This window comes from Pseudonaja textilis, chromosome 10, assembly GCF_049901715.1.
Source record: "Pseudonaja textilis isolate UNSWEBS1 chromosome 10, rPseTex1.2, whole genome shotgun sequence".
NCBI lineage: Eukaryota > Metazoa > Chordata > Lepidosauria > Squamata > Elapidae > Pseudonaja > Pseudonaja textilis.
In genome coordinates, this window is record NC_141999.1 from 114,432 (window position 1) to 184,159 (window position 69,728).

General features: G+C 48.5%; 3 protein-coding genes and 1 long non-coding RNA gene across 6 annotated transcripts; 2 read left to right on the forward strand and 2 right to left on the reverse strand.

The window, feature by feature from the left end:
- Positions 1-664: 664 nt before the first annotated feature.
- Positions 665-17,687, reverse strand: FHL3 (four and a half LIM domains 3). 3 transcript variants are annotated; one of them, XM_087939454.1, is made up of 7 exons: positions 8,356-8,768; positions 6,857-7,468; positions 3,894-4,076; positions 2,445-2,619; positions 2,191-2,360; positions 1,887-2,073; positions 665-1,795 (listed from the first exon to the last, which is right to left on the reverse strand). In XM_087939454.1, exons 2-7 carry the CDS (start codon positions 7,034-7,036, stop codon positions 1,644-1,646), a joined length of 1,047 nt encoding a protein of 348 aa, XP_087795580.1. In that variant the 5' UTR covers positions 7,037-7,468; positions 8,356-8,768; the 3' UTR covers positions 665-1,643. The 3 variants fall into 3 exon arrangements, with proteins under 3 accessions (XP_087795580.1, XP_026558574.1, XP_087795581.1); XM_026702789.2 differs by lacking the exons at positions 6,857-7,468; positions 8,356-8,768 and adding an exon at positions 17,598-17,687; XM_087939455.1 differs by lacking the exon at positions 6,857-7,468 and having other exon boundaries at positions 8,356-8,837.
- A 173-nt stretch (positions 17,688-17,860) lies between these two features.
- Positions 17,861-23,919, forward strand: UTP11 (UTP11 small subunit processome component). The gene is made up of 8 exons (XM_026702788.2): positions 17,861-17,945; positions 18,028-18,089; positions 18,170-18,272; positions 18,398-18,511; positions 18,784-18,877; positions 21,967-22,097; positions 23,355-23,465; positions 23,723-23,919. The coding sequence occupies exons 1-8, from the start codon at positions 17,886-17,888 to the stop codon at positions 23,804-23,806; spliced, it is 759 nt and encodes a 252-aa protein (XP_026558573.1). The 5' UTR covers positions 17,861-17,885; the 3' UTR covers positions 23,807-23,919.
- A 10,099-nt stretch (positions 23,920-34,018) lies between these two features.
- On the reverse strand, positions 34,019-35,677 carry POU3F1 (POU class 3 homeobox 1). Its single transcript, XM_026702859.2, has one exon. The coding sequence runs from the start codon at positions 35,629-35,631 to the stop codon at positions 34,492-34,494; it is 1,140 nt and encodes a 379-aa protein (XP_026558644.1). The 5' UTR covers positions 35,632-35,677; the 3' UTR covers positions 34,019-34,491.
- Positions 35,678-35,850: 173 nt separating this feature from the next.
- LOC148124874 (uncharacterized) lies at positions 35,851-46,385 on the forward strand. The gene is made up of 3 exons (XR_015744717.1): positions 35,851-36,094; positions 38,718-38,811; positions 44,707-46,385. It is a non-coding gene; the product is annotated as an uncharacterized LOC148124874 (long non-coding RNA).
- The last annotated feature ends 23,343 nt before the right edge of the window (positions 46,386-69,728 follow it).

Consider the following 69,728-nt stretch of genomic DNA (forward strand, 5'->3'; position numbering starts at 1 on the left):
CCATCCACCCCCTTGGGATGGGTTCCAGACGCTGCTGGCCAAACAAACCTGATCCGCTTCCTTTTTTGGGAAGAGATATCCCACCACTAACAGATCTCAGCAGTAGAGAAGCACTAGGTGCTCGGTTGCCAAGGGCCTAGAGTGGGGGCAGAGCACCCCCCCCCTTCAAATGCTACACCAGCCACCCTCTTTGCATGGACCGTAACTAACGTAGCCGAGTGCCTTCTACAAGCAGCAAAAGGTCTGATCCAAACTCACTCCCTTTCCCGAGCTTTCTGAGCCCCCTGAACGGGAAAGCCATCATACCCTGTAGCTTACTTTGGCTGATGTTCCCTTGCTATGAGCACCGCTTGCCAGAGTCTTGACTTCTGTTGCAGGCATTTTGCCCTCCTTCCCACTCTGGAGAGCCTTGGGCTGCAATTGGTTGCGGTGAGAGCAACCCCTCAATTTTGTCATGGGGCACCTTTCCCCTTCCTTGCACTAAATCCTGGGTGGCGAAGAGGTCCGGGCACACTCAGCAGCATCAGGTGGTCGGTGGTTTGGAGGAGGAAGTGCTGAATTCTTTTAGGATTTCGGAAACAGCTCAGTGAGAAGACGAAACGTTGAATCCAGCATAGAAAACCCATCTCATGCCCCCATTCTCCAGGTGAGTTAATAATGAACACTCCATTAACATGATTTATTAGAGAAAGTCAGAAAAGGAGGGGAGAGATCCACGGACTAGAGGTAAGCAGCTCCACCAACAGGCAGATACCCAGCTGTGGTCTCCCCAACAGCAAAGCATTTGAGGGAATGGCTACATAGTGCATTTAAAGGAACATGCAGAGCATTTCACCAAAGAAAAGTAGAAAGAAATCCAGGCCAGAGAGAGCAACAAAGCCCCTTCCTTCCAGGTGGGCAGGCAGACTTGAAGGGTGGGAGACTCCCAGGACAGAAAGAAGCAGGTAGAAAGTCCAGGCCCAGAGGCGGGGAAGGGAAGGAAGGTCAGGGGACTCAAAACTCAAGCCGAGGGGTTGGGAAAGCAAAACATGGGAGCCTTTGCTGGTGCCTTGCAAACTTTTTTTTTCAGAATCCCCCAGGGATTCCTGGAGACAAAGCAAAGGTGGGGGGGGCTGCCAAAGGGCCAGCTGCCACTCCAGGACTTTGCGGGGGTGGGGGGTGGATGAGAGAGATGGTCCCCCATGGGGGCCTTGGGGACGGAGGTCTCCTTTCCTCTGAAAAAGGGGACAGCCTGGGAAGAAACATGACGGTGGAGGGGGGAGTGCTGAGCTTGCTCCTACTAACTGCTGGACAACCGGGGTGGCTCCCAGGGAAGAAGCACTTGGGTGGGAGGCGGAAGGCTGCTGCCCTCTGAGAGGCCCCGCCCTGCCCTCTTCCGGGCCCAGAGGGAAGTGGCCCTCCAGGCAGGTCACGGCTGGGGGTGGGGTGGACTTCACTGCCATGCTGCTAGTGAAAAAGGGAAGCGGCTCGAGCTCCTCAGGCAGCAGGCCAGGTGAGAAGGCTGCCATTTTGGTCTGGCAGGAAAGGCGGCTGGCGCCAGTCAGCAAGAATGCCAGGAAGGGGAGGGCCATCCCTGCCCTGCCGCCCCAGGAGGGAACTTTGGCACACACACAATCTGGAGGGCAGCTGCCTGGGATGCCCTTTCAGAGGCTGCCGGCACAATCACGACACAGGACCTCGTCGTTGTCAGGGATGAAGCCCTTGCCCACCAGGGAGGCAGCACAGCGGGAGCAGATGAAGCAACTCTGGTGCCAGTGGCGGTCCTCAAAGGAGATGTACTTGCCTCCCCCGAAACCTGTGGAAGAAAGAGGAGGCGTGGGACCCTGCAGGGGAGCTGGCTCTCTAGAGCCCTCCCCAGGCTGGGGGACCCCCCCCACTTGACTCACCTGTGATGGGCTTTGCGCAGGCACTGCATTTCTTGGCGTAGAGGCTGCCAAAGCACTTGACGCAGTAGGGCTGGTCCTCCTGGGAGGTGAACTGCTGCCCAGCCAGGGGGGCCTCGCAGCCTGTGCAGACGAAGCACTCCTTGTGCCAGGGCTCGTCCCGGTAAGTCACTCCTCCCTTGGTCAGCGACTGCGAGCACAGGAGTGGAAGCTCATCTCAGGGGCTGGCTGGGGCCCCCCTGCCGCCCTAGGACGCTCCTACCAGCCACATCCCCCTCCCTCCCCCCTCCAGTGGCCAAGACCCAACCTGCTTGCAGCGGGTGCACCGGGGCGCAAATTTGCTCTCGTAGCAGGAGACGCAGTAGTACTCCTTCTGCTCCGGGATGAAGGAACGAGCGCCAATGGGCTGCTGGCAGCTGCTGCAGACAAAGCAGTGCTCATGCCAAGTCTGCCCGTTGTACTCCAACTTCCGAGAACCTGTGGGCAGAGAGAGGGGGGAGGGTGAGCCCCCGAAAGCCCAGGGGCTGCTGGGCCTGGGTTTGGGGAGAATCATCACTGCACCTGGCATGACCACCTGCTGGCAGGCCACACACTGGGAGGAGAACTCCTGGCAATAGCAGCTGTTGCAGAGCAGCTCCTGCCCCTGGCAGGTGAAAGGCTCGTCGGCCAAGGAGCGGTCGCAGCGGAAGCAACGGAAGCAGCCCTCGTGGTAATGGCGATCCTCATAGTAGAGCTCCTGTGGGGGGGGGGGAGAAGCAGGGGTCAGAGGCCAGTTTCCTTCTGCTTCCAGGCACCTGGGATTGAGGTTCCTCTCCCTCCTGCGAGGGGTCTCTCCAGGCGTGCAGGTGGCCCTAGAAATAGATGAGCCCGTCCCTGTTGGCTGCCACCTGCAGCTCTCTCCAACGCAGACATATTATTATCTGCTTTGGCTCAGCCCAAAGCAGACGAGGCGCTGCCCTTGCTCGGGAGACCCATCCACACGGGCAAACAAGACTCTACCCAACAAAGGGTGAGAGGAGACAGTGCCAACACCAGAAGCAGGCTGCAACAGACCCCCTTTACTTTGCCCTCTTTACGTCTAAAGCACCGTCATCACAGGTCCCAACACAAGGTAGTACACACCAGGTCAGGGGCTTCTCTTCCACTAATGGGACCTGGCCTATCAGGACGAGGGGGACAAACTTGGTGCAAAACAATTAAGTTTGGCAATAGCAACAAAGCCATATCAGGGCCTTTCAACCTCCCAGGACATCAGGTTATCTCCAAGTAGCTGTCTTGGAACAAAGACAGGTGAGCAAGAGCTTTCTGGGTTTGCACACATCAGACTGTCAGGCATTCAGGCTGTCTTCATAAAGACAATGGGCTTTTTAAAAAAAAAAAACATCACACAGACATGCATACAAACAACTGATAAAGCTCTTGAACTCCATTTTAGACTCAATCTGTTTCTGCATCATCACCTCGCCTCCCTCCCTCTCTCCTCTTTTGAATCCTGTCAATCCACCCCCACCTAAGGCAAGGGCACCTCCAGAGAGCAGACTGTTTCCATTTCGTAGCATGTGTGAGTCAAGAGACTCCTGGATCCCTTCTACACATTCTCAGGACTGGAACCTGGAGAGATTGCTCCAAGGAATGTACCCCGGTAGGCATAGTAAGGGCCTTGGGGGGAGAAGGACCAGGAGCTTTCATATTGGGGGCTAGGAGAGAGGAATAAACCAAAGAGGCCAGCAGCTGAGACGATGGGTCAAAAGTGGAGCCTCCAGAAGGCCAAGGTCTCTTCTCCAGGCCCAGGAGCCCAAGAAGTTGCTCACTGAGGTGGCCGGCCTTCCTTAGCTATCCTTAGCCCCAGGGGAATGCTGGGGGGCCTTGAGGGTGATTTCTTTTGGCTACTGTCTTGATCACCTGATAGCATTTTATATTTTCTCAGGCTCTCCTTTTAAAGGTCCCCTGTGAACTGGGGGGGGGGGGGGGGGGAGCAGGGGCAGTCTGAGCAGAACTGGGGCACCTCACCCGGCAGTCATGGCCAATCAGCTCCTTGCACTCATCACAAGTGTTGGCAAAGTGTGTGTCATAACATGGGATGCAGAAAGGACCCTCATCTCCCTGGATGTACTTGCGCCCGTAAAGAGACTCCTTGCAGCTGGCACAGTCAAAGCCTTCCGTCATGTTGCTGGCTGGAAGTTGAGGTGCTTCCTGGGAAACAAGAAAAACAAACCGCCGTTGACTTCCCCAGCCAAGTTTCGGGGGAAGATCTGCCCACCTTCCTTTTCTAGGCATACCCACACAAGCCGGGGGAAGGAGCTGCACAAGCCACCCCTTGCCCTGGTGCTGAGTGGTGAAGGAGCTGCAAGGTAAACAGAAGCTTTCAGAATCCAACTCTGGACGCAGTTTTCTAAATGTCTGGAGGGGCTCAGTGTTCAGCGGCTCTCAGCCTTCACTGGCGATGCCAGCCGTCCATTTAAAAACTCTGAGTTTTGGGGACACCCTTGGCTAGGGAGCCCTCCAGCTTCCCTTGGCTCTCAGCCAGGCACCCATCTGGGATTGGGGGCAAATCCATCACTCCACACTGGCAGAAAGCCAATTCTCCCCAGAAGCTTTCATAGAGGCCGCCCTCCCACATGGCCAGAGTGGTGAGGAAGGGAGCACCTTTGCTCTGCCCTGGCCTTCCAGGGCAGCAAACGCAGGGGAGTTCCTCCAGACCTCTCCTCTCCTGCCAGTCACCTAGACAGCTTCCTCATCCGATGAGCAAGGAACTGCTGTCCTCTTACAAGAGAGCCAATGGGCTGGTCTCCAGCCAGGAGTTCCCGTGTTAGCATGCCTGGACTAGCTGTCCTGAAACTGGGAGAGGGTGAGCAATCACTGTAGCCTCCAGGAAATTCCAGCATTTCAATTCTTTTTGAAATAAACCAGAGGAGGAGGGAGTATGAAGAGGGAAACTGCAAAAGCAGCACATGCAGTGCCATGTTGCAACAGAAGCTCAACTTCCACTGATCCTTGCCAAGCCAAAGGCCCCATCTCCTGGCACAAGGGCTCTCTTGAGCAGAACCATCACACCCTGGCTCTCCAATAGCAGTGAATGGCTAGCCAATGGCTAGTTTGATATTCCACAATATGAACAAAATGGCTAGTTTTACAATCAATAATACCTGTTTAGCTGCTATATAAGAAAGACAGGCCTTTATTATTTGATCTAACAACTCCAGTGAACCTGCTCTCCTGCAATATTCCAAGTGGACGGCGTGCAAGCATCGTCTTTTGTCCCTTCTCCAAACTAAAAATATTTCCTTATGTTTGAAACTGGACGTCCAACAGTGTCCAGGGACAACAGCCCTCCTCCTATGTGCTCCTCATGTGCTTAGAAACAGAGGCTATTTTGTAGGTCTCACTATGCCTCACTTCCCTGTGAGTCAACATCTCACCTCCACAAATGGTGAGAATGAGGCTCCCACAGCAGTGGGGGGCAAGAGAGCCAACTCCTTAACAAATTCCTCCTCTAAAACCAGAGTTTGCACTTGGGCAATGGGACGGCCTGAAGGAAACAGGAGAAGAAAGGGGAAGCTTTCAGTGGCGCTCAGTGAAACAAACATGGACAAGAGCCTGCAGCTGTGGACCTGCAATGCTGGTCTTCCTGCCTGAAAACAGTGTGGTTTGCATCGGTTGCATTGGCAAGTTTGTGACAGTCTGTGAAGAACCGGAGCAGCAGCAGCAGAGGGTCACACCTGAGTTGGTGAGAAAGGATGTGCAAAGGATGTGCATGTGCAAAGGCAGGAGGTGCTAGAATGAAGACTTCCTCCACAAGAAGACAAGACGAACTGGGAGCAGCCCAGGAAAGGAGGGCCATGACCAGAACCGAAGGCGTTAGAAGCCCTCCAGAAACCTTGTTCAGGCTCTTAGAAGCCAAACATGGCAACAGAGAAAGAGAGGCTGGATCTCCAAAGCCTGCTAAGGAGGAGATTGTGCCAGATAAGAAGACAAAGAAGAACCACCAGTAGGTGGTGATTCATGACTACAAAAGGAATGGAAACAAAAGGTATGTTGACTGGACCTATTAGCTGAAGAGTTACACTGTCTGCCTGGAGTAAAGATCAAGGACATGTCAGGACAACTCGCAAGACCTTTCCATTCCATGAGGCAATCATCCCTTCCTGCTTAGAGGTGTGGAAGACATGGGGGGGGGGGGAGATGCAGCCGAGACACCCCAGGCTCCTCCATCCATTTGGTCTTCAGGCCTCTTTGACCGACTGAGAGGCAAATCAGATCCCTGCAAGTCATGACACGGCTACACAAAAGGGGTGACCATGGGGGTGGGGTGGGGAAATGGTTTCTGAGGCCAGGGCCTGAAACATCTACACAAAGGACACTTGACATCAAACAAGGGTTGGGTGGGGGGGAGAAACGTGCTTGGTTAACAAGGTAAAATTAGTTTGGGAGGCTTTAAGTAGCAATTGAGGATGAGAAACCCCGTCCCATAGAGAGACATGCATTGTAGAAAGGGAAGATGTTGCTGGAGGAGGGCCTTTTAGAGTAGGGGTCCCAGGGCCAGGGCCCATTCAGAACTAGGCCGGGCAAGGGGCAGGCGAGTGCACAGCTCCACTTGCACATGGTGTGAGGCTTCATTTATGTGAGCAGCGGGTGCACCCAGAGAGCTTCACGTGTGAAGCCATCGCTTGCACAAATGGAGCTTCACACACAGGTGTGATTGCCTGCCACTCAAAAGGCACCATTTCCTCTTCCCTGGCCTCCCCCACCGGTCCGCAAAGTTGGCAAGGGTGGGAGCCACGGTCTTAAACCACCTGAAGAAAAACCAGAATATTGGCTGATGAGGTTCATGACCTCCGCTGCTTCTACAGTAACGCTCAGTGTAAAAAATGAGAGCGAAAACAGGACAGGCTCAAGGGAGATCAGGTGGAGTCACCAAAATGCAACAGTTATTCAAAAGAAACAGAAGCAACAAGAAAGGCAGCAGGATTTACTTGACAGAAATCTAATCCAGGGTAGCTCTTTGTTTTGAGTGAGTTGAAATCTCCAGGACCAGTTAAACTGCAGGGAAGAAAGGAACCGAAGGGCAGGCCCAGGCAATCCTTTGGTGCCTTCATTTGCCTTTGAGAAACCCAGAACAGGGGAGTGCAGGGAGGCTGGGAAAGGGCCCGCATGGTCCCTGCCTCGAAGGAAAAGGCAAGAAAGGAAACTCCGAGAAATTACAGAGCAGCCTCAGAAGAGCACATGGAAAACGTCAGCATGGGCTTTCCTGCCAGATCCATCTCATGCTTTTGACTGGATAATTTCCCCAGTGCATTGCACACTGCTGTAAACGTGTATCTTGTTTTCGGTGAAGTATTAGATAAGGTCCACTGTGGCAGGCTGCTGTTGTTCTAGGATTCTTAGGATTTTCCTGGCCCCCAAAACATCTTAAAAGATGATGATCAGTTGTTATTCCTCATCAAATGGAGGCATGCAACAGGTGAGATGCCCCAAAGATCATTCCTGGCCTTTACGATTACGGAATGATTAAAATTTTGGATCAAGAAGGATTAAGATGGAGAAAACGCTTGTGAAATTTGCACAAATGTAGAATAGTTCATACCCTAAAAGACAGAAATATACAGTAATAAGATTCACAACAAACATGAGAGATAGGGGAAAAGGGCTGAGAGTAATGAAATTAAATTTAACATAAATAAGGAGTAAAAAATAATGCTCAGATATGCAACTGAATAGGACCCAGCAGGGCCCCTATCAGCTAAGAAGCTGTGCCCTTTTAGGTGGGTGAGGGGGTGGTATCATGTTCCATAGACAGGATAGCAACCCCCCCCACTTCAGTCGGATGCCTCTCAAGGGCTGTCCCATTCTGGATGCCCCCCTCCCCTTAAGAAGACTTCTGGAATAGGTTCAATGTAGACCCCGTGAAGAACAACTGGAGGAGCTGAGAGAACATCCTTCAAACATCGGGCTTTTTTTCTCCTTCCCAAGGGAAAGCCCCAGAGCAAGGCATCTGCTCCAGAAAGGCATAGGGTACAGATTCACAGGACTGGAAGGGACCTTGCAGGTCTCCTAGTCCAACCCCCTGCTCAAAAAGGAGACCCCATACCATTTCAGACAGGGATGGAACACCCATAACCTCTGGAGACAGGTCATTCCACTCGTTGTGGCAAGCATGGCCTCCCTGTGTCTAGGCCCTTTGAATTCTTGTACTGGCCTGCGAGGGTTTCTTTGGCCTGGAGGCAACCTTAGGGGTGACATGCTAAGCTTATTGGTCTGCCAACCAAGGAGGCTGGAAAAGAGATGCTTCCCACATGACCTGGTCTAGAACCTTCCCTTAAAAGCCTGCTTCTCCTTCCCTCCTGTGGGGCCAGAAGCAATGGGAAAGGCATTTGTCCACAACAGACAAAGTGTTTGAAGGCTTCCAGAAAGAGTGGAATTGTTAAAGTTATTAAGTCATCCATCGCAAGCAATTCTTGGAATTGTGGCTCACCTGGGGTCTTCTGAATAACTCGACTCCCTTTTCAGTGAGCCGAGAGCCAAGTAGATGGGCAGATGGGGAGAAGCAGCCAGCAGTTCCCTGGCAGCCCAAGACGAGAGAAGAATGCACCTTCTTCCCCGGCCTTGGCAACTCTGCCCTTTGCCTTCCCAGAGCCCAGCATGCTTGAGCACAGGCCCCACAGCCAGAGTCCCGGGTGGTCTGATTATCCAACCCGTGTCCTCATCGCATGCAGGGCTCCCCAAAACAAGTAGGGCTGGAAGGGAGGAAGCTGCTCTGTCGCACTCAGGCCAAACCAAAACAGAAAACTGGAGGTGGAGACGGTGCCCCTTAGAACTGGCTGGGTGTTCAGCCGGGGAGGCAGCAGCTCTCCATCTTCCACATCCTCAAGTTGCTCAACTGCTCCAGGGAACTTTTTTTCCCCAAATTTGGTCAAAACAGGCTCGCTGCTGCTCTGTGCTGGTGACTCTTTGTTTGGAGAGCTGCCATGGGGAGGGGAGGATATAAATCAGGTGTTTAAGGGTGTGAAGGCTTTGCAACCCTCCCTCCCTGATGAGAAATCAAGTCAAGTGGTGGGATCCTGCGTACTGACAGTCAAAGGAACCTTTGATCTCTTTTCCAGCAAGGAAACACCCCCCCCCCCCATTTCAGTCAGAAAAGACAGAGAGCTGACAGGCTCAGGCTCTTCTTCTCCAGCCATCTGCTGCTGTGTGTTTCGGAGATGGGGGGAGGGCCGGGGGTAAAGGCTGGATAGCATTCCCTTAGCAGCAGAGAGCCTGGGCACGGGCCATCCAGGATCAGTTACAGCCCCAGCACAAGCCCACAGGAAGAAGAAAGCCTCTTCCCTTGTTTTAAAACCCTGCTGCAGCAGAGGATTCAATGCTCCCAACCCACCGGTCAAAACCACCCACGTTCAAGCAAGGAGGCTGTTTGTGCAGGACTTTTCTGGGAAGAGGTCCTTTGACCTTTCAAGGCCCCGATGAATGTCCTCTTTGGGGCAACGGTTCAGAGGCAAGTCATCCCATTCCACCGGGAGATTTGGTGGGAAGTCTCATCACTGAGCTTGGCCTTCCAGGCCCGAGAAAGCATGCTGACCAAACCTACCCAGTTCTAGAAGGCGCCACCATGAAAGGGGTTGGGAGGAGAAAAAAGGGACATCATCCCGCGTCCACCTAAAAAGTCCAGGGTACTGGGAAAATACCCCCCCCCCCCGGGCAACTGTGAACCATGGATCTGAGAGGCAGCCCGAGTAGTCGTCCTCCTGGAAGTAAGGAGTCTAACTCCTTTCACATTCAGAACTCCCATGTCCGCCCCACTGTAGTTGAGTTGATGGCAAAGACTGAAGTTAGGGTCTGGACCGGGGATGGGGGGGGACAATTTCTGATTACATCCTGCTTTGCTAGGAGCCCTCTGGCAGGGGATATACACCCTGGGGAAGAGGCCTCCTGATTTTGTGGGACCTGCATAAACAGCAGGTGAAAACTATGCTCAACTTGCAGCCCTACTGGGTAATGAAAGGAACATGCCAGAGAGACGGTGTAAAAGCATCCTGTGAGGCTGGAGTCCTGCCAGGGTTGAGAAATGCCACCTTGAAGTCACCACAGGGGACTTCCAGCCCAGGACACAGTGCCGCTTCTATTCCTAAAGCCCTTCAGGAGAGACGGCACCGGGATCTGCCCACCTGGCCCAGCCTTCTAGGAGAGCCTCATGGGGAACTCCCCGCTCCTCCTAAAGTGCGCAGGAAACGGATAAGGCAGGGACCTGCTCCTGGGGTAGCCCCTCTCATTGGAACGTCCTCTGGACGAGCGAGTGGCTTCCACCCTGTTGGCATTTCTCAGAGCAGATAAAGCCAGCAAGATTCCAACAGAGCTTAGCCCAAGCTGACTACATGTATTTGTGGTGATGTAGTGGTTATGGGTGGACAGGTTATTCTATTACATTATTGCATTACTCCACTTCTATTGACTGGCAGTGCTGCCCAGAGTCCACCAGGATATAAACACTGTTCAATAAGCCGACATCTACCATGATATTTTCACAGGCCTCCTCCAAGCTGCCCTGGGGGAACTTAGGCACCACCTCTTGCATACATCCTCAGACGTGGGAGGGAGGGAGGGGTTCGAGTATAAAAGGTTGGCGTGCTGCTGCTGCTGCAGAGCCCTGACCTGGCATCTTGCCAGCTAAGAGGGCTTCTTGGGCCCTCCATGGTGGCTGAGAACCTAGGAGGAAGAGGCGCTCTCAACAAACAGCCGCTGGGCTGAGGCTGAACATGCTCAGCCCCCAGGTGGGTCAAGTACACTGCAAGGGAGGGTGACTCTGAAACCCACAAGGAAGCTTCCTGCTCGGCTGAAAGTTTCACCTTTGGGCAAAAAAGCAGTTGCAAAACACCCAAACCTGCCGGCGCCAGGCCTGAATCACTGAGGAGACAGACTGACACCACCAGGGAGGGAGCCAGTTGGCTTTCCGCATTCTAAGCTGGGGACAGCGGCCTCTGTGACAGGAGTTATGGGCACCACTGGAGGACTGGAGACCAGGCCCCCTTCCCCTCTAAGTCACCAAGAACGTTGACTTGACGGCACGTATCCGATGGGGCGTCCCAATCGGACAGCACCATCTGAAAAGGCAGAATAAGGCACCCTTGTTGCAAAAGGCAAAAGCCAGCTTACGTTTTTAATATAAACTAACTTATGTTCTTAATGCCGGGGATAGGAAGAGGTGTGAGTAGGATTATCCATCTTTGCTCTGCCCCCACTTCCTCCACCTGGACATGCAGGGGACAGCCACAGGCAAAGGCAGAAGAGCCAGAGGGCCCAATCCAGGGCCCAATCACTGGCAATCTGTCCCAAAGGCTTTGCACTCATGAACCTCTAAACACGTGGAGGGGATAGGGGCAACCTTTCCCACCCGTCCGCTTTCATTTGGTCAGCACGAGAGTTTTCAGACAAGAGAACTGAGGAGGATTGCATCTGCGTATTGCCTCTATTTTGTAAAAGGCCTTTACAAACCAAATATCAGCATTTATTTACCCTATTGTCAAATATCAGCCATGTTTAGTACAGACCTGCTGCTCAGGAGAAAACATTTTTGCTCCTTTATCCCACCCCCGCCCTTCACCCTTCCTTGTCCTCTTCAGCTATCCTTGTCACTCCGACTGGAAAGCTTTGCCATGCTTGGGATTCAAACGGAGTCATATCCAAATTAGTCCTGACTTTTGACAGCTGGCAAGTCAGCTTCAGAGCTTTCCAGACAAGAGGCTGAAAGAGCAGTGGCAATTTGAGCCCCAGAGCCATTGGTAACTTTAGGCTCTGTATCAAACACTCCAATACAGTCTGTAGTTGCTGCAACACCCTGGTTCAAAAAGGAGCCAGAAACCCAAGCAGTTTTCACTTCTTTGCAAAGTTGGGTCAAGGGCCAAGATGTTGTGAAGCACAAGAATGCATCTCAAGCAGAAGTGCCAACCTGCTTATCGGTCAGTTCAATGGTGCAGGAAATGTCAGCTGCAATGCTCAAAACCCCGGAACAATTAAATGTCTATCATTCTAAACAAGGGTGTGGGGTATATTGGTATCTGATGTGAATTCTTGCAGTCTTTCGTCCGAGAGCCCTTTAAAATACACATAGGTACAACAATAGCAAGCCTCTCTCTAAAGGTGAAGAGCAAGTGGCGTTTTGGCAGCTCCCAACGGACACACAGCAGCGCATGCATTTCCCATCCAACTTTAGAACAGAGTTGCCTAGAAAAGAGGCCAAGAGCAGCCTTCAAGGAGGAGGCAGCAGGGGCGGCTTCAAGGAGTCTCCCTTAGGGCTCTTCTTGAAAGGTGGTTCGGCAGGAGGGGACCAGACTGAGCCTGAGGGTGGGGACCAATGCACCATCAGCCTGGAGTCCCTGGAAGAGACCTACGTCCAGCCCCCCTTGGAAGTCCAGAAACTCTTATCTGGTGCCAATTTGCATTGACTATTGGTAGACCCAATCCTGGTGAATAATAAATGTGCTTTTCAATCCTATCCTGGCTCCTGGTTTTTTGTTCAGTAGCTGAGTGAGAGAAGAGAAGGGTGAACCAAATGGTGGCTACATATGCAGGGGGAGGCTCAGCTTTGTATGGAGGAGCAGCACATCCTCCGCAGCCCCAGACAAGTTCTCCCTGTCATCATCTCTTTGTGCAAGGGGATGATCTACTAACACCCCCCTCCCGGCTATAGTTACACCACCCAATGATCACTCTGATTCCTGACCAAATGTAGCAAAAAGGGGCGGAATCAATAGACGGTTGGCACCCAAAGGCAACCGAGGAACAGAGCTGCCTGCGACAATCCCCAAGCCTATTTTGGTTGCTGCACAGCCTGGGAAAGACTAGGCAGGCATGTGCTGATGACAAAGAGAGCAGGTGGGAAAGGGCAGCTCCAACCTGGGAGGACACCATGGTCTTGGCCAGCTGCTTTGGACCCTCCAGGCACTCCTCTGAGCCAGGATTTTTGGTCCGAGATGCCAGGCATTAGTGAGAGCAGAGGATTCAAGCCAGCAGCTGCTCTTGGCAGGAGACAGGGCCTTGGGGGGGGGGAGCCCCCCGAGATTTTGTCTTGAGGAAGGGCTCCACTGCAGCTGGAGGGCTGCTGCTCCCTTAAGGTTTGTGCCCAGTGGGTTTAACTGCGTTCTCCTGAATGCCTTGAGGCCCTGTCAAGGGGATCCTTGCAAAGAGACCCCCTGCACCTCCCACCTGTTCTGCCAGAACTTGCAGCAGCCATGGCTGGGCCGAAGAGGGCGAAGCCTGCAGGCAAATGCTGTGCATCGGAGGCTCTGGGCTGCCCACAAGGAAGCAGTGGGCGCTCTATACCCTGCAACCTCCACTTTCCTCCCACTGAGCCAGGCACAGGAAGTTGGTCAGCATTGGGAGCTTGAGGCCTCTCTTTTGGCACATCAGGGCAGCATGACTTAAATCTGGGTTTCCCCTTTCCTTTTCACGTTGCCCAGCCAGGGACCTTTGGGGAACCCAGGGCTGCAAAAGGGAAAAGAGCATTCCCAACACCCTTGTGTCGTGGGGCTGCCGACGTGGATCCTTGGCACAGACAAGGCCGCCAAGATGCCCTCCATTTGCCCGAGTCTATCCCCACAACCCTGGAGGGGATCAAGGCCAGCCCAGGAGGCAGCCTAAGCCTCCTAGCACCCAGGAGGGCAGGAAGCAAGTACAGAGCCCCCTTCCCCACCTGGGAATCAGACCGGAGCCTGGTAGGAGGTGCAGGGAGCTGCCTGTCTTCTAGGCTTAGGGCTTACCGTGGCCTCCCTGAGGTTGTGAAATGGATCAGCGGCTGGGAGGAAGGGAGAAGAGGGAAGAAGCCACATTGCAAAAGCACAGCCACGCCGCCCTGGGCCAAGCCTCTCTGAGCAAGAGCTTGGCTTCTGCATGGGAACCTCTCCAGATCCCTCAGAGAGAATGGCTTCATCCGACAACAAAAGAGGTGGTTTCTCCAGGAAGGCGGGCTGGCCTTGTGGGGGAAATGGGGTGGAAAGATCTGGAGAAAGAACATTCCAGACCACTGAGTCAACCTGCCCAGGGCTGGGGGCGAGTTGGTGGATGCGGTGGCTTCTTCAGCAGCCTCAGAAGGGATCCCAACCCCAGAAGGCTCAAAAGGAGGGGCTCTGGAGAAGCCAACTCTCTCTGGCACCCATGTTGCAACCTCAGGGGCCCCAAGCTCACAGGGTTTCTCTGTACCTCTGCCTAACCAGCCCTTTGGGTCGCTATTTATTTCATATAAAGTATCTGCTTCGCTGGGTGATTCATGGAAGACTGCGTGGATCTTGAATGATACCTGGTTGCCAAACTAGGATAACTAGTGTAGGATAAATGCAAGAGAACTTTTAAACAGGAAGTCGATGGTTACTGCATTTGCAAATCCTGGTTTTGAAAGACCTGGGTGCCTGGGGAGTGTTTGAACAAAGGATTTATGGGTTGCCCCCAGGCCCCAATTTCCTATTGCTTTATGGTGTAGCTCAAGATATGTGAGAGCCAGGTGGCCTTTGCAGTGAAGGAGACAGGGTGAAAAGCAGCCCCACCCCTTGGCATGGACTTGCAATCCAGCCTGGACCTCAAGAGCCACTTCCAGGTCCCTCAGCATGAGGTCCATGTAGAAGCAGGAGGGAGACCATGACTCATATCTCCAGAGTCCCTGACCCAAACACTGTGGGAGGGTTTGCAACCTCATCCCCCCCCTCCCCCCGGGAACCTAGGAAAATATTTGTCCCTGCTTCTTCAATCTGTCCCTCGCTGGAAGGACGTGGCCCTTAGGGTGGAGAGGATACCAGAAGCAGAGCAAGGGCCTTTTTCTTAAGCCAACTCTCAGCAAGGAAAACAGCAGCAAACAAGGGGACCAGACTTCATCATAAGCATCGGCCAGGCCAGAGAGCATCCTGAAGGCATACTTGCACCCGCACCACAGTCCCATGCTTCCAGGCCAAGCTTTGAGCTGCCGACCAAAAATTCAGAAAGCTTTCAGCATCTTGGCCAGAGAATGAGGAGGTGGAGGGAGGCATCTCAAGGTGCTACAGAGGCCACGCAGGAGGCTATGGGCTTGAGCTGGCTTTTCTGCTTTGAAAGCCAGCAACAAGACGCTGTTAGGCTTAGCGGTGCCTCGCAGCCAAGTCCATCTCCAGGCTGGCTGTCCCTTGGCACCGTTCCTGGGGATGGATCCCCTACGGAATGCAGCATGGCCCCACAGAAAGAGCTGCTGCTCCAGGAATAGCAGAGATCCGATTTAATAGATGCTGCGCACCATTTCCCAACCAGCTTTACTGAGCCACCATTTTCTTTGGCCAGAGTTCAGCAGCCCTGGCAGCGCTTATTTTGCAGCAGCAAAAGTTCAAGGCAATGGGCCACCGGAGCTGATTGTTTGGCTTTATTTCCCCCCCCCCCGTCCCCCCCTAAATATGACTGGCTCCCTCCCTGGCTGCACTGGAAAGAGCTTTGAAATCCTCTATCTTTCCGCAGGCTTCAGATTTTCTTTAGGCTACATTGCTCAGGGTTCTTGTAGAGCTGGGAAATCTGTAATAAATAGAGAGCTGGCCAAGTGGGCAGGAAGCAAATTACGCATTTTGCCAATGTGCATACGGGTAGATCAAACAGATTTTAATCAGGCAGTTAGGTTCTGGCCTGTGAGGGGACTCAAGCTTTCCCCAGGGAAACAGGTCAGACTGTACAGAAAACGGCAGATATATCTGAGAGAGCAAGTATTCTGCCAGTAACTAAGCTGATTTGCTGTCTTTGGATCTCACAAAATGCCCTCCCCCCATCTCCTCCAGGCACCCCCAGCTTCCAGAGTCACTGGAGTACAGTGTGTTGTGAGAACAAAGCATTGTTCAGTAGTCGCAAATATATCACATATATAGAAAGCCCATATCTGGCATTGCAGTGGCTAGAACTCTTCCAGGCGCTGCATGACCAGTTTAACTTAGAGTAGAACTACTCCTTCAACCTTTCAACCCTGTTGATGTATCCCAAGGTTACAGTGATCACACTACTGGCTTAATCTGTGGTCTCCTAGGACACCCAGACCTTTGCACACACACACAATTGGTGAGCCAAATGTCCCTTACTGCGCATCTGGTTTTCCCTATTTAAATGCAGAATGCCACATTTCTCACTACTGGACTGTATATTATCGGAGAGGGCCCAGTGTCAAATCTAGCGAGATCCCTTTGAAGACGGGTTCTGCTCACCAAATTGTCTTCTATGTCAATCCTCCAAATACCACTCCATCTAGAAAGTGGGTGGTATGAGGAAATCAAATAGTCTCCCATCCTCATGGGTTGGCATTATTGGCCCTGAGCTTATGCTGACCCAGCCAGCTTAATGGCACAGCATCCCAGCAAGAACATCCTCCAAGCAACAGCTAGGAGTTCCTGGAATTGAAGTCTCCAACTAAAATCCTCCTACGGCTGGAAGCCTCCCTGCTTCCCAACGAAAAGCCAAAACCACATCCTGGAGGGGGACCCTGGTCAGGATCTTAACACACCCACACATCAGAACAGGAAAACACTGTGCAAGTGCTCTGCAGTCAAGTATTATCATTCCACCTCGCTTTTTTCTCCTAGTCTGAACAAATGCAAATGATTCCCCCTCCCCCAATGATCTCTTCACAGAAGTGCTGCTCTTTGGCGATGATGCCCCAGCAGCTCCCAGAGGAAGCCCTTCACGGCTGGGGCTCCAGGAGCCCCTTTAGGATCGAGCAGCATAAGGCGTTGCCTGCTAAGGTGCCAAGTGGGCATCTCCAGAGCAAGAAGGGCCCCGTTCTTTGAGGGCTCAACCTTTTAGCCATCCCTTCTCATCAATGAGGAGGCCTCGCCTTCAATGCTATCGGGGTAGGGGGACCAGGAGAGCAGCCAAGTTCCGGTACCGCAGGGACCCTTTTACCGAGACGGCAGGCGGGCTGGGCACTTGCTTCGGCCAAGTTTCAGCTGCACTTTCCAAACGGAATGAAGGAGAACGAACCCAAAGTGGACGGGGGGCGAGGGGGGTTCGGAGGTAGGAAGAGGTGGCAGGCAGCGGGTGGAGCACGAAGCGGGCTGCCCAGCCCAAAGCCCTGGGACGGCCACCAATTTGTGCCCCGCTGCCACAGCGCCAGGGCGAGAGAAGGGACCCAGCCCTGCCACCCCTGGGCACCCGCTGCTTCCAGAAAGGGAGTCCCCACTGCCGGCAGGGGACGGGGGACCAGAGCCCTTGCGAAGGGAGGGGGGCAACTGCCCCGAAGACCTCCGCTCCTGCCTCGCCCTGCACCGCAGCCACGGGGGCGGGGGGTGTCCTGGGAGTCCATCCTGGGGGCGGAGGGGCCGTTACTGCCCACCCAGCCATCCAGCGGGGCCACCAGCCTCGCCCTCCCGGAGATCCGGGCAGAGGAGCGGCGGTCCCGGTGACTCCCTCCGAAAGGCGGCGAGGCTGCGGCGACCCCCCGGAGCTCCCGCCCCGCCCAAAGCGATCGGCTCCCTGGAAAAGCCCCTCAGGAGCGCCGGGAGGGCTGCTGCCGCCCGCACTTTGGGAGGTTCCCCGCTCCCGCCGGGCCCTTTCCGCCCCCACCGACCCTCCCGAGCTCCTCCGCCAGCCGCTCTGCCCCGAGCCCTTCCAGACGGGGAAGGCCGAGACAAAGGGGCAAGGGCGTCCCCCCTCCGATCGCCCGCCCGCCTGCCCGCCCCCGCCCCGCTTCGGCAGCCGCGGGGAACGGCCGCGCCGGCGCCCCTCGCCCGCTCTCACCGGCAGCGGTCCGGGCCACGGGGCCGGTCGGAGGCAGCCCGCCGAGTCCCAGCAGCCACGCGCACCGCCCGCCTTGGCCCCCCCGGAGGCGGAGCCTGGGAGCGCGGGGGCGGGGCCACCGCTGCCGCCAGGCGTGCGGGGCGGGCTTCAGAGCCAGAGGCGCGGCGCCGCCAAACCGGTTGGGGGCGCGCGAGGGAGCCCTGGGCGGGGCGGGGCGTCCGATTCAGGCCTCGCCTTTCGGGTCTGTGCCAAGCGGAAGGGGCGGGCCAGTCGCCAGAAGTGGGAACCATGGCGGCGTTCTCGAAGGCGGCCAAGTCGCGGCAGCGGCAGCACCTCGAGCGGGGCCAGGTCGGCTCGGGGCTCCCGCGGGGGGGGCAGGGGGGCGGCGGGGCTTCCGGGGGGACGCCTCTGACTACGTGTTTCTCCTCAGCTCGCCTCGCGGAGGGCCCTGGGGCTGCTCGAGAAGAAGGCGGATTACCGGCTGCGCGCCGCGTGAGTGGAAGGGCCGAGCGGGGCGGGGGCGGGTGCGCGGCGGGGCTCGGCTCCTGACCCGCCGCCGTCTTTCTCCGCAGCGACTTCCACCGGAAGCGGGATGCGTTGCGGGCGCTGCGCCGCCGCGCGCAGGACAAGAACCCCGACGAGTTCTACTTCCGGATGAGCCGCGCGCCGCTGCAGGTGGGTCGGCGGGGCTGGGGTGGCGGGTGGCCGGCTGCCTTCCCCTCCCCGAGTCCCCCGCGGGCCTCCCGACTTGGCTCGCCGGCCGCCTGCCTGGAGCCCGACGCCTCGTGCCTTGCCGGCAGGACGGAGTCCACGTGATCGGGGCGCAGGCCGCGGAGTCCACTCCCGAGCAGCAGAAGCTGCTGAAGACGCGGGACCTGAAGTACGTGGAGGCGAAGCGCGCGGCCGAGGTCAAGGTCAGAGGACTCCCCCGGCCCTCCGCTGCCCCACCTGATGCCCACCTCTCCTCCCCTTTCGCCGCTGCCCTTAGGCGGGGGGGGGCTGGGCTGCCCCTTCCCGGGCTTGCTCTGCTTGTTGGGGGGAACGCACAGGGGGCCCAGGGCACTGGGGTCCCCTCCGGAGGTTGGGCCTGCTTGCCCCCGCCCCCTCCCCGTGGGGCCTGGCCGTGAGAGAGGCGGGCTGTGGGGGCTCTTTCGCGGGGTGGTAACCTGCATCCTTTTAATGGCAGAAAATCGAGCGGCTGAAGTCGGAGCTCCACCTCCTGGAAGCGGAAGGGAAGCAGCCAAATCGGCACCTGTTCTTTCTGGACACCAAGAAGGAGGGTAAGTGGGGAGGGGGGGGCTGGGGCTGCCTCTGGCTGGGTGTGGGAAACCAGGGGGGCAGAGAAGCCGGCCTGGTGAGGCTTTGACCTCCTGGCGGAAAGGCCGAATGGAAGGAGGGAGCTGGGGTGTTTCCTTGGTGTGAGGCTACTAGCAATAGGTGACTGAATTGCAACAAATCATAATTTATATTAAGATATTTTTTATTCCAATCTCGACTTAACAAATATCAGTATGGTGATTCCTGTTCTTGAGTTTGTAATCTAAAAAGATACAACAAAGAAAAATGGAAAGGGGGAGGCAAAAACTAACCCCAAATCCAATACTAAGAATTTCTATAAAGGCTGGCTGAGGTGAAAACTAGAGATGCACACAAAAGAGAAAGTGTGTGGTTTTGTTATGAGACAAACGTCTTGGAAATTTCACCAACATGTTCTAGGTGAGTTGTAATTCAGCCACATTGAAAAACTTGCCAGTTCTGAGTTTTGACTGGGAGAAAAGGACAAATACAATGTATATATAAAAAAATCAACACATCCCTGTTAAAATACCAGCTTTTTTGAGATGTTAAAAAGAATTAGACTAACACTACTTCAGAATTTTTTTCTACCTGTATAAGCTGTACTTGAAAAACAAATATTTTAGGAAGAAAGATATACACACACACACACACACACACATGTTTTCTTAAGTTTTCGTGGGTACTTACATGTATGGCATTCGGCTTTGCTCGGGTATTTTCCCACGTCATAGTAGTTTAAAAGCACTTTTAAAATTTTAAAAGCACAACTACTATGACGTGGGAAAATACCCGAGCAAAGCCGAATGCCATACATATATATATACATATACATACATACATACATACATACATACATAAAATATATAATATAATATATTAATTATATATATATTAGTGGTTGCATAAGTGCCCTTAAATATTTTGTTAAAGTACCTTTTGATTTTATGACAGCATTCCGTCTTTTGGGGTAAGATGAGCCTATCAGCATGGTACATCTTGCCTTTGGAATCTTTGCCCACTCTTCCTTGCAAAAACACTCCAAATTTGACAGATTGTGAAGGAAATCTGTGCATAGCCCTTCTCAATCACCCTACATATTTTCAATTGGTTCAGGTCTGGACTTTGAGCCATTCCAAAACTTTGATCTTCTAGTAAATGCATTCATTTGTTGATTTGGAGATATGATTTTGGTCATTGTGTTGAAAGGTGAAATTCCTCATCTTCAGCATTTTAGCGGAGGTTTGCACTTGACTAAAGCCCTACCCCAAAGTATAATGCTGCCACCACCATGCTTCACTGTGGGTAGAGTATCCTTTGGTTGATGCACTGTATGGTTTATGTACCAAATTTGAATTATGGCCAAAAAGTTCAATTTGGTCTCATCAGAACACATTTTCCCACATGCTTTTGTCAGATAATTTTTTTTTTTTTTTTGCAAAATCTAACTGGGCTTGGATGTTTTTCTTTCTAAGAAAAAGCTTCTGTCTTGCCACCCAACTCCACAGCACAGATATATGAAAAATACAGGGGATTGTTGTCACATGTTGTAAATAATCAGTACTTGACAGAAATTCCTGCATCTTCTTTAATGTTGCTATAGGACAGGGGTGTCAAACTGGTAGACTGTGGGCTGAATGTGTGACACGTAGGCCATGGCCACCCCAGCTCTGTGAAGGGAAAAAATGTCACGATGCGTCACATGATGGCAATGTGACACGGTGAGTTTGACACCTGGGCTGTAGGGCCTCTTGGCAGCCTCTTCAACCAATTTTCTTCATTTTTAAAGTCGATTTTGGACGGACATCCAGTTCTTAGTAATGTCACTGTTATGCTACATTTTCTCCACTTGTTCATGTCTTTACTGTGTCCCATCGTATATCCAATGCCTTGGACATTGTAACATTCTCCTATGGGAAGAAAAAATAGGCTTATTGATCGATCAGATTCAGTAAGGCCTTTGGATGACAGCTGACCCCAGAATAAAAGAGACATGAACCAAAGTTTTAGGCAGGATGATTTCAAAATGTACCAGAGATATTTGTAATCCTTTTGAGCTGCTTTATGGAACGTGATTTTGCAAAGTAGGTAGTGTTGAAAACCATGAGAAATAGGGAACAGAAAGTAGCCAATGGATCGAAGTTTGAGATGGTATATGTGGAGACTGTCAGTAAGAAAGAACAGAGAAGTAAGTTGTCAAATGCATGCAGAAAAGTATAAAAAGAATGCCTTGTGATGTGTTCAGGGCCACTGGCCATGACTACTCCTTACCGGACCCAGCCATGTCGGTGGACCTCATTGCAATGAGTTATTTGATATAAATTGTGTTATGATAGCTGTTCATGTTCCAAATTGCTCATGAAATAAACCTCTGATCTCAAAGTAGGATTTATTGCTTGTGATTTGTCTGTGTTCCTCTTTTATGGAATTATTTTTACAACACCCCTGACTGATACCTTACAGATAATGATCTCATTTGATGCTTTGTAAGCTCTTTGCAGACTCGCTTTTGCTGAGAGGCAATTGAGTAAATGTCAGAAAAATCCTGCAAGAATAACTGAACTTTATAAGGGCTTGATCAGAGTCACTTTAATTGATAGCAGGTGTGTACTATTTACCATAAATTTGAACATGTTTCGTTAATTCTGAACGCAGACACATCCCTACTTATAAGAGGGTGTGCACACTTAACCAACCTCATTATTGAATCTTTTTGTTATTTTTCCTCCTAAAAGATTTGTTTTTTTTTAATTGAATTGCGCAGCTTGTATGCTATATTAAAGGTGGGGGAAAAAATCTGAAGTGATTTATCTTGGTCTAATTTTGAGGTGGTGAACCTCTTTAAGAAGAGGAGGGACACCCCCCCTCCCCAAAGGAAGGATACAACCGTCTTCGTCCCTCCCACTGTTGCAGCTCTTCTAAGTGAAATAGCATGCCTGGCGGGTTATTTGGCCTTTTCCTCTTTGTGCAGCATGTTTCCTTTGTAAACCTAAGGCTGGCCTCAAACGGTTTGTAAGCTGGGAGTCAGGGAGGGTCCAAGTAATTATGAGAAACCAACCTGTCCTTTCCTCAGTGCAAGGGTTTGATGTTGCATTCCATCTGAACACGGCTCCGGAGCTGGTCAGCAGAGTCTACAACAGGCCAACCCTTGAAACCCTGAAGAAAAACGCAGTTTCGGGGATCACCACTGATGGACAGTTACAGGTCTGATCTGCTAATGCTTCTCAGTTTCCTAGGGTCATCCCTTGAGCTCAGTTTGCACCCAGGGGTGGGAGGAGGAGCATATTTGTGCAGGTACCTGAAGTCATTGGCCTGGACAGGGCACCTTGGTTGTGAATGGCCACACTCGCCTTCCTTCTATTAGAAAAGGTTTATGTTCCCCCGAGTGTGCTTTCCTGGACGGGGCAAGGTCAGGATGGACAAAGTCCTCCCTGGATCTCCACGGTGTTGACAGTCCTACTTAGTCTCTGGGGTTTTGTTGTTCGTAAACCTGCTTCAGAAGGAAGTGACTGACTACAGGGTCTTAGGTGTCACTGGGGTGGCCCTGGAAAGTGGCCGCTCACCCTTTCAAAAGACTTCAATGAGCTCATGGCCGGTGAATGAGACTGTTGCCAATTTGACTCTGAAATGGTGGCCTCTTGTTGCTCCATTGGCAGAAGACAGTTGGCCGGTGGCTGGCGTGAAGAGCTGAGCTACAGAAGAGTGAAAACGTTCCTCCTCCTGTGGTGGATTTCAGGCTGATCTGCCAGGGAAGCCTCTTTCAGGGCCGAGTGCGGCTGCTTCCTTTGCATGTGGAGTTGTTGCCGGTCTCCTGTAAAGCTGGAGGGGAGGGACATTGCAATGGAGTTGCACCGGGTTGCCTTTGGGCTGGGTAGGACCCGGCGAGAGACGTGGTCCTGCGGCGGTTGCCTAGAACCACTGAGGGGGAGGGCACTTCAGCAGATGGTGATAAGCTCTCTCCTCCTTCCCCCGGCTGGCTTATTTCTGACATCCCTAGACTAGTCCAGACTGGTGGGGTGTTCTTCTCTCCTGGGAGCCTTGAGTCATCATCTTCCATGGGGGAACGAGTTTGGATCCGTCCTGAGTGATGGTGTTAATTAGCTCACACCTGCCATGATGGGTTGTGCTCAGGAGTGCTTGGGCTGGGACACGGGTGCAGCAGGAATGGGCGGCCTACTTGCCTCCTCCGGTTCTCCTGCTGCAAAGCCAGAGCAGCATCCCTTGGCTGCAGCCCCCAAGCCCTTCTACTAGGTGGTCCTGCCCCGACCTCCTTTCCCTGCAGACTTGCATGATTGGAGGGCATCCTTTGACAACCTGATTGCAGGAGGCCTTTGCAGGGAGGCCTTGGGTGTGAGGAGAGCCCTGCCCGGCCTCAGGGAATGAGGGGGGAGCGCTCTGAGCATTGTGTCACTTCGAGAGCCCTTGGATGAAACAAGGGCCTCTCTCTCCTCTTGTCTCCAGAGGTTGGCCCGACAGAGGAAGGGGCAGTACAGCCTGTTGAGGCAGCGCATCGAGCGTGAGCGGAAGATGTTTGTCATCGCACAGAAGCTCCAGACCCGAAAGGATCTCTTGGTGAGCAGAGCTCCTTATTGGGCATTGCAGGAGGTGGCCTCTGCTCTCCCTGGTAGGCGATGGAGCAGGAGCCTCCTCTTCTCTTCCTTGGGGGCATTTTGTCCTGGCCCCCAGCTCAGGAAGACCACCCTGTGCTTTGTTTCTGTGGGGAAGCAGCTGGCTGGTGAGGCCAAAGAGGCACCTGGCCCTTCTCTGGAAACAGGGGCCAGGCTTTTGGTAGACTGTGTTGCTTAGGTAACTCTTCTTCTTGATTTCAGGACAAAACAGAGAAAGTGAAGCTGAAGAAGGAAACTGTAAACCAACCAGCAATTTATAAGTTCCAGTTTAGACGGAAGCGCTGACTCTTCTGTGAAGAGGGATCTCCTCTCTTGATTGGCTTGCAAACCCGACAAATGGCCTTTTTCTCTGCCTTCGCTTTACCTCGTCCCTGTTCAATAAACACAATAAGAATGGTTGTGAGTGCTCTGCTGCCTTTTCCACCCTGCCCATGCAGGCACTGTCTTGGAAGCCCGGCTCCCGCCATTTCCTTTCCCAAGGCAGAATGACCAGGAGGAGAACAGCTAAGCACTGGGACAAGCTGCCTCTTGCCTTCCTGAAGGGCTCTGAAGGTGGGGAGCAGATGGCCCAGACTGGGCTTTGACAGCCTCCCACCTGGCTTGAGTTCGCATAGCTCCTGAGGAAGGAAAGGGACTTGTAGAAGTGGAGGGGTGAAATGTGCATTCCAGGGTTGTGGATCCAAGTATAAAAAAGGTGGAGTTTGCGTGGCACCTTCTGCATGTTGTAGAATTTGGTGCTGTGCCTGTGCTCACATGCCCTGGAGGCTTCAGGGTGAGAGGGGAGTGGCTGTGTTCAGGTGTGCTCTCCAACCTGAAGGTGGGTGTTGGGAATGGATGTGCCCAGCAGGTGGCAGTGCTGTTTCAAGGGAGGGAGGAAAGGGAAAGGAAAGGAAAGCTGGCTGGCTGCCTCCTTGACAGCCACAGTTGGATTTCAGTGCTAACCAGAACAGGGGCTTTGGGTGGGAAGGGCTGCTTGCTAGGCTTCTGCAGCAGAGACACTGGAGGTAACGTGGTCGGCTAGTCGTGCTGCTTCTTGCCCCCCCCCCAAGTATCTGTCCCTAAAAGACAACAGCTGTGATGATCCGAGACCCTGGATCAGGAGGTTTGTTGCAATGTGCAAGGCTAAAAGATAGCTGGAAACTTGGTTTGTGATATCATGCCAGCCCTTCTAGGGTGGGTGAGTAGCCAAGAGGGGGGTGTGAGCAGAGAGGCAGCCTTCTGACCATTGTACGGTTTCTCCATTTTCCTATTTGCCTGTGACTGACACTGGGAAATGTTTCTGCTGGAAGGGGAAGAGTCTTTTTAAAGAGTTGTCTTGCAACTTGTTCATAAGGAGTTGATTCAGGAAGTGAGCTCAAAAGCAATTGCAAGGAGCTGCAGTAAAACCTCTCACAATGTGGCACTTCTGGTGATGCCTTGAAAGCAAGAGAAAGTGACACCCCTCTTCCCCAAAAAGCTGGAATGAAATTCTAATAAAACATGAAATGACATGGAGGATCAACATTGAAATCTCCCTGAGATTTGTTCAGTTGCAGCAGTTGTGAAAAAGCAATGTGATGGACAAAGGTTGGAAATAAAACCGGACCTTTATTTCATATTTTGCTATTTGTGCCACACTTTTTCACAAATCTAGAATGCAGCCAGGAGAGGACTAGGCAGAGGGCTCAGGCTACAGCTCAACCTGGGTAGGACGACGCGGGCCAAACGGTCAAGGTCCACGAAGAAAAACGGCGGTTTCTCTCCAAGCCCGGGAGAAAGGGAGGGGGTGGGAGAGGGAGGAGCAGACTATTGCGCGCGGGGGGGCAGCGTGGCCCGTTCTCCAGTGGGAATTCGGGGAGCGGAAGCGAACGGCGCCCACCCGTACCAGCCCATCGCGTTGGGGGCCCGCGACGCCAGGCAGGAACTGCGGTTCCGGACAGGGGCCCAACTTCGGGCCTTGCCGGGACCGCTTTTCCAAGGAGCAGCGGACCCCGGCCCGGGCAGCCTCGGAGCCGCCAGCTGCTCTTCTACCGAGCAGGGCTGAGCGCGCGGCCGCTGCCGAGCTGGACCAGCAGCTGCTTAAACCGCCGCCCCCTCTCGGGAAAGCGGAAAGGCCCCCGGGAAGAAGCGCCCGCCCCCGCCGCATCTCCGGGAGCTGCCAGGAGCCCGCCGGGGAGCAGAGGGAAGGGCGGCGGCGGCGGCGGCGGCTTCTCGGCTGGAACAGGGGCTCTTTTGGCTGCTCGTCAGCATCTGGGAACGGAGGCCCTGCGAGGTTGATACACTTTAATTAGCCCAATTAAAGGCGCTGATTGCAGCGGTGATTGGGGGGCAGCCAGCAGCGACGGCATCTTCCCAATGAGCTGGAAGGTGCGGGACCTCAGCCAAGCGGGATGCGTCTCTAATGAGCCGGGCCGCTCGGAGCCGCTTCGGGAACGCCGCCGCCGCCGCCGCCGCCGCCGCTCTTGGCTTTTGGCAAGCGCGCCTGAGAAAGGGGTGGGAGCCCTGCGCTTCCCGCCCTCCCAGCCTGCCCTCTTGCTGCAGACAGCGCCAGGGGCCTCTTCCCAGGTGGGGAGAAAGCAGCAGCACCTGTGGGGTCCTTCTCTCTCTTTTACCTGACGGGCGGACTCCCCTCTGAAGCAGCCTGCCTTCCTCCCTCCCCCTCTTCCCCTCCTGCTACCTTGCACTGTTGCCCCCCAGCAGACCTGGATCCTTACCTGGCATCGAAGGTAACTGGAGTACGGGGGAAGAGCTTTCCCTGTAGCTCTCAGTGACATCAATTGCATGCCGTGATGGAGCTGACTCTGGAAGGTGCCAGATGATGAAATAAAGGGTTTTATTTTTCCCTCTGCAGCACCATGTGTGATTTTTACACCCCCCCCCATCTGCCAATTTGGTGAGTTCTGGGGGGGGGGGGTCAGCTCCAGGGCACAAGGAGCACATCATGTGGCAGAGGCTCTGAGGGAACCAGCCAGTGCTTGAACTGTCAGTGGGCTTTCATGTGAGAGCCCAGTGTGCTTCTGTGGCTGGAATTGGGTGCAGAAAAGAAACACCCCCTTCTCTCCTTTCCTGGCCCCATCCCAGCCAGAGGCATAGGCAAGGCAGGGGAGCCCCCTGCTTCACTGTAGGAATCCAAACCAGAGCAGGCTTTCTCTGGAGGGCCTCCTGGCTTCCCTTTAAACCCAGTGAGTGAAGGGAAGCCCTTCGGGGTCCTTGATCCCCCTGTCTGGAGGTCTGTGGTGCATCAAGACATGGCGCCCATGACTGCCCCTCCTTTAGAGCAGGGGTCGCCAACCTTTGGGATCTCAGGGACCACCAAACTCATAATTTTAGATCCCAGGGACCACTAACTGGTTCTGTGGGTTTGGCCTAATGTGTGGGTGTAGCTTGGTGGTCATGTGATTGGCTGGACATGGCTTGTATGTAAATATTATAAATATTTATATAAATATTGAATTTTTTATAAAAAAAAGAGCAACTTTTACCCCAAAATCAGGCAAAGCGGGCAGGCAGATTGAGTTGCTCACAGAATCAGATTCATTCAGAAATCTATCTATCTGCCATTGGCTAGCTCAATCTGTCACATAAATTTTGCTTGCAAGCAAACTCACAAAATTAACTCACAACACACCATGTATGTAAATATTGATTTTTTTTTAATAAAAAAGCAATTTTTACCCCAAATCAGGCAAAGCAGGTAGATTGAGTTGCTCACAGAATAATTCAGCAATCTATCTATCTGCCATCGGCGAGCTCAGTCTCTCAAATTTGCTTGCAAGCAAACCTTCAGTCCTAAGAGAGGTTCGGCTGTACTTAAAAGCAGAGCCGAAAATCTAAAGACTAACTAGAAAGCAAGAAATCCAACCATTTCCTACTTCCTAGCTAATCTAAATCTCCCAGCACAGCAGAACAGATGATGGTCGGAAAAAGGAAAAATAGCAATTTAGCAGGCAAGTTTACTGGGTAAGGAGTGAGTGGGCGGGGATGGTTCCCGTGAGCCATGTGGGTGGCACAGCCTTGCATTTCTGCACAGCCTGGATTAATTGCTTTGGGGGGGTGCTCTGGGGGTAAGATTTCTCTGCGGCCCACCAAAATTTTCTCATGGACCACCAGTGGGCCGCGGGCCACCAGTTGGCGACTACTGCTTTAGAGGGGTCCCTATTGAGCAAGGAGATGAAATGCAGCTTTTCCAGGAGGTCTCTCCAGCATAGGAGGTCTTCCTCTGGAGAGAAATGTCCTGAAGAGGGAGAATGTGGGTTTTTATGGGGCATGGAAGATGATGCAGGGTGCCTTGTTGAGGCTTGGGGGTAGCATCAAGAACACCAGAAAGTGCAAATGGAAGGAGGGGTCACTTTGGCTGCTTGTTCTTGGCTGGCGTGTCTGGATCTTTTGCAACTGAAGCCAGCTTGGCCCACCTGGCTGGAGAAGGCATCTCCCCTTCCTGTGGCTACCGCTTTCCAGGCTCATCTTCCAAAGCCAATTGTTTTCTTTAATGGAGAACTGGGATGTCCTCCCCCACTATCTCACCCAAAGGACATGTAGTCCTTGATCCATGCCCAGGTGTGGCTGCTGCACAACGAGGCCTAGGGAGGCCTGGCCCCAGAAGTTCCCTTTGCTCCATCACGGATGGTCTTCAAGAAGAAATTGGACAGTCATTTTTCTGGGGTGCCCCAGGCGAAGCTCTTCATGCTCTGCCCGGCTCCAGGCAGGGATGGTGGCTGGATGCTTCTCCCGAGGTGGGCTGATCCTGCGCTGTGGCCCCAGGAGATTCGCCCCCCATGTGGAGTTGGGCTCCCCTCTCGGGCAGGGGAGTCTTTGTCATACCGGTAGTAGGGCATCGTTTTTAAAAGAATTGGCTTTGCCTTCAAAGGCGAAAGGAAGGCGGCGACAGGAGCGCCTGAAGCTGAGTGTCTCCACCGGGCTCCAGTTGCAGGGAGGAGCCCTGGCTGGCCCCAGCACGTGGCTGCGCCAAATGCCACGGCATTGCTCTAAACGCCGCGGCAGCACGAGAAGAAGGGAAAGCAATGGTGGCAGAAGGTCTCCCAATACAAAATGCCCCACCAACACCGAAGTCAACGCAGGCAGCACCATATCCAGGTATGCAACAAAAGTACTTCCTAACGGCAAGCACCCCCCCGCCGCCATTCCTTCCCATTTCACATTTTTAATATAGGCCTTAATTTGGGGGGAGGGGCTTAATTTCATTTTATGCCTATAAAACATGCTGGGACTTCCTATTGGGGGAGGCCGTATTGTTGGAGAAACACGGTAGTCCCAGGTTTGTTACTGCATTGTAGAAGGTTGCATGTGTGGGTTCAGTTGTACATTTGTTAAGGGTCCAGTTAATATGAGGTAGATTGAAGTCACCAAGAAAGATAAAAGCGTGTTAGTAGTGTATTTAGCTTGTTTGCATGTTCGATGTCATAATCAGGAGCTCTGTAACATAGTAAGAACTGAAATGTGATATTTAAGGACAGTTCACAGATGATGGTCTCAGGAATAGCAAGCTCCTGGGTAACTTGGATGTTTTTTTAAGATATAGGGACTTTTTATAGAAGATAGCAACACCACCTCCTCTATGGATTTCACAATCTGATCGGTACACATGATAGTCTCTTACTGTGGTAATGGCGTCAGGGAGAGATGCATTGAGCCATGTTTCACAGACAAATATAATGTCGAATGTAACCGTATTTAGTAAGAGGAGAAATTCAGGTATTTTATTTACAAGGCTTCTTGCATTGAGTAGCTTGCATTTAAGGCGAGTTGTGATTGGAATAGAGGTAGTTAGGGGCGTGCATACCTAGTTTTGAGTGATGTTGGATTGGATGGGGTGGGGTTGGATCATCAACATCAGGGCTAGTGAAGTTACTATCACTGATGATTGTCCCAAAGGTGCTTTTTTGAAGGCAATTGGGCTTTCCTTGCTTCGGAAGAAGCTTCTTGGTTGAGAAGTGAAACATCTTCAAGGAAAAAATAAAAAAGTCCAGTTGCCTTTGGAAAAGCAACTTTGGGTCAACCATGACCTAAATGATGGAAAATCTCCATAGACATTTAGCACTGATGATGTTAGCTAGTTTGGGTAATAAAATGTCTGCAAGAAAACAACCAAGCCCAGGAAGCACCAGAAATCTCTTAAATATATTCTGCTTATACATATTTCAGTGTTATTGATTTAAAAAGCTCAGAGAGCACCCTTACTGCAAAGCAGGCACAGGGTATCTGTAGACAAGGTTAAAATAAAACCAGGATGCATTTTAATAAAGGCAGCATATGCTTTCATTCAGACTTTTGCAATAGAATTGAATGCACTTCTAATCAGAAATAAGCCCGATTGAGCTCAGGAGAAACTTCTCCCAACTAAGCAGGTACAGGGTTACTGTCCAAGAACTTCCTGTCCCTGCATGCCTCAAAAAATCCCATTAGAAATGTGTCACTGCAAAAAGACAGTTACCTTCTTTTTTTTTTTTGCAATATATGCTCCTTAACTAATACCACTTTCAGGAGATGGTCAAAGTTATTGGAGGTCCAGTTTTGTTCCCCATAAGGGTAACATTATCTCAGGAAATCCTTATGCATTATATTGTGATAAAACTCTAACCCTGAAATTATAGTATAATTTCAAGTGAATATTTCAGAAAATAAAATTTATGTTTCTCCACAAGTTTCTCTAAAGCTAAACCAAAGAAAACACTGTGTTCTCTCTTATTAACAGCTCCTACTATAGTTATTGCAAAGAAACTCTGTTACTATATGGTTTAGCCAAAGCAGTTGAAAAATAAAAAAATCTACCATGAAAAGGAGGATTTTTTTCAAGGAACAAACTGGGGGCTGGACAAGGGGCTAAGAAGTGGTCTTGTTGATGGACTTGGCACAGACTTCTGGACACCCACCTGCCTGTAACAGCCACAATGCTGAGGTGCAGGGACTCTGCCAAGAGACTCCACCCCCCTCAAGCTTGCTGCTTCTTCTTCTTCCCCCTCCTCCTCATCTTCCACCTTCTTTCCAAGTCAGACAGGGTAGCCCCTCAAATGCTGCCTTTGCTCTCTCTCTTGGTTCCTGCCATTACTCACAGACACCAACCTTGCTCTTTTTACTGTAGATCCCATTGAAATTAAAGGATACTTTTGCAGATTGCGTTTACATGAGTTACCCTAGAAAATTTACCAGAACAAGATGTGGCTGCTTCTCTTCCTCTTGGCCTGCTCATTGCTCAAGTCCAATGGTAGGATTCCATGGTTGACCACACAGGGGGTGCTTTATGCATCCTGCCTATCAGGGCTGGTCTCCTTTTTCTGACCCAGAGGAGGGGCCATGGAGAGGCTGGCCTTGCCCTCACTGGTTTCCTGGTCTCCCGGACCTGATATCCCAAACAGGATTTTCTTTCCCAGGGTCCCTGTTCAGTCAGTTTTTGACAAGACTCATTCAAAATTGTATGGATCTTTATATCACTTAGAGCCTTTTAGATGACACTGAGAACAGTTCCTAAAGCCACCTGGGGTACAGATTGTACCAGAAGGGTGCTCTCAATAAAACAAAATCTGCTGGCTTGTTCAAACCAAACAAATTTGGAATTTTCCAAATGGAATTTTCCCATGAAAATTGAAATCTTGAAATCACCCATACAGTAACAAAATTTTGCGCTCAAAACGTAAAGCTTCACTAAGTAGTGAGTTACTTAATTAATGAGATTGCATTGCATTTGGAAGTTCCATTTGGTTGTTTAAAATTTTAAGATCTGAACTGTAGTAATAATGTTCTTCCTCAGAACAGCATGGAAGTACCAAATGCTAGTAATCAATCAATCTTCTGTGTAAGTCAAAAACCTGAACTCTCATCTATCAATGAATTGACAAAGCAAGTTCATCAATGTATACTTTTTCTCCAAGAGAGGCAAACCCTTTCCTACCGCCCTCCCTTCCAGGCTCTTCCGTCTCTCTCTCTCTCTCTCAGACTGGTGTCCACATGGCCTTGCCCTAGGCATCCCCTTGAGGGGGCTAGCAGAGTCACAGGGCCACAATTGGAAAGAGAGCATTCTCAAGGGCTGAGTCATATCCTGTTGTGTATCGGTCAGTCAGCTTCAGAGACTCCATGCATATGGAGCTATGCAGTGTGTGGGGTGTGTGTGTGTGTGTGAGAGAGAGAGAGAGAGAGAGAAGGGAGAGAGATTTATCAGGGATAATTTTGATGCCTAGCAGATGCTGAAGAAACAAGGCAGCAGCCCTGTGAATGCAAAGGGGCTACTCCATGACTTGGTCTAATTACTGGTGCAGTCTTTATATAGTACACCAAAGAGCAGAACTAACTGAGTTTTTCTCATGATAAATATATGGCTTGTTTCCCCCAATAGTAGACTCAAAAGAAGCAGTTTCTTCCCAAGTAAGTGCTGATATAACACCCCCCCCCGCATTATTTCCTTAAGAGAATGACCAATCACACTATGGGCATTCATTCATTTTTCACCCAGGGGTAAAGGATAGCCTACTCTCTATTTTGTGTACAAAACCCAAGTAGATTAACCTCTAGATTCCGATTTCCACCTGGAAAAGATGTTGAACTCTTTCCTACCTTCTAGGGCAGCCAAGAGGTATGGATGGGGGAAGCAGGGAGGGGGTGCAGGCAAGGCAGCCTGGCTACTTTTGAAGAGAGTGGATGCTCTCATGGGGGAGGGGGGGAAGCTTCTCTGGAGAGAATGGAGGACATCTGTTCCCCCCCAGGGAAGGATCTTCTGCAAGCAAACACCAAACTCAGAGAGCACCAAGGACTCCCCAGGATCTTTCTACCAAGGTTAGAGATCATGAGTGCTCCTCAGCAGTCAGACAAAGACCGGATCCATCCTGCCTTTTCCTTCAACCTTTCCCAGGCAGGAAGCATAATGGACGGACGGACAGACGGATGAAGCTCGCTCTAACCAGACACATTTTTAGAAGTGCAACTGAAATCCTCCACATCTTTGTAGTTTCCCTTTGCTGCCCCCTTCATGCTCTGCTGGAAAAAATACTGTCCTTGGATGAGAAGATTCCCTCCCCCTCTGGCCAGCGCCAATTGGCAGTCTCTTTAGCAGAGAAGAGCCGGGCTGAGTGAAGCCCCCTTTCTTAGGCCGATTGCTTAACCTCTCCTTCCTCCAACCTAGTGAATTGGCTTTCAGGAACTTTTTTCCTTCTGGACCTGGAAGGACTGGGTGCACCTCCCAAGAGCTTGGCTGGCCCTGCTGTGCTAGCAGAGCAAAAAGCTCCCACTGTCTAATAAAGACCCTGGTAGCTCTGATGGGGGACCCCAAAGTCTGGATGAAGAAGGGAAGCAGCGTCCGGAATGTCCACTGCCTTGAAATTGTGCCACTTATGCACAGAACAGGTTGTGATCTAAACTGCCCTAAAAGTGGACATTTGTCAGGCAAGAGGCAGTGTGAGGAGAACATTTGCTCCAGTGCTTTGCATGACAACCACAACAATGATGAAGCTCTTCTATGACACTCACCCATTTCCAAAGGATGCTCCTTCCTCCCCATCTCACAAATTCTTTGGAAGGCTGCTTGGCTTGCAGTGGAGCCTGGTTGGTCTGGCTGGACTCCCCTTCCTGCTTTTTCTCGTCTTGAGAGCCCAGTTCAAGAAGTCAAAGAAATAACCAGAGAAAGCATCTCAGGCACCCAGCAGGGTTAAACTAATAATGTATCATAAAGGTATGGAAGCATTTTTGGTCTTCCTCTTGTAATTAAAGTTGATTTCAAGCACTTGTGGATTAAATTTAAAAAAAAAGAATGAAAGCACGGAGTGAAATTGAGATGGCCATAATTCGAAAATTCACTACTTAGATATTCACTACTTAGAACATTCGCTGTTCTTTTGAAATAATAATAAGGGGAAAAAAAGCTGTTTTGGCGCCCTAAAGTTTGGCGCCCCCTTTATCGCGGCTTAACCTGAACGCTCTCCGTGAAAGGGCTTCGGGTGGAAGTGCGTCTTCCCTTTCAGGAAAAAGGCTAACCGGTTCCCGATAATAATATTCCACGGCTCAGGCTAGTCCTGGGAGGTTTCCCTCCCAAGGCGGCCAGCGAAAGCCGGTCTCGGAAACAGAACCCTGGACAGGGACGGCGACTCTCCAGCAGGATATCCCGGGGCCAACTTGCCATTCCCCGCACTTCCCTTCTCCGGCCAGCGCCGGCCCCGCTTGAAGAAGAAGGGACTAGCCCGAGTTGAGGAGCCCAGCCCAGCCGTCGCTCGCCCCTCTGCGTTGCCGGCCGGGAGCTTCGAGCGCAAGGCGGAGAAGGGCGACTCTCCCGGCTGAGCGGCGGGGGAGTTCGGGACCGAATTGAGTGCTTGACACGGCCGCCAGCGGACCGCAGGATCTTGCACGGGCCGCGGCAGCCCGGCGGCGTGAACAAAAGGAAGCCTGGCAGGCCAAGGAGGGCTTCGCCGCGCCTCTTCCCAGGACCCACCGAGCACCTGCCCAGGCTGCCCTGCGCCCCCCCCACCCCCCGTCTTTCTCCTTCGGGCTTTGAAAGGAAAGACAAGAGGCGGTTCCGGATAAATGTTTTTATGCGAGTAATAAAATAATTGATTGTAACATAAATAAGGGAGAAGACAACGGCTTCAGCCGCTTTCTGGCCGCGGAGTCCCTCCGAGGGCGCTGGCCACGAGCCCCCTTCGGAAAGACCCCGGGGACACGCTCGGCTGAGGGACCGTCGGGCCTAGAAGCGCCGCCTCGAGTCCTCCCGGCGAAGGAGACAGGCACCGCTCAGACGCGCCCTCGAGGAAGCGGCGCCCCTCCGCGCCTGTCCCGGCCGGGGCTTTTCCGAGGGGGATCAATAAATACCGAGTTTCATTTGGAGCCGAGTGGCGGCGGGCAGGCCGAGGACGCTCCCCGAAGGCAGCCGGGCGGCTCTCCAAGCTTCAAGGCTCCCCGCCGTCCCCGATGCCCAACGCGTCGCCCGCGCAAGAGTCCTGCCGCCAGTCCCAGCCAGACCAGCCGGCTGCATAGCCGCCGGCGCCGTTCCTCAGTCATTGCACCGGGCTCCGGAGCGTATGGTGCAGCGGCGGGGAGGCTTCGCCCTGCGAGTAAGCGTCCTCCATGGTGGGCGGGTGCGGCCCCCCGGCCGGCGTCATGCGCTTCTCCTTCTGCCGCCGGTTGCAGAACCACACGCGCACCACCTCCTTCTCCAGCTGCAGCGAGTCCGCCAGCGACGTGATCTCGTGGGCCGACGGCTTGGGGCAACGGAGGAAGTGGCTCTCCAGCGCGCCTTTCACGCCTACCTCGATGGAGGTGCGCTTCTTGCGCTTGCGGCCCTGCGCCGCGATCTTGTCCAGGCTGGCGGGGCTGCCGCTGCCCGAGTCGGTCTCCTCCAGCCACTTGTTGAGCAGCGGCTTCAGCTTGCACATGTTCTTGAAGCTCAGCTGCAGCGCCTCGAAGCGGCAGATGGTGGTCTGCGAGAAGACGTTGCCGTACAGGGTGCCCAGCGCCAGCCCCACGTCCGCCTGCGTGAAGCCCAGCTTGATCCGGCGCTGCTTGAACTGCTTGGCGAATTGCTCCAGGTCGTCGGAGCTGGGCGCGTCCTCGTCGGAGGGCGGCTCGGGCCCCACGTGGCCCAGCGGCGTCGGGGAGCCCTCCAGGTGGGCCTCGGCCACCTCGTCGTGGCCGTGCGGCAGGTGCAGCGCGGGCGCCTGCGGGCCCAGCATTCCGTTGAGCCCCGGGTACGCCGCCTGCGAATAGAGCAGGGGCTGCGGACCGCCAGCCGTCGGGGACATGGCGGCGGGGCAGCCGCCCAGGTGATGGGTCGGGCCGCCCTGGCCCCAGTGAGCCCCGCCGCCTCCCGCTGCCTGCTGGTGCACCAGGTGAGAGCGGGAGTGGAAGCCCCCTCCGCCGCCGTCCAGGTCTCCGCGCGGCCCGCTGCCGGCCTTGGCGTGGTCCAGGTGGGTCCCGCCGCCGCCGCCCCAGTCCCCCGTGGCGCCCGGCAGCCACTGGTGGTGCGGGAGGGTCCCCATGGGGTGGCCCGGGGTGGCCGCCAGCCCCTGGAGGTACTCGTGGTGCATCATCTTCTGGACCTCGCGGTAGGTGGGGCCCTGGTGCAGCCGCTCGGCCTCCGGCGCGGGCATGGGCAGGAGCGAGGCGCCGCGCGGCAAGTACTGCGCCGTGGTGGCCATTGTCGCTCGGGTCGCGCACGGGAGCTGGCTGGGCCGCGCTCCGCTCTGCGGCTCTCACTGGGACACCCTGGGCGGCGGGACGCGCTTTAGAGCCCCGTTCGGCCCGGCGCGCAGCCACTCCCCCCCGCGCGCCCTATTGGTTCCGCCGCCCGCGAGTGGCAGGCAGTCCCGCACCTCCATAGGGCGCCCCAGCGAGGGACCCGCCCCCGCCCCGTCGAGAGACGGCGGGCCGGGAATTGCGCCGGGAGGGCGAGCCCGATTAGGGCGGGAGGCGCTTCTTCCGCGGGGCTCCGGCGCTCAGCGCGTGGGCGGAAGGGAAGAAGCGCGCCCGCAGCTGCTGGGGGAGACGGGAGGGCGCAAGCGGATATCTGCCAGCGCCGGGCCCTCCGTCGCTCCCTCGGCGTGCCCGCCGTCGTCCTCGCTCCTCCAACCCGGGAGCCTGAGTCCCCCGGCGTCCGCCCAGGTGAGTGCATAGGCGGCAAACCCAGGTTTCCTCGGAATGGAGCCGGCTAGCTTCTCCGGGCCTCAGGAGGAGCTGCGCCCCGAACTGTTTGTGGGGCCGTTGAATTCCCGCGCCCCGCGAGGTTTTCTTCCCCCCCGAAGGGCGCGTTGCCAAGTCGCGGGAGCTCCAAGTCGCTTTGGCGGCTCATCTCGCAGCGAGAGCTGCACCGCGTGGCGCCTTCGTGGCCGGCTCGGCTTCCCAGCACGCGCGTTTCCCACCCTCGCCCTTTGACGCCCTCCGGCCACTGCAGCTTCGTCGCTAAAGCCAAGGGAGCCCGAGCATCGCGGGACGCCGGGCGCTTCCTTCGGGTCTGCGGCTTCGTCCCGGCCCGGCCTCTCTTCCGCTTCTGGGCGGCGATTAGCTTCTGTCCCCATGCGGATGAGCGCGGTCCCTTCTCGGCAGGCGGGGGACTTCCGCACGGGGAGCTGAGGCTGCCCGCTTTCTCCCTTTGGAAGCCTCCTCCGGCAGGGACAACGCTCGTTGGAAGGGCTGCCCTCCCAAGGTTGCGGCTGCTCCATCCCGGGAGGTTTTCCAGAAGCGCATGGGCAGCCATTGGCCCGGGATGGTCCCGGGCTTCCCGCTCGAGCAGGGGGTCGGACTAGAAGACCTCCAGGGTCTTTTCCAACCCCGGTATTCTAGGTCCTTTCAGCGCCCTCCCGGGAATCCGTAGCGGCGCGCAGACTTACCGGTTCCACGGCCTCCACGTTTGTCCCCAAGGTGGAGGAAACGGGGCTCAGCTCCTCAGGGGCAGAGCGGGGTCTCCGGAGGAAGCGGTTGCGCGAACCTCAGCGCCATTCGGGAAGAGGCCGGACTGCCTCCCGGAGCAGCTGCCGTTGCTCGACGCCGCCGCCACCGCAGGCCTTGTTCGCCCGTAAAGGGCTCCCCGGGCAGCCTTGACACACTGGGGGACCCCCCACCACCACCCGCGAGGGGCGGCTGAGCTTCGCGCTCCTCAGGCCGGGGACAGTTCCGCCGCCTCCGCCCCTCCACGGCCTCGGCGGCGCTGGCTGCTCTCGACCGGCGTTTCTGTACCGCCGAGGCAAGCGCATTCTTCCGGCCGCTCCAAGGCCTGGACAACGGGGAAACGGGGATCCCGGGGCTGGTGCTGCCAAGGGCATCGCTGCCCGTCCGCCCTCCTGCCCACCGGGCGCTAGCTCCGCGCAGAGGCTCCCAGCTCGGCTGGTCGAGGCGCGCCTGAACAGCCTCCAGCGCCCCGTGCAGTTTAGGCCGCTGCGCTCCCGCCAGCCCTCTGAGGCCTGGGCGACCCCAGGGCGGCTGCCCTGCGGGGGGGAGGGGAGGCGAAGGCTTAGCCCTTGTTCCGGAACAATTACGGGCTACTCCGTCCCCGCTCCGGTCCTTCAGAAAGGCTAAAGATTGTCCGTTCTCAGGGAAAGGCGTTACAAGTGCCCGGTTTGGACTGTAGGATGACGCTCTCCGATTGAAGGGATGGAGTTTTCACCTGCCACTGGCCTGTCCGGTAGGGGCACCAATCAGCTCCCCCCCCCCACAGTTCATTGGAAGAGGTGCAATTCCACTTGTCAAAGGGGCAACCTCTTTCATGCCACCCCAAGGATTATCCCAGCAAGTCAGCCTTTGCATGCAGCAACCCCGAGTCAATAATGAATTTGTCAATGAATTTTAAGGAGAAAAGTCTGACCCTCCCTCTCTTTTATCTCGGTGTTGTGTTTTTAAAATAATTTTAATTCAATATTTGATATGTGGTAAGCCATCCAGAAGCATTGGGGGGTGGGGGAAATAGGAAGGAATTGATAGGTAGATGAAAATGCCAAATCCAATCTAAACATCTGCCTGACAACTATAATAACCTATAAACTGATGGATAAACTGATAAAGTCTTGGTACATATGCATCAGATTTAACTGGTTGGAAAAAAAGAAAATGTGAATAATTAATGTAGCAATGCCAGGGGATTGTAGAATAGAAAACAAAAGAATTGGAGAAAGTCATCGAGATCTGAAAATTGAAGTTGTAAAGTTTATGACCATAAACTGACTAGGGTGGTCCCAGTGGTTATCACCATTCTGAGTGCCACACTAAAAAGGGTTTGGATGATGCTTAGAAATCTACACACTGACAACATTTCCGTTTGTCAAGTGCAAAAGGCCACATGGCTTGGGTCGCATATTTTTATGACTATGCTGATACATTAGGACATCCTAGAATTTTGGGAAGAACTAGATATATAGGAAGGCCAACAGCTGTGAGTTCACACTGTTGTGAACAACCACTGGAACCCCATTGGCTTTGACAAGTTCCCACCCATCAATTGCAAAAGGCAAGTTTATTTGGAGCAGTTTACATTTTGTGATGGTACCTTTCATGCTATCAAACAACACCTGCCTATATCAGGTCCTTGGGAAGGATGTGATCAGTGGATAAAAATGCCAATCCAGCCTGGGTGACTGTGTCACAAACTCCAATAATAATTCTCCTTGTGGTCTTCTTTGCTTTTCACTGCATTGTGCCTGCTTGTAGAGACTGGTGGGGGGTGGGGGGTGGGGGGAAGCAACCAGCTTGATTCTTAGGCCTTGTCCTGGCTTTTGCTCTCCTCTGTGTTTTGCAGGGAGCCTGTGTGGTAGTCTGTAGGGGAGAGGAGACACAGCCAACCTCATTCTGCCAGAGACTAAAACTGGGGATCACACCGTCCTGGTGATGTCGTAAGTACTTGGTGAGATCTTTGAAAGGAAAGGACCATCTAACAGATGTTCTGCTTGGTCTACCAAAACATCCCCATGGAAGGGAAAAAGGGTGCACAGTGCAGAACATTCCAGAGTGCTTGTTTGTGGCTTTGTGAGCTTGTTTTCAGGGTAAAGAGGCAAGTTTTAAGCCCTCCCATCAATGTCAGTCTAGGCAGGAGGAAAGCAGAATTTACTTTGACATTTGGAATTTACATTTAAACTCTGGAAGATAGATTCAGAAGGATCTTGATGCACTTGAGCGTTGGGCCCTATGCAACAAATGCAATTTAGTGGTGGGAAAAGTAAATTTTTATACTTAAGGAAGCAAAACCAAATGCACAGGTATAGAACAGGTGGTACCTGGCTCAACAGTAGTAACCATGAGAGGGATCTAGGTGTCCTACCTGGAGGAGCATCATCTATGTAGGAGCCAGCTATGTGCTGCAGCTGCCAAAAAAGCCAAGGGAGTCCTAGGCTGCACCAAGATCACGAGAAGGGATAGCACTGTTTTATACTGCACTGTTGAAGCCATACTTGGAATCCTGTGTCCAATTCTGATTGCCAAGATATTTAAAAAATGCTGTGACCCTAAGAAAAGTGCAGAGAAGAGCAACAAAGATGATAAAGGGTCTGGAGGCTACACCATATAGCTAATGGCTATGGGAGCTACAGTAGGTATGTCTGCTCTAGCCTATCCCAGGGAAGGAGTAGGAGGGGGGACCGGGTCCCTGTCTTCCAGCACTTGAGGAGTTGTCACAGAGCAGAGGGCTTCTCCAAAGCACCCGAGTATAGAACAAGAAGCTTGTTAAAGAGAGATCCAACCTAAAACCAAGAAGAAGTTTCCTGACAGGGAGAGCCATTTAGCAGTGGAGCAGCCTGCCTTCTGGATTCCTGGCTGCCCCATTCAGGGAAAGATCAGGACATTCATTTGCCTGGGGTAGTATAAGGACTCCTGCATGGGCAGGGGGGGTTGACTAGAACCGAGTGTCAAACTGGGCGCTGGGGGCCAGGATGAGTCACACACAGGCCTTGCCTACCCCAGCTCCGCCAATGTGACGGCAACATTTGACACCCGTGGATTCCTAGAAGACTTCTGAGGCCCCTTCCTCCTCTAGGCTTTTCTAATTCTGTGTTGAAAAGAGTCCAGGGCAGGAGCAGCAGAAGGCACCCTCTTTGAGGCTTCCAGGGGTAGCGTACCTGGGAGCCAAGCTGCCTTACTTGCTGTTTCTCAAGTGTGTTTTTATTTCAAGCTCTTTTAACTCAGAAGATGCTCAGATGGGATGGGAAATGGTGGGGCAGGAATGGCAGCCAGAAGAAGCTGCAGCAGGAACCTCCCTTCCCACTGCAGTTCCCTCCTCTGGGCTGGTGATGTGCTGAACGAAGCCCCCCCCTCCCTCCCAAGCCAAGGGGAGAGGATTCTGCAAAGGCAGGAGCGGATGGGGCGGCTTTGTTTGGGGCTGAAACGTGTGGGTAGACGATGCTTTTGCCCCCTCCTGTGCCTGAAGCTGCCCTATGGAGGCTTCCTTGGCTTCTTATCAACGAGGGATGCTGGCAGACCATTGCTCTGCCTTCTCACAGAGATCTGAGTGCAGCAACTGCAGACTTTGGCTAATCTATGACTTTGTAGGTGGGGTCCCCAAACAAGTCAGGCTATCAGAAGAGAAGTTGGAATGGAATAGAATGGAACTGGAAGGGATCTTGGAGGTCTTCTAGTCCAGCCCCCTGCTCAAGCAATATACCCTATACCATTCCAGACAGGTGACTCTCCAGTCTCTTCCTAAAAACCTCCAGTGATGGAGCAGCCACAACTTCTGGTGGCAAATTCTGTTCCCCTGATTAACAGTTTGGAAGTTTCTCCTTAATTCCAGGTTGCTTCTCTCCTTGATTAGTTTCCATCCATTGTTTCTTGTCCTGCCCTCTGGGGCTTTGGAGGTTGATCGATCCCCTCCTCTCTGTGGCAGCCTCTCTAATACTAGAAGACTGCTATCATGTCCCCCCTAGTCCTTTTTTTCTCTAGACTGGACATACCAAATTCCTGCAACCCTTGTTCTGCATACACTTTTGCCTTTAATCATCTTAGTTACTCTTCTCTTCACTTTTTCCAAAGTCTCAGCATCTTTTCTGTAATGTGGCCAAAACTGGATGCCCTTTTCCAGGTGTGGACTTACTAAGGATTTATAAAGCAGCAGCACTAACACTTCACATGGTTTTGATTCCATGCCTCTGTTTATACAAGGATTCCATTGGCTTTTTTTGGCTGCACCTGCACACGGCAGGCTCATGTTTAAGTGGCTGTCCAGTAGGACTCCAAGGTCCCTCTCAGAGTGACCCTTTTTGAGTTGGGCTTCCTTTCCTTGTGACAACCTATCAGGGATTTGAAGAAGGCAATCAGCCAAACAAACTTTTTTTAAACCCATTTCTCCTTGGGAGCCGGTTTCTGCTCACCTGATCCTTTTTGCTGCTCTTTTCATGTTGTTCAGAACTTTCTTGAAGCATTGTGCAGCTGTGCAGCTCATTCAAGGCAGGATCTGAACCTGGAAAAGTATCTCTTCCTGGTAGATTGAATCTAAAATTACACACATGTTCATGTGTGTATACACCCACACATACAACTACTTCACACTACTATGATGGCCATCATCTACTCCACTGAGATCTTTTTCCCCAAGCAAATGATACTTGCACATTTGATTTGTTTCCTAATTAAAGAATTTTGCATTTATTTCTTTTAACCTTTTCTAAGATATTAAGTTCATGCTGGGTTTTTTTGCTGTTAGTTGACTTAATGTAGCAGAAAACTGATTCCAATTTGAAAAATATTTGTAACAGCCAGAGCAGTTGGAGATGGGGGCTGCTTTTCAGAGAAGGGCTGGTCTCCTTCATCAGATGCCAGACTTTAATTTGGGTTCCTGCCTGGAATATAGGACTGGACTTGGGATACATAGGATTTTGTGATGACTGGTAGCCCAATCCTAACCATGAGTTATGCCCTTTAGAGGAAGACCATAGTTCATTTATGTCCCAATTTCAGAGGCTAGGGTTTATGGAAAAATTTCATTTTACCATAAAATTGTAGCATAATTGAATTATCAAAGCTTCCTTGGTTGGTAGCTTGGTTTGAAATTCCAGAATTATTCCTTCACAAATTAATGTTTTTCTATTGTATATTCTACTCCGCCCTCTGAAACTAAACAGAGTTTGGCTTGGTAGGTGTTTCTTCCCCAGAATCCAAGGGTTGTAGATTAGCCAGCAAATCTGAACAAAGAATCCTGGAAATACAGTGGGAATGTTTTCCATGCCGTAGCCTTGAATGTGTTCCGTGAAATCACCAATGCTTGAGCTTAACTTGAAGAAAACCTTCTTCTGTAAGTAGGGCAGCTATCGCTGTTTGGTTGCGTTATTTCTCCCCATCACATCATTGCTGTGCTTTGGGCACTGTGTGGGATCTAGACTAGCATAGCCTGTTCTTTTATCTTGGTTCTGTGTTACAAAAACATTAGTGGAGATGTTAGGGAAGCCGAAGATAAGAACAGGTTTGCCTGTAGATAGATCAGTAGTAGGAGTTCCATTGGCTCCCACTTGTGCTCTGCCGGTACTGATTTAATTGACTAGTAAGAGACACTGCTCAGTTCTCAGCTCTTGGTCCTCCAAAGAAGGATGAAGATGACAATGGGGCTGCTGACTGTCTCACCATTTGGCGTGTTCCTCTGCTACAGGTGGGCTGATCATCCGCTGCAGAACTACATTTAGAAAGATATCCATTAACGTGTGATTTGCAATCTGTAACACTTTCCATCAGGTCTTTTATGATGAGGCTGGAGAAGCAGCACAGGAGCCTCTGTCAGTGGCCAAGTCCTTACCCAGCAAGTCCACTTTGCTTTGCCTCCCAAAGTTGTGTGTTGCAAGCGCCTCCTTGGCTGAGGTCCAGCACCCCCTAAACCCGTCTTGCTGGAGCCACAATCTGCTCCACAACTCGTATTGCTCGGATTGCATTTCACCAACTCCCACTTTTGTCAACGAGGCCCTGAGGATGATTTCTTCCAGCCTGGACTCGCCCACAACAAGTTGCTTGGCTGCTCTTGCTGCAATTTTGTGAGAAGCAGCTTTCCTTGGTGGTGGCTGGCTGAGAGCCAGTTCCAGTCTGGTGGGCAGAGAACGAGGTTTGCATCACTCTTGTCTGGGAAAGTGAGAGGCCTGCCACCACCCGTGCCCCACGCAGTCCTGTGCCCCTGGGGATCAAGAGGAAGCTCCATCTCTGGACGAGGTCAGAACAGGCAGCTGCCACCTTCCTTGCCTCCAGCCAGGGTTCCTTTGCATTCTGAAGGTAGAGCATTGCGGGGGTAGGGTTGAGGGAACAACACACGTCTGATGAAAACAACAGGAAATTAAAACAAAAACAGTTGGCTGCAGAGTGCAGGAAAATGAAGCAATTTCTGTCCTGTAGAAATGGATCTTTTGTGACTTTGATGTCTGTCTTTGAGAGCCTCATATGATGGACTTGAGAAATCAGGTTAGCATCATGAATCTATGCAAGCTCCTAAAACAGCCTGTCTGGGGGAGGCTGAAGGCTGTAATTGGTCATCGAGCAGAGTGACAGACCGCAGGCCAGCAAATGGGGCACGGCCAGGACAAAGAGATGGTGTGTGTGTGTGTGTGTGTGTGTGTGTGTAGAGCAGGCAGAAGCATGAACACAATCTTATCCAGCCAACTGATCAATGAAACATGGGTTGTGGTCTTTTCGGGAGGACTTGAGGGCCATATCTAATATTCCAGGTATTGTTATCTAGTCAGCCACATCAATTGTCATCTGGCACAGACAGTTTAGAACAGGGGTCACCAACCTTTTGACATCAGGGACCACCAAACTCATAATTTTAGATCCCAGGGACCACTAACCAGTTCTGTGGGTGTGGCCTAATTTGTGGGTGCGGCTTGGGGGTCATGTGACTGACAGGGCATGGCTTGTATGTAAATATTATAAATATTTATATAAATATTGAAATTTTTTAATAAAAAAGAGCAACTTTTACCCAAAATCAGGCAAAGCAGGCAGGCAGATTGACTTGCTCACAGAATCACAAATTCATTCAGAAATCTATCTATCTGCCATCGGCTAGCTCAGTCTGTCACATAAAATTTGCTTGCAAGCAAACTCACAAAATTAACTCACAACACACCATGTATGTAAATATTGATTTTTTTTTTATAAAAAAAGAGCAACTTCTACCCGAAATCAGGCAAAGCAGGAAGATTGAGTTGCTCACAGAATCATTCAGTGATCTATCTGCCTGCCATCGGCTAGCTCAGTCTCTCAAATTTGCTTGCTGTGAGTTTGCACTGAATTTGCTTGCAAGCAAACCTTCAGTCCTAAGGGAGGTTCGGCTGTGCTGAGCTGAAGATCTAAAGACTAGTAGAAAGCAAGAAATCCAACCATTTCCTGCTTCCTAGCTAATCTAAATTTACCGACACAGCAGAACAGATGATGGTCGGAAAAAGGAAAAATAGCAATTTTAGCAGGCAAGTTTGCCAGGTAAGGAGTGAGTGGACAGGAGCATTCCTGCGGGCCATGTGGGCGGCACAGCCTTATATTTCTGTGCAGCCTGGATTAATTGCTTTGGGAGATTGCTCTGCAGCCCACCAAAATTTTCTCAAGGCCCCCCAGTGGACCGTGGCCCATCGGTTGGCAACCACTGGTTTAGAATACAGATCTTTCTAAGACTACTTGGAAGTCTCCTCCCTACAGTTCATCTGGCAAGTCCCCCTTGACTTACCCTCTTAGGTGGGTCTAGAACATCCATTGCCGTTGCTTTCTGATCAGAATGGCCAGCTACAATGATTTTTATGCTCCTCTCTGTGTTTTTCTGTTTCTAACAGAGAACAGAAGATGCCATCCACGTTCACCTCTTGCTGTAGATCTTGCTTACAGTCAGAAAATCTCTCCTTACGTGCTGAATACCTATTGAGTCTTTATGCCCATTGGTTTAAAGCTGGTTCTTAAGAGGATTTGAGAGAGGGCCATCCAGAGTGAAACAGAGAAACAACAACAACAACAACAACAACAACAAACATATAGGAGAAATTTACTGACAGTGAGAATGGTGCTCCACCACTGAAAGTTTTTAAGAAGAGATTGGACAGCCATTTGTTTTGGAATGGTATATACTAGAGTCTCCTGCCTGAGCAGGGGCTGGACTACAAGACCTCTGAGCCCCTTCCAACCTTGTCATTCTATATTCCAAGATAAGTAGTGAGAAGGAAAGTTACCTAGTATAAAAGCTTTCATGTTTCAGATTTCTGAAATGGTGTCAAATAACTGCAGAGCAGAAGGAAAAGGGGGAAATCACCCGAAGGAAAAAGAGTTTGGGGAACAAGGCAGATGGTCTTTTCCCAGCACCCGCCTTCTCCAGATAGGTACCCTAAATGATGCTGTTGCCCAGAGTCCTGCACAAAGGATCGTCATAAGCCGAGGTGTGGACGGTTTCCTCTTTCTTGGCAGCCCAATTCCAAGACATAGGTGGTGTAAAGGAGGAGTAAAGGAGGTGGCAGATTCCAGCTGATCTCTGGGACCAGCACCTGAGCAAGGGCTGCAACTGGTCTGTGCTTGGAGAGGGGTGGTGGGCAAGTGAGGAATCCCAGGGCTGTAGCCAGCGTGGGAAAGTGAAACATCTTCCAGGAGAAGGCAGTGGCAAAAGACATGAGTTCAGTCCACTGCTAAAAGAAAGGCCAGGCCTGCTGTGGCTTTCTTTGAAGCCATGAAATCTTGTGGAAAAGTGAAACTAGAAAATCTCTACTTCCATGGGTTATAATGAAATGCAAGTGGGGGATTCTGGATTTCAGTAATATTTCAGGACTGGGAATATCCTAACCAACTCTGTTTGCTTCTGATAAAAAAAACCTTAAATCATCAACTCCATACACATCCTAAATGGGAGCAAAAATACATGTATTTATAAGGGATTCAAAGAAAAGAACATATTTTATATTAGTAAGTTTCATTGACCATATCTTATAAACATATTTTATAAATCACAGTAACAAATGAATACCAAAATTAAAGTTTATCTTGATTTACAAGGCCATCAAAATGATGCTAGTCACCTTTGCTAAGATGGGAGGCGTAGAAGTTTAATAAACAAACAAACAAATAAATAAATGCATTAAATTCTCTCCACAAAAATCAAGAAATCATATTGTTTTTTTATAACTTTATTTTTGTTTCATTCTTTTTTTATTTCTGTCTAACTTAACATATTAATGCAGTCAATGTAGCCAAATCTAGATTTTACATAATTATTATTTTTCTCTGTAATATTTATTTTTTGTGTTTTCTAGCTGTGGTTATATAAAAAGCCAACTCTTCCCATTGCTTCAGTGTTGCAATTAAGGATGAAAACCAGAAGGTCATGTAAAATTTCATAACCCATTTTTTTCATTTGTATTGCTCATTAATTTCCAGGATTTTTTTTAAAATCAAGGGTAATTCCCACAAAATTGTTTCTGACAGTTCCAACAGTTATTACAATAAACTTTATTCATTTTATTTATAACTTCGTTTATATATCACCTAGTTAGAGTTTACAAAACTTCTCCTTAATTTATGCCAGGGGAGTCAAACTGGATTTCTTCGAGGGCCAGATTAGCACTGCACTTCACCTCTGTGGGCTGGCCAGGGTAGGGGTGGGGTGGGGAGAGTAGATGGGACAGACACCTCCTGTAGCACCCTGCTGGCCAAAATGGGAGGTGGGAGGGGCACACGTGTCCCCCAGTGCCCCGTTTTGTCTGCCAGAGGCACTGTGGGCTGGTCCTTCCCTATTTCTGGATCTGGCCTGTGGGCCTTGAGTTTGACCCTCCGATTTCTGCCTTTCAAGAAAACGGATGTCCTGCAGGTGGGTTAGCCTGGGAGACAGGACCTAGGGAGGGAGGCACCAGCACCCTTGCCTTCTCCCCAAAGCTACGGGCCTGTTGCCTGCTCTCCAGCATCCTTTCCTCTCCTTGACAAGTGGGCAGGGCATGCAGGGTCACACCCAGATGCTCTCATGGCCAGCACCGGACTGTGGAAGGAAGGGCAATTGTGGCTGCAGAAGCATCGCCCCCTTTTAGACTGGCTGGTCAGTCCCAACGTCTTTGGGCAGCCTCAGACCCTCCTGCAGGTCAAGGGTGTGAACAGGCAGAGGAGGGCCCACCCACGGCCAACTCTTTGCATTCTGATTCCCAGGGACTGAGTAGGGGCCAGAGCAGGAAGCCCCTCTCCACTCCCCAGTCAGTGGCTGGGACTGAGACAGCCAGCACACGGGGCAGCCTTTGTGGACAAAAGGTTGGTGGGCAGCCTCTGTTCTTGCTACTAGAAACCTCTTCAGCCCTGTGCTTCCCAGCCTTCCTCAGCTGTGCTTTTGAACCAGGCATGGGATACCTCACCCAGTCACATGGAGGGTGAGGGGGGGTTGTTCATGAAACTGTAGAACAAGAGATTTAAAGATTTGGTTGGCACTGTTATTTGTGGTACAATAAAATTATGGTTAATGTACATTTCAAAAATCATTTTATTAGATGTGCCATACCGAGAATTTGGAATAGGTATAATTAAAATCCCTTAATGATTGTCAATCCTATAAACCTTTTTTAGAAGAGAAATGGTATTTAAATCAAAAATGTCTAACTTATGCTGATTTGCTGACTTTTTCCCCCAAAAGAAGTTAAGAACAAGAGAAAACCTGCAGTTGGAAGGTTCCATTGGTTTCCCTATGCTCATTTAATGAAAATATTTACATTCGATAAGAATTATGAATTTAAAAATAGTAAGTGAATTTGATACGGAGTTGAGTACAATGATCATGTTATTGCTAAGATATATAAACTTTTATTGAAAATGGAAATGGGGTGAACACATTAGACATAAAGTAGGCAAAACATTTTGGTTATAATATGCAGTTTGATCAATTGGAGAATATGTTGTATCACTGGTATATGACATGAGATAAACTGTGAATAATGAATATGGAAATTTCAAATATTTGAGAAATGTAATCACACTGAGAGTAAATTTTTTCATCCTTGGTGGGCAAATAAGAAAGCTAGAAAATATTGGAAACTTTTGGAGTTAATGGACAAACAAATGGAAACATCTTATGGAAAGTTGCTTTTATGTATGCTAACAACAGCAAGACTTTTATAGCAATAGCACTTAGGCTTATATACCTTATATATTATATATATTATATATATTACACTGCTCAAAAAAAATAAAGGGAGCACTTAAACAACACAATGTAAATCTAAGTCAATCACACTTCTGTGAAATCAAACTGTCCACTTAGGTAGCAACACTGATTGACAATCAATTTCACATGCTTTTGTGCAAATGGAATAGACAACAAGTGGAAAGCATAGGCAGTTAGCAAGACATTCCCAATAAAGGAGTGGTTCTGCAGGTGGTGACCACAGACCACTTCTCAGTTCCTATGATTTCTGGCTGATGGTTTGGTCACTTTTGAACTCTGGCGGTGCCTTCACTCTAGTGGTAGCATGAGACGGAGTCTACAACCCACACAAGTGGCTCAGGTAGTGCAGCTCATCCAGGATGGCACATCAATGCGAGCTGTGGCAAGAAGGTTTGCTGTGTCTGTCAGCATAGTGTCCAGAGCATGGAGGTGCTACCAGGAGACAGGCCAGTACATCAGGAGAGATGGAGGAGGCCGTAGGAGGGCAACAACCCAGCATCAGGACCGTTACCTCCGCCTTTGTGCAAGGAGGGACAGGAGGAGCACTGCCAGAGCCCCGCAAAATGACCTCCAGCGGGCCACAAATGTGCATGTGGCTGCTCAAATGGTCAGAAACAGACTCCATGAGGGTGGGCCCGACATCCACAGGTGGGGGTTGTGCTTACAGCCCAACACCATGCAAGACGTTTGGCATTTGCCAGAGAACACCAAGATTGGCAAATTCGCCACTGGCGCCCTGTGCTCTTCACACATGAAAGCAGGTTCATACTGAGCAGATGTGACAGGGTCTGGAGACGCCGTGGAGAACATTCTGCTGCCTGCAACATCCTCCAGCATGACCGGTTTGGCAGTGGGTCAGTAATGGTGTGGGGTGGCATTTCTTTAGGGGGCCGCACAGCCTTCTATGCACTCGCCAGAGGTAGTCTGACTGCCATTAGGTACCGAGATGGAGATCCTCAGACCCCTTGTGAGTGCGGTTGGCCCTGGGTTCCTCCTAATGCACGACAATGCTAGACCTCATGTGGCTGGAGTGTGTCAGCAGTTCCTGCAAGACGAAGGCATTGATGCTATGGACTGTCCCACCTGTTCCCCAGACCTGAATCCAATTGAGCACATCTGGAACATCATGTCTCGCTCCATCCACCAATGCCACGTTGCACCACAGACTGTCCAGGAGTTGGGGGATGCTTTAGTCCAGGTGTGGGAGGAGATCCCTCCAGAGACCATCCACCACCTCATCAGGAGCATGCCCAGGTATTGTAGGGAGGCCATACAGGCACGTGGAGGTCACACACACTACTGAGCCTCATTTTGACCTGTTTTAAGGACATTACATCAAAGTTGGATCAGCCTGTAGTGTTTTTTTTCCACTTTAATTTTGAGTGTAAATCCAAATCCAGACCTCCATGGGTTGCTACATTTGTTTTCCATTGATAATTTTTGTGTGATTTTGTTGTCAGCACATTCAACTATGTAATAAACAAAGTATTTAATAAGAATATTTCATTCATTCAGATCTAGGATGTCTTATTTTTGTGTTCCCTTTATTTTTTTGAGCAGTGTATTAGGCTTATATACTTCACAGTGCTTTACAGGCCTCTCTAAGCAGAGTCAGCCTCTTGCCCCTGACAATCTGGGTCCTCAGTTTACTGACCTCGGAAGGATCGAAGGCTGAGTCAACCTTGAGCTGGTGAGATTCGAACTCCTGGCAGAGCTGAATTAGCCTGCAGTACTGCATTGTAACCACTGTGCCATCACAGCTTAAAGGCAGAAGGACTTACAAATACCTACAATGGAAGAGTAGATGGTGATGTTGATGGAACTGGTGGAGATGGCAAAATGGATAGTTTTGATTAAAGAAAAGAGTTTGACTAAATTTATTTCCACTTGGAAACCATTTTTGGATTTGTTGTGACAGAGAAATGAAATGTTGATTAATGGGATTTAATAAGTAGAATTAGGTTTATTGAAATGATATAGACAAATGTTAACTTTAGAATAAGAATTTGATGTTTTTAAAAATTCATTTTGTACTGGAGAAAGTCGGAATTCATTCTCCTTGTTTATCTATTTCTTTTCTTTATCTTTTTGCACCTCTATCTTCTCTCTTTCTTGATCTTTTGATCTTTTTTCTTCTATTTTTTCTTCTCTGTTCATCTTTAAATCTTGTATTTTTGAAAATCAATAAAGTTATAATAATAAAAAGAACATTGTCTGGTTTAATCAGTTTTTTAAAAAGCACACACTCATTTTTTTAAAGAAAGGACATATTTCTATAAAGCCTCACTAGACTGAAAGTCACATTTTGTAAATAAACACCTCCCCCCAGATTGATTACTGGAAGCCTGAAAGAGGCATGCTATGCAGTGGCTTGTTTGCTGCAATATTTTTATTAGAATTTGTAATCTGCTCTTCATTTCAAATTGTCAGAGAGGTAAAATATTCACATGATGCAGAATGCACCCCATTAAAATAAGCCATGTGAATAGCTTATTCCCATGGAAATGAAATTCAAAGCTCCAAATGATCCAGGCAGAATGGATTAGGAATAAAAGATTTTCCTGCCTCTAGTGAGATGGGTTGCTATATAAATAAAATAATAAAATAAAATAGGGAGGGAGGGAGAGAGAAACAAGATTTCAGGATTCTGTTATTAGAGCCTGAATCAGTTAAGGAGATTTCTAGTATTTCTTGTGGAATCTGTTTCGTGACTTGGACTACCTTGAAGAGCTGATGGTTTAGTATGGCTTCTTCTGGATAAACATTTTTGCCAAGGACGTTTTTCTAAATGCTCACAAACTGCTTAACAGTCTGTTTCAGAGCTTTGCCTAGAATCTTTGTCAAGGAGAGAAGTCTGTGGATCCTCAGGTTATCTTGTTCCATCCCCTCCCCCAAAGTTAGAAATAACATTTGCTCTTTTCCAGTCTTTTGGGTCATCTTCCATGATTTGCTGAAAGAAGCTCCCAAGCAGGTCCTTCTCAGCTGTCATTGAACTGGTTCTGCTGACTGACAATCCATTATGCCAACCAGATGTTCCCATGTGTTTATTTACCTTGGGTTGCCCCTATTCCCTTTTATCACAGTTGCCCTTTAGGGGAAAGATGAAAGCGAAATTGGCATTTAGGGATTTGTTCAGTTTGCACAAGGATCACCTTCCTCCCCCCTTCATGGTGGACCTCTCACTTCCCTTTCTTTCCTTAGGGTTCTGCTTGAATCCCACAGCCAGCCCTAGTTTACTCTTTACCTTTAAAAAAATAAGGAAAACACCTCCCCCACTCAAGCTCTGTTAAAATTGTTGCAAAAGGGGAAAAAAAACTGTCCTCCCCACCCTCCTTCCATTCTGCTCATGAAAGTTTTATTGCAAGGAAATATTCTCTGTGAAGGATAACAAGCTCTGTTCATTTAACTGACTTGACCTGGAAGTTACTCTGTTGTTGTATCTTCCATGTACAGTGTAGGGGTATTTGCAGGATTTGGAACAGGAGCCCCTGCCAGGCAGGGCCCAGGGCAGTCTTCGGCCTTTGCCTGCCCCTTGGATCTGGCCATGGTGCTGAAACAAACCCTTATTGAATAAGCAGGTGGTCTCCACTTGGCCAGGGGAAGACAGCAGACATCCCTGGGTGCTCTTTTGCAGAGAAGAGGAGTTCATTGTAAAGTGAGCTCTACCTCATTTTGGATTGAACATCATTCTTGCCCCAGGAAAATTTTCGGAGGGTGGGTGGATGAGAGAGAGAGAAGAATATCAAGAAATCAGTGACATAACAAAATGGCAATGAAACATCTGTCAACATGGATTCTAAGCCTGTGGCTAGAGATGAATGAGGCATTGAACACCAAGCTTGCTAAAGCTGACATGTTTTTGATTTCTCCTCTCCATTTCAAATAAGATTTAGCTTGAGGGAATTTGGCACTCAGTTAATTGAGACTGAATTAACCATGAATTGTACTCTAGCTACTTTTCTTCAACAGTAGAACCGGGCAGTACTTTAACAAGACTTTTAATTATTGATGATTACTTATATAGGGAAATGTCCCTATTTTTCACATTCCATGCCCCCCTCATGTCCTTCACTTTGAATTTTCCTAGAAAAACAGTCTTCAGGAGTATTATTCTTTATGTATAACATAAGGAAGCAAGCCAACAGTCAGCGGGTGATGCTCTATTACAGGTGTATATGGAAGAGATTAGACTTTCCTTCATGTACAGTCATTGGAAGGTAAAACTGAGATAGCATCTCATAGAAAACAGGCTGAAGGCAACTGAGATCTCAGGCTCTTTGGTGGTGATAATCTGTTTAGGAGCTGGATGAGATCCTTCTTCACAAGATTATGGTGTAGAGCAGGGGTTTCATACTGCCGGCCCATGGGGAGGATGCATCATGCACAGGTCATGCCCACCCCAGTTCTGCAAAGGGAAAAATGTCATGAAACATTACATGACAGCAACATGATGCTGTGAATTTGACACCTGTGGTGTAGAGTTTTAGTTTTCTCTGTTGGACTGAACCCAAAAAAGGTGTTAGAAGATTGTGATTTATCACTGATTATGATGGCCACATAGTCTTGTCCTCTACCTTATAAGAAATCTCTATGATGCCACTAGAAAACTCATTTGGGATTTCACAGGATGATGCCAATAAGCTGATGATATTAACTCTTAATGCTTTAAAAACAAGTACGCAGCACATACCTGTGACTATTCTGAGGCTGAAGAATTTGAAATGTAAATACATTTAAATTAAGTACTATTTGTCTCTAAAAAGTGAAGCTTGTAAACTGCCATTAATGCTCTTTCCAAAAAAAAAAAAATTCTTTTTGAGATATCAGCTTTGTAGCTAGAGGGTACATTTAACCTTCTGTTGCCCTTGGAGTTTGAGGTGATCACAACGGAAAGAGATTATTGCAAATTATTTTTTGTTGAACTTCTGCAATATTTTTTTGAGTCAGCGTGGTGCAGCACACAAAAAAATGCAACTTCTTCAAGGGTTATGTAAAATCTATAGACTGTATATTCATTCACTCCAGTAGTTACAAGAGTGTTGCCAACAGATTTAGTGTGTATCCAGTGAGTGCTTATCCATTGAGCCCCTAGAATCACTTTTGCTCTTCAGGTTTGGAGAGTCCTAATCATCACAACCCTTTTTGATCATTAAGGATGCAGGAGAGGTGCTTTCAATGGGAATCTCCAAGAATTCTTCTTGAAAGTCTTCTGGCAGTGAACTTGGGGGTTTCAGGATAAGAGGGAGCCACCGTGGGAAAAACACCAGCCAAAAGTGAACTAGTCATTGCTCCTCCTTGAAAAACAAAATTATTGCAGTGAGTTTTTTCTTCTTCTGTGACTCTGAAACTGTGGAAGGCATTTTGCTTAGAGTTGTCAGCCATGCCTTGTTTTTTTTCCTTAAAAGAAAAGTGCTATATGTTTTAGCATATCTTTCCACTCAGTGGTTTAAATTGTTTTGAGGGTTTCATTGTTTTGTTGTGATTAGGATGGCTTATAATTGATGTTGATATTTCCATGGCTTTCTACAATTTATTATTTGATGTTGCATGCTGTCTAAAATAATAGGAGAGAGTAACAGAATAACAGTTGGAAGGGACCTTGGAGATCTTCTAGTCTAACCTCCTGTCTAAGCAGGAGACCCTAGACCGTTTCAGACAAATGGCTGTCCAATTTCTTCTTAAAATCCTCTTTGTGTGGTGGAGCACAAATTCTGAAGACAAAGAAATGGGGTTTCCTTAAACCTTCAGTGGCTCCCAGACTGCCCAGCTGCAGAGAAAGTGCCATGCAGTTTCCATCCCAGGAATGAGACCAAATGTAGCACAAACACTTGGAAAACAAAAGTCACAGGCACTGCAACTGGATTCAAACAATTGGATGACCTTCCATGATCCTAAATGAATCAGATGGGTTGGATTTCCATAACACATTAAGCTAACCCACAAAACCAACACATGTGAGTGCAGCTTTAACTGAGCTGGTTAAACATAATGTGTGAAGTCCATCTGGTGTGTCCAGATGCTGGGGGAGTTTGCCAGAGAGATCAGGGATCCTGCTGGATTTTCCCTCCTCTCCTCCCCAGGGTAAAAGAGAGCAACATTGCCACTCAGCTTCTCTTCTGACTAAGGCAACTACTCTTCCCCAACATAGGACCTTTTTGTTTCTCACTTTCCTTGAGGTAAATATGGGTGAAACGTAGCAAGGCAGTGCCTTCTCTAAGGGACTGGAGTTCATGGCCAGGACTGAGCAGGATTCTTGAACTTCTAAAACTTGCTTTTCCCCCTGATGAAGTATGCAGGCAGCCTCTGGTTACCTACCATTCAGCAGCGTCCTGCCTGCGGGAATCTTCAATCCTCATGCAGCCCTTGGTGGGGCCTCTTTGGCAGCTGAATTCAGGACACACGCAGGCAAAGGGAGCCGCGCCTTTGAGGAGCCGCTCACCAGAGGAAGGGAGGGCAGATCACACACACACACACACATTTACACACCACCACCACCACCACCACCACCAGCAGCAGCAGTGGCTGCTGCCAGCAGAAGCATCCTTCTCACCCAGCTACCTCCAGGAAGATTCCAGGTGCCTTACACCTGCTGCTCTTTTCAGCACCTCTTGGGTTTGCCAGAATTCCAGTTCCTTGCTGGAGCTGACACCTGGTACTGGGGCTCCATTCAATTATGAACAAACTGTTAGTAAGGCAAGGAGAACAGAACAGTATGAATCGCAGAGAGTATTTGGTGTACTTTTCAAACCATCATTGCTTGGGGGTCTTGAGGCTGGAGTGCTGCAGTGGTTTATTCCCCTACTTTCAGCCTTTTGTTTAGGAGCACTGCATGTGCCAAGAGAGGGAGTCTCCATTGTGAAGATGGAAAAGTCAGAAAAAATGTAGAAAACTAGTTTTGTGCTGACTTGGAGGCAGTTGATAGAGTAAGCTTCCTAGCTGTAACCTCTGAAACCTTGGTCCACCAGAGGAAACTGCAGGTGTGCTCTGAACAGCTCCATTCCCATGCTATCTGTTGCTCTCAGGTGGCAGAAGTCCCTAGAGACATTTGGGGAAAGAAAGGGAACTTTTCTGGCCTTATCTTCCTTCATAATCTGAAAACTGTGATTCTCAAGACCAACACCCTAACAAAGACTTACACCTGTCTGGAACCACCAGATCTTCAGATTGAGTCTGGAATTCTACTTACAGGCTTCTGCACATCCTCCATTTATAGGTGGCCTCTTCAGTGATAGGCCCATAATTTTGAAATGGTAGAATTATAGAATGGAATAGTTGGGAATGACCTTAGAGATCACTTAGTCCAACTTCCTGCACACTAGAGAAATCCACAACTTCAGCTCTTCCAACCGATGATCATCTAGCCACAATTTAAACCTCTCCAATAGAGAAGAAACTGAAGAAGTCATACAACTATGAGGCTGCAAGGCACCTTGGAGGTTTTCTACCATCTTGGACAAATGGTTGCCCAATTTTTTCTTGAGAACCTCCAGCAATGGAGCACCCACAATTCCTAAATTAACTCCAAGCTGTTCAGATAATTAATCTTTCTTGTGTCAGGATTTTTTTTCCTTATTGGGTTGGATATCTCTTTGATAAGCTTCTACCCATTGCTTCTTGTCCTGGCTTCAGGTGCCATGAATCCACACCCTCTTCCCTGTGACAGCCTTTCAAGTATTAGAAAACTGTTACCATGTCTCTCCTGAGCCTTCTCTTTGCCTGGCTGAACACACTCTGTTCCCTTAGCCTCCTTATCTTGGCTGCTCTTCTCTGTCCTCATTTAAAGGCCTCAGCATTTTTTAAAAAATTCTGCTGAACAGAATGTAACACAGAGTTCCTAATGTGGCTTCATCAGGGAGATGTAGTGCGCTACTATCACTTCCTTATACTGTCAGTTGCAGCATGCTGTTAACTCATACATAAACAGCTAGATTCCTCTCAGAGGCACTACTGTTGAGCCAGGTAACTGCTTATCTTGTACCCTGTGCATTTGATGTTTTTCTGCCTAAGTTCAGCACCTTAGTTTTCTCCCCACTGCACTGCATCTTGTTGGACAAGGCACAATGTTGAGGTCTGTCAAAATTTTTCTGAGCATACCTTCCAAAATGTTAGCAATTCCCTCCAGTTTGGTTTCATCCACAAATTTGATGAGCAGCACTTCAATCACCTTAAATAAGTCATTTATGAAGATGCTGAGGAGCCCAAAACAGAAATTTGAAGTATGGTTTTCTCTATTTAGACATAGTTCCATTGAGGATTACTGGTGTCGGTACTGTTTATCCCACGTTGTTCTATCTTACCAAGAAGTAGGTTGTGGTCTACTTTATTAAAAGACTTACTGAAGTCTCAGTATACTATATCCACAGATTTAATCATTTTATTAAAGAAGGCAATATGATTTATTTAGCACGACCTGTTTTTAGCAAACCTATTCTGGCTTCTAGTAATCACCTTGTTTGTTTCTAGGTGTTCACAAACTTTCTGCTTGAATTACCTTTTCTATGATTTTTTCCAGATATTGATGTCAAGCTGATTGGTATGTAGTTTCCTGGATTCTCCCCCCACTTTTGGGGGGATGGGTGGGTGGGGGAGATTTGAAAGCTCTTTCCCAATCCTTTGGCAGTTCCATGCCTGTCCCACTGTTGTACATCCATTAGGAAAATTGTCCTGCCTGCTGGACAAACTCTGAATAACTCTGTCCTTTCTACAAGGCAGTCCATATCTTGAACAGCTTTCTTGTCTCTCTTACTTTTCCATACCTAAATGCAGAATTTTGTATTTGTCTTTGTTGAATTTCATCTGGTTGGGGTTTTTTTTAACCTTTGTTTAAGCTTGTTAGGATCTTCCTTGATTTTGTCATCTAAGGGGTTTGCTATCACTGCTATTTTTGTGTCATATGTAGACCCGATTATTATGCATCCTAGCCTCTTGTCCATATGTACATTCTCCTTGGGACTACATGTATGATCCCATCTTTGTTAACTCTAATTTGATTTTGAAACCATACTGTTCTTAATCTATATTACTTTGAAGCTGTATTTTAAACCATGAGCCACACAATTTTATTATTAGTTGGGTGCCATGTTTTTTGACAAACAGATAAAAGGATAACTTTGCAGGGTTTTTTGGGGGGGTAATAGAGTTTGTTTTTCTTTACATAATTGCCGGATGTGTTGATACCTTCTTCTCTAACCAGCCTTGAGCAGTGGCTAATCTGAAAGGTCCACATTTGCTGGGCTTCTCCTGCTGTTGCCATTGGAGGCAGACTTTTCTTGAGGAAGATTTGCTGGACAAGGCAGAATTGCTGCTGATCTTTTGCAGAGGTGGCTTCCTCCAGCTGTCTTTGCAGCAGGTTCAGACTGGAGGTGGAATGTGCTTTGAGGAAAGGGGCAGCTCTCAGGGAGTTTCTCTCCTGCTAGCAGTGAAAGAGACAAGGTCTGTTCTGCTGAATGTGCCCACCCTCCACCGTGCCCCTTTCCAGCCCTGACCAAGACCAAGAGTTGAGTTCAGTTAGTTGCAACTTTGGATAGTATTTTGTGTATATGGAATTGTAGAAGGGCTGGTGGAGCCTGAGGGTGGAGTCAAAAGAGGAATCAGCCTAGAGTCTCTACGCAGCTACAAATGGGCTAATTTCTCTTGAATTCTGTTGACCCTTATGTAGCTGCAAAATAGTGCTGACCGTTAGTTGAGTAGATTCCAGTGCATAGGCATGGGTTGCACAAGATGATCTCCCAGGTCTACTCCAACCCTTCAAACAATGGAACTTACAGGCCTGGGCCCTGCCTGACACAGCCTTGTTGTCTGAAGGGTTGGAGTAGACCTGGGAGATCATCTTGTACAGCCAGGTGGGCTCAGTGCTAGAACCCAGCACCCCTGACAAATGGCCATCCAACCTCTATTTTATGATTCCCAGCAAAGCAGATTCTAGCTACTTCTGAGGTTCTGTCAAGAATTTTTTCTGATTCCAATTGAAACCTCCTTCCTTATAATTTTAATGCCCTAATTGTTGTTTTCTAAGTAACCTCTTAGCATCTCACAACAACTTTCTTGTGAAAGAAACTACGTGATGGCCCAACTATCATCTTTCCCTGCATTCCTCTCCACTCCAGATTAAACATACTTGCCTCTAATGATTGCTTCTAAACTTCACCTCCTTGCTCCTTAGTATCCCCCTCTAGGCTTATTCAATTGGTTAATGTCCGTTGTAAAAATAATAAAGGGGGGAATAGAAATAAACAAATCATGGTGCCCAAACTGGATGTTATATTCTAGGTGTAATCTGATCAATGAACAATACAGAGGAATTATGACTTCTGTTAAATTGTTTGGATTGCATTTGCTTCCCCTGCCCCAAATGCATGTTATGTTGGCTTGATCAATTCTAATTCCAAATTTTGGGTTTGAGAATGATTTAATGTTTTTCAGATCAACTCTGGGGAACAATTTATATAATTTATCAGATCAATGAATAAAATATATTCTCTCCCCCTCCCCCGTATCCCCCCCTCTAATCTGTCTATCTCTATCATGTATTCCAAAGGATAAATTATGAATCAAAATTCACTATTTCCCAGGAGCATAAGGCTTTAGAATGTACACCAATGGACCACATTTCAAAATACATTTGGTGGATTCAAGAAAAAGGCTACATTTTTATAATTGCATTTACAACTGCTTTGAATTAATATGAAGTATGCAATCATTCTCCAACTGAGCATTTAACAAATTTTGCTAATTATATTAAACTTTTCAATTAGTCAATTACACTTGGTAACTACTCTTTGGGAGGCTGTACTCAAGGCTCTCTGGGGTATGCAGTCAACCTCGGGCCCAGTTTATATAGCTCTGTCTGTTTAGAATGCACAAATACAGCTGAACTGCTCTTCTGCCATAAAAATAGTCAGAAGACTCAATGCTTGATGTAACTCCATTAATCTGCCTGCGACCTGTCAGTCACTAAATCCCATAATCCTTCATCCCCCCAAGTGAGTTACCCTGCTTTCAATACATGCCAATGCCTTTTCCATATTTTTAAGCAGATATTGGGTGTTGCAATTTATATCACGCAATAGAATTCGAACTTCCTGAACGCCAAGTATTTTAAAATAATAATTTTATTAAACATTACAGCTAAGCTGAAAACTAATATAAGCTGCAAAAAAGAATAACAGTGCAAAAAATGCAAAAAATATAGAGAGAAAAACAGAAAAGAAAAAATAAGAACATAGCACAGAAGAAGAAAATAAATATGTAAAGAAATGACTTCCATTCTAACTACTACAAGTATAAACAATTTTAACAACTTATCACCATCTCTTAAAATAAAACAAATGGTCCTTTCATTGCACAGTTTATCTCTTATCTGTAAAGAGATCCTTAAAACCTCTTGGTCTTGGTCTTGGTCAGCAAAAGTCATGAAGGGCTACCAGAAACAACTATGTATCAATTTAACCTACTTTATATAATTTATTTTCACTTTGAACAACCTTAATCTTTAAACCTTTCAAATATTGTCCTAAAATAGAATAGAAATAGAATAGAAATAGAATAGAAATAGAACAGGTCAAGACAGAGGTGCAAGGGACTCTGCAGGTCTGAAGGGACCTTATACTATTTCAGATAAGTGGCTGTCTAGACTTTTCTTAAATCCATCTGGTGGTGATGTTGTCTATTCCACATTTCTCTAGCTTACCAAGGAGTAGATTGTGATCTACTTCGTCGAATGCCTTACTAAAGTCTAAGCATACGATGTCCACAGCATTTTGTTGGTCTACTAATTTAGTCACTTTATCAAAGCATGAAATCAAATTGGTTTTTAACAAACCTGTGCTGGCTACTAGTTATAACTTTATTTGCTTCTAGTTGTTCACAGATCTGTTTCTTGATTATCTTTTCCAGGATTTTCCTAGGTTTTGGTGTTAGATTGATTGATCCGTACTTTTATTTTATTTTCATTTTTTCTTTGTCCCTTCTGACAAAACCCTTCAGAAATAACAATCTCTTTTTCCATATTGTTCTTGTCATTTTAAAATCTACTTTCAGATCAGTCTCAGGTTTATCTGGTAAAACATGTTATTCTTCTTTTGCATCTGAACACAGTCTGTCTATCATGGCAGTCATTCTTAATGGATACATTACTCACAAATACCCCCTAATATGTCCAATTTTTAAAATGTTTTGCTCCATTCTGTATTAGGCAATTGTCGTCAAAGGACAACACGTGCTTGCAATTCCCTTTTAATGGAGAAGCAGCCCCCATGGAGTGAGGTGGGACTCCCTGCTTGTGAACAGTCTCTCGGTGCCTCTGCTTCACCCACTTTGCAGCCCATTGAGCTCTTGTGCTGGGAGGGGCAGCAATCCCCCACCCTCCCATTCAGAAGGCAACGGCAGCTGTGTCTGTTGGTGCTGCTCAGCCTCACCTGCTCTCTCCGCCTAGACTGCATTCTGTCTGGTGGCTCTGAAACTGGCTGCTCTTTATTGGTCCTCTTCGCTGGCTCCAAACCTGAGCCCACCAAGACATCGGTAGAGAAATGAACCAAAACCAGGCGGACCATTCATTCAAGGGCTACCTAGTTCACCTCTGGCAATAAAGCCTGATGGGAAACAAAAAGCTTCTTCCAAAACTGGAAAGAGGAGAGCACCAGGACAGGTGACAGAACAAAATGGTGCACCTGTCTACCTGAGGCCACTGGAGAAGGCCAGGCCACCCTCTGCCATGTCCACCAGAGAATGAAAGAAAACCTAGAGTGTCATCTCGTCACCCCTCCAGGGTGCACATCTTTCCTTTCCAAGGAGCCACAGGAGGCTCCCCCACCTCCACTGCCCTTCTGCTCTAGGCACATTGCAAGATGAATGCCACAATTCCCTTCCTGCAGCAAAATAATGCAAATGATAAATTATGTAAATCACGAATGCATCTTTATGTTGAAAAATGGTTCTCTAGCTGCTTTCCTTCCATGCCTCTTCTCAGCTTTCTCTTTCTTCCTTCCTTCCTTCCTTCCTTCCTTCCTTCCTTCCTTCCTTCCTTCCTTCCTTCCTTCCTTCCTTCCTTCCTTCCTTCCTTCCTTCTTTGTTCTGTATGGGAAGTTTCTCATTCCTCTCACCCCCAAGAAGAAAGGACGCCTCTCCTTGTTGTTTCCTCCTCCTCTTACAGTATCTAAACTGCATTGTGGAAAAACATGGGGTTTTTTTTGGTTCATTAAGAAATATCTCTATTTATTTCTTAAATCAGATATGACTACAGTACAACAAGAACAGTAATGAGCATCAATTAGTTATTGTTAGACTAGGTGGGTAACAGGCTTTTGCCCCTCCCAATTAAGCATCCTCCTGAAACAACCCTGCTGGGGCAGCTTGTTACACTTCCAGATGGGAAGCAAATGCAGGGAGAATCCAACCTTCAGCAGGCCACCAGTGTGGGAAGAGGTGGGGGTTGGGAAGACAGGGAGTATCCTCCTCCTTGGAACAGCAAATTGCGGGAGTAGGGGGGCCTCTGAAGCCCTCCATTTGCTCAAGACCTAAGCAGAGAAATTTGGGTGAGGCCATTACCCACCATTTAGGGGCCCCCTTTGTTTCCTCCATATTCACAGCCATGACCCTAAATGCCCTCCTCTAGAAAAGGAAAAGTTACACAATGGGGGAAGGGTAGAACAGCATTTTTGCAGGTCCTAGGATCCTCTTTAACTGCACCACAATTTGGTGTCAAAAGTCTGAGAATTGGTGGCATCATCTTCCATTGTTTAAATAGATATTTCAAGGCTTAGGATAGGTTTACGAAACTACAAATTACATCCACAAAAAGCTAGAAAAATTTTAGAGGAAAACTTGGGGGAAAAGTGGTTGCAGTTGTTCCTGTGATATATGCCCACTCAAAGTAGGCATGTACAAAGGATCCTCTCCATTGGATACAAGTTGCTCAGACTAGTGAACAAACCTCAGATGAATGCTATCCTCGAAGTCTTGTTGTCTGAAGCCTAAGCATTTCCAGTTTCTTCAATATATTTTCCTGTGATTTAATTCATACTTCCCTCATCACTTTTTCTAAACCTTTCAAATTGATCAGAAACTTTTTTAAAGTGTGGGGCCCAGAACTGGACACAAGGTGAGGCTGACCACTGCAATATAATTGGAACTGCTCTCTTCTAAGAAAGCCATGCATCGCTTGGTGCAGTCTAAAACATTTTGACCAATTGCTTCTCTTTAAACGCTCTCTACTTCCAGAAAGCCCACCACTTCAGTGCTCAGAAGTGGTAACTGCTGGAGAGAGAAACCAGGCTCCACTTCCTCCTCTGAGATGGTGCATCTAAATCAGATCTGAAAGGAGGCTGGAACAGCCAGTAGCTGTATTCTTGGCTTTTGCAACAGTAGCTGTTGTGCTTTTGTTTGTGAGGAAGCACATGGTCATTCTGGTCACCATGTGGAAACTGTCTCCAATTAGTTCTTCTTTAATTCTAGTCAAAGCCTGTGGGGGTGACTGAAAAAGGATACTGAAGATCAATAGTTTTTGACTCAATGTAATTTCTAGGCAAGTGGCATTAGCACCTGGTCTCCTGTCAGTCTTTGGTAGTCGTGCTTAAAAGGCACAGATACTTCTTCTCACTGCAGTAGATGTCAACCCATGACCTTTGTGCCTAAGATCAGGTTCACCAACAGACCTTTCTGAGTGACAGGCACTCTTAAGTTCCTCTTCTTTTTGGACTGGTGCTCAGGTCAGCTCCACCACCTGGCCTCTAGCATCAGTTGTCTTCAGGGCATACCAGGCCTCCAGAAGTCTTGAAATAAAATATGCAAGGATGCTGGTGGCTTTGAGTGTCTACTCAGGAAAGAAGGAGGAGAAGAGCAACACAGAGGGACACCGGTTCAGAGGCAGGGACTGAGCAAGAAGAGGTCATGTGAGGGTTAACCGGAAGATGTAGATGGGGATATGATGCTCTGGACTTCAAAGAGTAAGTGGCAAGAGAGAATCTAGCAGTGGAAAGTGGGATCACAGGAAGAAAAATGAGGCAAACATGTGCATGCATTTGTGTTTGGGCAGATGCTGGAACTCTGTGTCACAGAACAAAATGTTAACTGCAGATTTAAAATATAAGATAAATTTGAACAAAGTAAGTATATCTACCCAAGTAACTAGCAAGTATAATTTATTCATGCTCTGAACTTGGGCAAACAGGAGAAAACTATGAGTGTCAGCAAATGGGAACAAGGTAACAGTAAGTTGATTAGATCTTTGATCTTAATCTAGCAAGGGAAATGGGAAAGAGCTTCTCCTAAATAGATGTGTGTGAAGCAGAAAGAACAATATCAGGAAAGACACAACTCCTTGCCCACTCCAAGTTGGGTGCCTAGTAAAAAAAATAAGAGAGAAGCTGCATTTGAAGACAAAGGCCCCTCTCTGCAGAGAGGATGATGGCCGAGTGTAATGGAGGACAGATAGGAATTCACAGTTACTTCACAACAAGGATGTATGTATGTATGTATGTATGTATGTATGTATGTATGTATGTTGTATGCATGCATGCATGTATACACACACACAGAAACAACCGGTGACCTGTTGCAACACTGTAGTGGAGATATTTATTGAGCTAAACAGATCAACAGAATGATCACAGGTAGAGAAAAAACAGTGGGAGCAGTAGCAAAAATTTCCTGCTGGCTTCTCCACTCTCTTTGTTCATGGGAAGTTTGCAGAAAAAAAGTCAACAGGGAAAGCATCAGGGAAGGTTGGAAGTTGCTTGGGCAAGTCTTCCTACCCAAGCACCCTCCCCCAATCCCTCTGAACACATGCTATGCCAGCCACTCAAGCACCCTCCCCAACCAACGCAACACACTCATGCTCCCTAACTTTTGTTGCACTTCTTGCATACCCCTCACTTTCACCCCCACTTAGTAGCAGCCAATTACCTGCCTCGGACTTGCACCTTCTTCTGCCTTTCCCACTGATGTTGTTTGTGAGATGCTGTCAGGAACGTTGGAAATACCTATCATCTGAGCATGGCAGCACTGAAGTGGCCACAACTTTTCCAAATTTCACATCCACAGGAGTGTTGAATTGTGAATTTGGGGTGAAATCTGCAAGTAGCCCATTTAAGGTATCTTAGTTCAAAAATTGTTACCCCATGATGCACCATTTAATTCAATTGAAGATTTACAAACACACAAGAAAGTAGCGTGTATATTAGGTGTGTGTGTGTGTGTGCATAATTATATATTATATATAATAGAATCATAAAGTTGGAAGAGACCTTGGAGGTCTCTAAGGCAGGAGTCTATGGTTGTCCAATCTTTTCTGGAAAACCTCCTCTGCTCACAACTCCGGGAAGTAAGCTGTTCCATTGATTAATGTTCTCACTGTCAATTAATTCCTCCTCATATAAAAGTAATTTTGACAAGTAAAAGTATATAAAAGAAACAAAAAATAAAAAGAGAAGAGCAACTAAGGTGATGAAGGGTCTGCTTGCCATCAAGTTCAGAAGCAGCAGGGAATTACACCCTAGCTCTCTCACGCCCACCTCAGAGTTTTTCCTTCTGCTATAAGCGGCTGCACTCAGAGCTATCAGTTGGGATATCTTAATCAAAACATTGCCCCAATTAGCTCAATTTTCAATTGATTACTAAGAGAATTACTAATACATTCAAAAAACTGATGTGTTAAAAACCAGGTAAAAGTTATATTGATTTTAAAAAAATATTCTGTGTGTAGTAAAGGAATAACTAAACCAAAGAGAAATAAAGCGGGGAGGGGTGTCCTAGAATGCCCAATTTCAGGCACAGCACTTTAAATGCCTGTCAGCCGCTTCTTCTTCTTCTTCTTCTTCTTCTTCTTCTTCTTCTTCTTCTTCTTCTTCTTCTTCTTCTTCTTCTTCTTCTTCTTCTTCTTCTTCTTCTTCTTCTTCTTCTTCTTCTTCTTCTTCTTCTTCTTCTTCTTCTTCTTCTTCTTCTTCTAATGAATTTTGGATCAACCAATGACTAAACAGTTGGGCGAGGAAATATATCTCTTTATAGTTCTAGATAATTGTCCCTAGAAAAGAAAACAACAAACCTTTAATTACAACTTGCATGAAGAAAGCTTGATTTGTGCTCTCCTCTGAAATGCTGAGGAGTTGAATGTAAAATATCTGTAATATTTAGGGAACCCAGAGTTTTACATAAAAGTAAACAGCACTGCCTGAAGGCCCAATTTCCAGCAATACAATAAAATGTGCAGTGAATTTATGGTGGCCATCCATTAGCTCTTACCAAGGCAACGCTCCCTATATTTGTCATCCATCATTATAATAGAGGGTTAATGCACTGAATTTACATAAAAAAGTCATATTGTCGGGCATGAATTATTTACACTCTCAGCTGTTTTTACAGCTTGGTTTCAAGATGGATTCTGGAAGAGATTTTGGCAATAAATTACTCTGTGCAGACTCAGAGCAAAGGAGGGCTGGGGATGCAATGAAAGGAAGGAAGCAGGAAGACCCATCAGGCCAGCTGAGCCCTGCTTTGTTAAGAGGAGGGGCACCTGCCTGCCCACCTGAAGGTAAGGCGATTATTCCACCCAGGATTCTTGGATGAAAAAGAAGCTCTCCACCTGCCTTTTTCCCATCCAGGGAAGGAGCAACATGAAGTTCTAAGCAAGAAAGGCAGAGGAAATTGCATTTCTTGTGCCATCTCAGGAGAAGGCCCAGGATTGAAACTCCCTGGTCAAATGGAAGAAGGAGAAAGACAGGAATCAGGATGGTGTCTCCTGCCTTTCCCACTAGAATGGCCTTTCTAGACCAGAACACCTCTGACTCCTCTGAGATGTTGGCAGAGTGCGATCCCACCCCCTTGGTTATGACTTATCTGTCCACTAAGGAGAAAAGATGGCAAGGAAGTAACAGGCAACAGAGAGAAAGCAGAGCTGCTTAACTCATTCTTTGCATCCATCTTCATGCAAAAACAAACTATAGCTCAACCGACCAAAAACATAACTGTAATAGACAGACCAGAAATAAAAGTTAAATAAGCAAAAAAAAAAATAGTAAGAGAACACCTGATAGAACTTGATGAACACAAATCACTGGGACCTGACAAATCACACCCCAGAGTTCTAAAGGAGCTGGCACGGGTCATTTCAGAACCACTGCACCACCACTTTCAAACATCCTGGAGCATGGAGGAATTACCAGAGGAGTGGAAAAGAGGTGATGTGGTTCCCTTCTTCAAAAAAGGAAAAAAACAGACCCAGGAAACTACAGACCAATCAACCTAAACATCAATACCCGGGAAGATACTGGAAAAGAAAATGAAAAAACAGATCTGCCAACATCTAGAAACAAGTAAAATAATAACTAGCAGTCAGCACGGGTTTTTTAAAAACAGATCATGCTAAACCAATCTTATTTCATTCTTCAACATAGTGACTAAATTAGTAGACCAGCAAAATACGGTGGACATAATATATTTAGATTTCAGCAAGGCATTTGACAAAGCAGACCACAACCTACTTTTTGGTAAGCTAGAAAAAAGTGGGATAGATAGCACCACCACGAGATGGACTCTCAACTGGCTGACAAAACCATACTTAACAAGTAATCTTTAATGGGTCTACATGGAAGGAAGGAAGCAGTGGGGTGCTACAAGGTTCTGTCTTAGGCCAGGACTCTTCAATATCTTCATTAATGACATAGATAAGGGAATAGAAGGGGAACTTACCAAATTTGCAGATGATACTAATCTGGCAGGAATAGCTAATACTCAAGAAGATAGGCTCAAGATCCAGATGGATCTTGACAGACTAGAACACTGGGCCATATCTAACAAAATGAAATTCAATGTAGAGAAAAGTAAAGTCTTACACTTAGGCAAGAAAAACCAAAAGGACACATATAGACTGGGTGAAACCAGGCTCAACAGCAGTAACTGTGAAAAGGATCTTGGAGTCTTAGTGGACAACCAGCTAAATAGGAGCTAGCAATGTGTGGCAGCAGCCAAAAAAGCTAATGCAATACTAAATTGCATTAACAGAGGGATACAATCAAGATCAAGTGAGGTACTAATACCACTCTATAAAGCCTTGGTAAGACCACACCTAGAGTCCTGCATCCAGTTTTGGTCACCACACTATAAAAAAGATGTTGAGACTCTAGAAAAAGTACAGAGAAGAACAACCAGGATTATTAGGGGCTGGAGGCTAAAACATATGAAGAACAGTTGCAGAAACTGGGCCTGGCTAGTGTAGTGAAGAGACAGACCAGGGGAAACAGGAGAGCAGTCTTCCAATATTTGAGAGGCTGCCGCAGAGAGGAAGGGGTCAAGCTATTTTCTAAAGCACCTGTAGGCCAGACAAGGAATAATGGATGGAAACTGAACAAGGAGAGATTCAACCTGGAAATAAGGAGAAATTTTCTGACAGTAAGAGTAATAGATCAATAGAGCAGAAGTTGCCTTTGGAAGTTGTGGGAGCTTCATCAATGGAATCTTTCAAGAAGAGACTAGGCTGCCATCTGTCAGAAATGGTGTAGGGTCTCCTGCTTGGGCAGGGGATTGGACTAGATGGCCTACAAGGTCCCTTCCAACTCTGATTATCTGTTATCATCTGTCTCTTGCCCCCATTCTGAATCTGCTCTAATTTCGCTCCCTTGTCCTTTAAGGTGGACTCAAAATAAAACCTGACCATTCAGAGAAAAATGAAACCTCCCTGGATAGCTTGGTGGATGCAATCTAAAATTTCCACTGTCCTCTTTGCAACCACCTCACACCGCTGAATCATTTTTCTGTTTCCTATGTGAAGAACATTGCACCTGCCTTGCTAGATTTCATTCTGTTATTTTCAGCTCATTTCTCTAACCTATTAAGATAGCTTTCAAAGTTATTTCTGTCTTTTTGCCATTAAACTCTCCCTTCCCCCTTTATCTACACATTTGATAAGTATTATTGCTACCTCTTCATCATCATTGTAAGATATTGAAGTATACTGTGGTCAGAATTGAAGTATGTGATAACCTATTCAGTACTTCAAGCAAGCCTCATGAAGAACCATTGAAAAATTTTTAAAGAATGATTTCAAGCAAGTGGTGTGTCCACACAACTGTTCTGCCATCCAGTCTATTGTTAACTTCCTTCCTAATTAGAATATCAGAGGATGTTTCATCAAATACATTAGGGTGTATTATTTTTCCTTTATTCTCACAATCTATTACAGAAAGAATAAATAATTACAATTAATCTATGCAGATTTATTGATAATTCCATTTTGTCCTATAAAAATTACCACAATAGATTGCTATAAAGCAGCTGATCTGTTATACACAAACCCCTGAACCAGCTTCCGGTTTGCGGCTCTTCGGTGCAGGCAGGAATCCGCGACTGTGCGCGGTCCCTGCCTGTGTTCACTGCCTGAGTGCTCCGAGCCATTTGGCTTCGGGGCTAAGCCACCTTTGCAGAAGGTGGTGAAGACTGGGGGGCTCTGGCAGGGATGAGAGACGTCACATCTCTCTTCCCTAGCCGGCTAAATCTATGTGGCCGCCACATAGAAGAGCTCAGCCGGAAAAAGAAAGTGCTGGAGGAGCTGTGAAGAAGTGAAAGTGATCTTTGCTGACCGGGACAAAGTAACAGTGAAAGTATCCTGATATTTAATACTTTTTAAAGATACATCGTTTCCAGACTGAGTAAGCAGCGAATGGATATTAAAGGGAAAACTTTTTTTCTTTTCACTCTTCTTCCAAACGGAACAGCTTTGAGAGAAATCGGAAAACCCGCATTGGAGATATGCTAAATGCTAAAGACTGTGCTAATGCCAAAGGGATGTGGATTTCTAAATATTTAAAGAAATTTTTTTCTTTTGCTGTGAGTGGGAAGGGAGAGGAAAAAAAATTGAAGTAGAATTTGAAAATAAGGAGCAGACTGCCTAGAATTTTAAAGAGCCACTTGAACATTAATAAGACTTCAAAAAACATATTTCAATTGGAACTTTGTGATTTAATAGTAACCCCAGAAAAAGAAACGGAAGAAAGGAAAAAGTGCTAAAAGAAATAGTTTATCTGGATTGTTTGGTGACTTTGGATCTTTTGGGAAATCTTTTTTTTTTCTTTTTTTCTTTGCTTAAAAACATTCAGGTGGTTGTTTTGAGAAAAACTTTTCCTCTTTATAATGGCATTATCCGTGGATGAATCCAATACTGAATATCAAAAATACAAAAAGGAAGAACAAGACTGGAAAGATACTTTGGGCATTCTTTTTCAATCTTTAGAAATGGTGGTATGGTCTTATGGAGAATCGATTGAGCAGCAGGATAATTGGGACAAAGAAGAAACCATCTTTGATGAACATGTGATTCTATCTGGGGAGGAGAAGAAAGGGGAAAAGAAAAAAGGGATTTTTAGACCTAAAAAAACAACCAAAAAAGATAAAAATGAGTTGAAAGGTGGATATAAGGTTAGAAAACAACAGAAAGGGGGAAAGCAGAAGAAGAAAAGGGAGGTGGAGAGACAAAGGGGTAAAAAGGGTAAGGAGAAGAACAAGCAAGGGAGAAAGGAAGGGGTGAGAAGTCTCAATGATGGGAAGCAAGATTTAAAGAAACAAAATTTATTTAGAGACAATGGGTAAATCTAATTGAAAAAGGGATTCTGTAAGGTACATAAGATTGTGTTATTATAGGCATTTTTAGAATAAAATGTTTAAGATATAAATGAGTATTAATATGTATGATTA

Excerpts from the sequence above, each read along its gene's own strand:
- FHL3 (XM_087939454.1), bottom strand. The coding sequence starts at position 7,036 with ATGCGGGCCCTTTCCCAGCCTCCCTGCACTCCCCTGTTCTGGGTTTCT. Across the intron at positions 4,077-6,856 it reads CTGGATTAGATTTCTGTCAA|GAAGCACCTCAACTTCCAGC; the intron begins GTAAATCCTGCT and ends CTTGTTTCCCAG. Across the intron at positions 2,620-3,893 it reads TGATTGGCCATGACTGCCGG|GAGCTCTACTATGAGGATCG; the intron begins GTGAGGTGCCCC and ends CCCCCCCCACAG.
- UTP11 (XM_026702788.2), top strand. The coding sequence starts at position 17,886 with ATGGCGGCGTTCTCGAAGGCGGCCAAGTCGCGGCAGCGGCAGCACCTC. Across the intron at positions 22,098-23,354 it reads CCACTGATGGACAGTTACAG|AGGTTGGCCCGACAGAGGAA; the intron begins GTCTGATCTGCT and ends TCTTGTCTCCAG. Across the intron at positions 23,466-23,722 it reads AGACCCGAAAGGATCTCTTG|GACAAAACAGAGAAAGTGAA; the intron begins GTGAGCAGAGCT and ends TCTTGATTTCAG.
- POU3F1 (XM_026702859.2), bottom strand. The coding sequence starts at position 35,631 with ATGGCCACCACGGCGCAGTACTTGCCGCGCGGCGCCTCGCTCCTGCCC.